Source organism: Alligator mississippiensis, chromosome 4 (assembly GCF_030867095.1).
Source record: "Alligator mississippiensis isolate rAllMis1 chromosome 4, rAllMis1, whole genome shotgun sequence".
Taxonomy (NCBI): Eukaryota; Metazoa; Chordata; order Crocodylia; family Alligatoridae; genus Alligator; species Alligator mississippiensis.
In genome coordinates, this window is record NC_081827.1 from 144,784,031 (window position 1) to 144,855,931 (window position 71,901).

The 71,901-nt window shown below is 46.0% G+C and overlaps 1 protein-coding gene across 4 annotated transcripts; it reads left to right on the top strand.

The window, feature by feature from the left end:
• The first annotated feature begins 20,861 nt into the window (after nucleotides 1–20,861).
• Nucleotides 20,862–39,565, top strand: LOC102571351 (natural killer cells antigen CD94). 4 transcript variants are annotated; one of them, XM_019490036.2, is made up of 8 exons: nucleotides 20,865–21,015; nucleotides 25,758–25,880; nucleotides 26,337–26,459; nucleotides 27,450–27,563; nucleotides 29,826–29,977; nucleotides 32,418–32,524; nucleotides 33,196–33,407; nucleotides 36,412–39,565. In XM_019490036.2, exons 2-7 carry the CDS (start codon nucleotides 25,760–25,762, stop codon nucleotides 33,356–33,358), a joined length of 780 nt encoding a protein of 259 aa, XP_019345581.1. In that variant the 5' UTR covers nucleotides 20,865–21,015; nucleotides 25,758–25,759; the 3' UTR covers nucleotides 33,359–33,407; nucleotides 36,412–39,565. The 4 variants fall into 4 exon arrangements, with proteins under 4 accessions (XP_014460001.2, XP_019345581.1, XP_019345580.1 ...); XM_014604515.3 differs by lacking the exon at nucleotides 36,412–39,565 and having other exon boundaries at nucleotides 20,862–21,015; nucleotides 27,462–27,563; nucleotides 33,196–34,172; XM_019490035.2 differs by lacking the exon at nucleotides 36,412–39,565 and having other exon boundaries at nucleotides 33,196–34,172.
• Nucleotides 39,566–71,901: the final 32,336 nt, after the last annotated feature.

A 71,901-nucleotide genomic window follows, 5' to 3' on the forward strand; every position in this document is an offset into this window, starting at 1 on the left:
GAGGCAATGACATCTTTGCTTGACCCCAGTTTGGATGACAAACAGATCTGTCTCTGATTCACTCATAGAACAGCCACAGTCATCTGGTCATGGAAAAGCCTCAGACCATGATGTACTTTTCTGGACATCCAAATCTGGCCAGTACTTTCTACAAAGCTTTGTAATTAATGGAAGCAAAGACCTTAGTGAGGTCAGTAAAAGGTCATATACAGGTTCTGATGTTACTCACGCTTTTCCTGGAGCTGGTGGACAACAGAGATAGTGCCAATTGTCACATAGGATGATCTGAAATCACACTGAGATTCCAGCAGGGCTTCTTCAGCAAGAGGTAGAAGGTATTACAGGAGGTGTGCGTGAATATTTTTCCTGCTGTGGAAAGAGTAATACCTCAATAGTTCCTACATACAGACTTGCCTCCTTTCTTGAAGACAGTCATGATATTGGCATTCCTCGGGTCCTCAAGGATCTCTTCATTGTTCCAAATGCACAGAATAAATTTGTGGAGTCTCAATGCCTGGTCCTCACCACCAGACTTGTAGTTTTCAGCAGGTATTCCATTTGGTCCAGTAGCCCTGTGGTTCTTGGTTTCCTTGATGGCACACCTGACTTTTTCTAGGATAGAAGTGTTGCTGAGGAATTCCTTTTCAGGGTGTTAGGGATAGATTCAGTGGTGTTATCCCATGGCCACAGTGGACTAATGGTTCAGGAGTGCCTCAGAGTGGTCTTTCCATCTTGCTTGCATAGATTCATTGTCTTAGAGAAGTATCAAGCTATCCTGCGATTGCAAGGAAGTAGAAACATGGGAAATTGGGCCATAGGTTGCCTTTACTGCCTGGAAAAAGTTATGCGTGTCATGTCTGTCAGCATAGAGATGGATCTTGTTGGCTTTATATTACCACTACTGATTTTTGATTTCCTGGATCCTCCTTTGAGCTTAGGCATCTTTGAGATACATCAAAGATACGTCTCCTTTTTCTGCTGAGATGAGGTGTCATTTTGCCAAGCAGTATGAATCCTTCTCTTCTGGTTGTGGAGGGCTTGGATCTCAGCATCACTCACATTAAACAAATTTTGGTGTCAATGGGTGGTATAGCCAATGGATCCAGCACAGGCCATATGGACAGTGAGTTTAAACCCCTTCTACAGTTCCTTAGTGTAGCCTTCATTTAGAATAATATAATCATAGAAAATTAAGGTTGGAAGGGACCTCAGGAGGTCATCTAGGCCAACCCCCTGCTCAAAGCAGGACAACCCTCAACTATATCATTCCAACCAAAGCTTTATCTAACCAGGTTTTAAAAGCATCCAAGGATGGAGATTTCACAGCCTCTCTGGGTAACCTGTCCCAGTGTATTGCTGCCTTCCTGGTGAGAGAGTTCTTCCTAATATCTAACCTAAACTTCCCTTGCTGCAACTGGAGACCACTGCTTCTTGTTCTGTCATCTGCCACCATTTGTGGACGGTATAGAGAGCTTTCCATGGAGGCATTGTTGGAGCTCCTTACAGACCTTTAGATCTTGAAGAAATTTGGTGTTGATAGTCCTTTGCATTGCTTTTTCCTGTTTCAAAGCAATCTGGATGTTCATAATGGATCTGAAAAGATGGTGATCTGTCCAACAGTCATCATCAGCTCCTCGCATGGCTTGCATGATATAGTCATACATTCAATCATGGGCTCTAACAATAACATAGTCACAGAGGTGCCAGTTCTTAGAACAAGTGTTTTTCCAGGTGGTCCCAGAGAGAGTGATCTCACTGGATGCAGTTATCCAGTCAGGAGCAGATAAGAAAACCTAGGTTTAAGGCACCTTTTCTAGTCCTTTCTCATTGTGGGGTGAGCAGAGGAGATCCTGAATAGGACTGCTCAATCACAGTAGAAGCTGCTGAATTTCACCTGTCTCATTCAGTCCACGTACAAGATGATCATCAGACTACTGCTGCCTGCATGCAGATGCAGAGAGATTGCCAGGCTAGTGGTTACCATGTTCACTAGAACTGTGTCTGTCATCACCCATCCATCACCGCAGGACTTTTGGAGGTTGTTATTTCCTGGAGAGCGTATTATTTCCTGCCTGTGACTTTGTTTAATGTGTGGAAGCTGGTGCACAGAAACAGCAATTACACAATCATGACAAGGTGGAGATCCCTAGATGACAAGAGACTTCCATCTTGCTGCAGCCTTCTTCCATTTTTATAGCTGTTGAGATCCTGATATCTTCTTCTGCCTGATCCACCATTGAGGACTTAGGGTCTGGGTTGTGGTTTGTCTGGAACCTCTCCTCAGGCCTGTTCCCCATAGGTGACTCTGCCAGGACTGCAAGACACTGGGTAACATAGCTCTGAGGTTCATTGGGACACACAAGCCTCTCCACTACTACAACGTCTCGGGCCACGGAGAGGAAAATGAACCACCAAATATGCACAAGACATACCATAATAGGTGCCATTTTTGTCCTCAGGGCTCAGAAGTGTAAGATGCTCAAATCTGGACCTGAGAGCTGAATTTTAGACTCCTTTTATTGAAATTTTTGGGAGCATCTCCAAGGAAAAGGCTTGGATGGAATACATCCTTTATCTGCCTTTTTCCTCATTCTGCTCTCAGCCCCACCCACACTATAAATTAGGATGATTCCCTGGCAGTCAGCAGAGAGTTCCTTCAGATAAAGTCAGTTTAAATGAGATCAGAATTTGGTCCCATTTTCCAGGGAATCAGAACCGTCAGAGATGGAAACAGTTCTCGTGTGTTAGAGCTGGGATATGGGAGGCCAGGCCTGAAGGCTGACTAGGGATTGGAGTAAGTGGGTTGGAGAGCTGTAATGTCATAGCTGGGGTTGCAGTACTATGGAATCAAGACCAGTTAGTGGTCTACAGAGGGTATCAAACAGAGTATCAAAGACAAGCAAATTGTAGGAGCACAATCACGGATCAGGAAAAGCCTGTGGATTGCCTGGCAATTTTCTATTCTTTTTGACATAAAAAAGAAGTGCCTGGGCAGATGTAGCTGGCCAGGCAAGTGGGTACAAGGTAGGTAGAGGATGGTTGGTATTGATGTGGCCCCAGCAGCATGTGGCCTCAGCTTATGTAGCCCATGGAGAGTGTGGCCTCTGGCTAAGGAATTTGACAGCCCTTTGTCAGATATGTTTTCCCCAAAATGCAACAGTACTATCTTCTCTTCAGTGTGTAAAACACTTCCTAAATTATTTTCAATTCTCTCTCTGTCATTGCAGTGTTTTTTGTTCCCCATACCTCTCAGTTTTGTATCACATTACTAGTATATTACGTCACTTTAGCATACTGTCATTTTTCTCTTCTGAACTACTAAAGAAAATAAATTATCAAAAAAATGACACCACCAAAATCTGTCTGCTTCCATTGATCAGATGGAAGGGGAACTGGGAGCAATGCATCCTGACATGCTGTAGGACTGAATATTGCTCTTTTTATCCCTGTGGAGCAAATTGAAGTTACCCTAACACAAGCTAGGTAGCAGGACCCAGAGTTAACCCTCTCCTTTTGTGGCATAACTGTGAAACTAAGAGGGCATTTAGCATGAGTTAACAAGTTTAAATGTGTGGACGCTCATGTTTTAAGTGCCCTTAGTATGGTCTAAGTGTAACATGTAAATTACCCAAAGAAACCAATAGATTTCATCAGCCTTTCTTGGTTGTCTGTCTCCAGAAGTGGAGTCCAGGAGAGAAGAATATTCTTTATATGTGAACCATGATTTTAAATGATCTGACAACTAAGACAGTATCTAGTTGTAGTATCTTCTGAAACAGTATCTAGTTCAGTGATTCTCAACCAGAGTGCCACAACACCCTACTTTCAAGGTCACCACTGGGTGCCACATGTTATTACTGTTAGGTTTACAAACATGATTCATGAGATGCATCCAGCTGTGAGCAAATCACAGTATTTGAAATAGGAATATAAGTAGGGGTCAGATACAGAAAAACAGTGACAAGAACCATTTACTGAATGCATGAACTCATTACCTGAAATGTGTTTGTCCCAGTATTCTGACTGGCTACTGAACACCATTGTACCATAGTATATACCTGGGCTCACCAAGTTCAGCACGCCCATGGGCTGTCCATCCTGTGGGTTCCCCCACTGCAAAAGCGAGGGCCCACAGGCTGCATATTAACTGTTCATAGGCCAAATGCAGTTTGGGGGCCACATGTTGGCCCTGTAGGCCACTACTTGGACAGCCCTGGTATATACTGTGATGTGAGATGTTCTGCGATCAGAGTTTTAGTGCTGTATAGTTTCAGCTTAAATGCATATACTATGTCATAGGGTGCACCTACACATGTGTGTGACAAGGGGCTTTCTCGGGGCCTGTCCACCATTGGCCCGCCCATCTCTTCCTGGGCTTATGACCTGCCTCACTTGTCTGCCACACCTTGTTGTTTTATAATTGATTCTAATTAGGCAGGAGGCTGCCCATTCTTGCCCTGATGCCAGAGGGCGCTTTCTGTGGCTCCGATCCTTCCCTACACTTCAGCCAAACCCTCTCAGATGGCATTCAGATGACAATGCTCCCACCTACATCTGGACCAACCTTAGCCCTCATTGTCAAGCCTCATTTATACGTGCACTCATACTGCCCTCCTCTCAGTAGGGCTTCTCATGCTCCATCTCCTCTCACAGGGTCTCTTTCACACATCAAGAACTTATACCACCTTGCCCCCTCTCAGAGCGGCCCCCTTAGGCCATAGGCTTTATCTAAAGCACAGCTTGGGTGGCTGACTTACCGTCTTTTGGGCCTCTCCCGTGACCCTCACCAGGATAGTGGCCAGCCAATTACCCGACCTCAGCCAAGCTTGCCCTGACCCCTCCCAGGGCAACTCTACACAAATCCACACACACACACTGGGCTCCCAGCCCTCTGGTTTCCCCCCTTTACTGGGGCTTCATATCTGCCCCTTTACTGAGGCTCCACATCTCTGCCACCTCAATGGGGCCTATCCTTACTGGGGCTCTACACCTACCCCTTCACTGGGGCTATGGGGCTTCCCTCCCCAGTGGAGGCTCAGGTGGCCATAGCTGTGCCTGGCCCTGACTCCTACCCACAGTGATGTGGGGGCTAGGGGTTATTGAGGTGCCCGGACCCACCTTCCACCAGGGTGGTAACTGGCCTGGTATTTCCTGGGGGCTCCCGCACCACTGGGAGCCCCACCAGACCACCCATTCCCAGCAGAGTGCAGTTTTAGGTCATGCCCAGGACCAAGAGCCTCCTGCTCCTACCTGCAGATGATCTCATATAGCAGCTTAGCCAGGTGATGTTTCTGCCTGGGCTGCTAGCTGTGAACTGCTCTGTTTATATAGGCGGCCATGGTTCTAAAATGGTCACCTCAGTCAAGCACCTGGTGGATGCTTGACTCAGTCCTTAAAGTGGCAGGCACCAACAGTGCCCTGCCACAATGTGCTTTAATATGCAATAGCCTATTCTACTGCACTTTAAAGTGGCACATAAAAAAACCATGCTAATGCTACTGTGCATTAGAGCAGCCTAATGCATCTTTATGTAGTGCCTTATATTAGAGGGCACTCTTACATATGCTTGGGAGGTGCTCAGGTGGTGCTTTAATTAGCAACACCTCCATGTGTTCTGTATCAGTGTCCCCATGCTTAAAAATGGCTGCCAGGATGCTTGAACTAAAGGTCATTTGACACGCTTTAGTTCAAGCACCCCCACCACCATTTGTAAGCATGGGAACGGTGATACATGACATGCAGGAGGCTGCTGGAGCATGATAATTGCCACACTCCAGCAGACTCGATTAATTAAGTTATTTCCAACGTGCTGGAACTTTAGAAAGAAGTGGCTTACTTCATCAGATGCTGTGAATGATAAAGCAAGCTTCTGCTTTTGAAAGCTTATCCCTCTCTGTTTTAATTAGTGTATAAGGTATAACTGTATCCTGCCTTCTGCCTGACTTGATATGGCTAGCTACTGTCCTCTGCTCAGCAGTGATAGGAACCATGAAATGTGTTTTCGTTTTGAGGCCAGAACCCTAGTTTTTGTCCAAGGTTTTTGCCTTGACAGAAATACTACCATTTTTCAAATGAATCTCTGTTTTGGTTGAATCTCTGTTATTTTAATGGCTCTAGACTCCTTCAGTTAGAAAACAAAAAGGAGGCGTGGTGAATATTTTTTCTCTTTTGATAAATTACATATTTAAAGCTTTTGATGGAAGATTTCTCAAAGGTAGGGGTGTGGAATCTGGTTTCACTGGGCACTTTGCTTTATCTTGTTTATTGATTTAGGGTCTATCTTGTGACTCTCCTCTTACGTCTACAGCAATATAACCAGATGTCAAGTTCAATGATCCACCTTGAGCCAAGTAGCCTAGTGAGGTAGTGTTATTAGAACACATCAGTTTATGTATCCAAGAGCACCCAAGGGAGTGATGTGGCTGGTATCACATATGTAAATCTGACTCTTCAGTCTACAAAACAGGTACCCCTTTATAGATGGGGAAATAAGAGGCATCAGTCATTTCATATCCAGGGCAAGGCTCCACTTCAGTTTTACCTGTACTTCTCATTACCAGGGCCCAGCTATTACTGTAGTCCAAAATGAAGCTATGAATTGTGTTAAGAGATTTCTCCGTCTTTGAAGTAAGCCCAGATATGTGTTCGCCAGCACAGGAGATCGTCTAGAATCAACCAATAGAAAATGGTTTGACAATTTCTACGAAATCAATCGCTAACTTCGGAGGAAACGAAGAATGACTGATCTAGCTATTGGAGTTGCTTGAACACAAGTTACATCAGCATAGACAGACTTTTAACTCCATCACCACACAATATCCATATGCCCTTAAAAGCCAGGGAAAGGCTGCAACAGTATGAATTAATTGCTTTGGTTCTTGCACAGAATTTCATAAGCATGATAGCAAGGGGACTGGTTAATGCCTAACCTGCAGTCTAATGTTTAGAGCACTATACTAGGAAGCAGAAGAGATGTAGGTTAAAATCCTCTCTTGAAGAAGGTGTTAAGTACTATGGGTGGTCCTGCCTAGGGGTTACCCTATTTCCTTGAATATAAAACAGATTATAAAATGACTCCCCCAATACTTAAATTCTACATATATATATTCTAGCTGCAGGTAGTGCTTGTCCCAGAAATTTTATTTGCTGATCTCTTGATTGGAACTGAATTGGATCAGGGTTCTGGGCTGGCCTCATTACAGGGAGGACCTGCATCTTAGGTTGCTCACATCCAGGGTGACTCTCTTACCCAGTAGCCCATTGGGCTAAAAAATATATAACTGATGAAAGTTATAACTTTCTACATGGTTTGCTGTCATAGCATTCTGCTTTCAGGCTTTTCCCTTCAAAAGCTGGTGCCATGGGGAGCTGTAACACAGTCATCCAGAGTAAAAAGCAAATACTTTCAAGTGACAGATCTCTCCCTCTCCATTGGAACTTTTCCCCGCCAGAGCACTCTCACAAGCCCCAGAAGCTGTAGTATGTTGCTTGTAATGTGGAAGCCACTCTTTATTATATAGAGAAACTTGCATACTATGATTTAGAGTAACAGTTTTTACTATTGCCTTTACAAGGGTCTTGTGGCTCGTTTGTTCCTGTTCTATCACCCAGAAGTTCCTGCAGACCTCACCCAGACTATCTCTAGGGATTCTGCGCTTCCTGGAAACTCTACATGTCTAAGAAGACTTACTCTGTCACACAGGGTGTCCTTCCTCAGTAAGATGCCTCGATCATAGCCTCAATGAAAGACTATTCTCATATGGAAATTAGTTCACTGTCTGGGTTACTAATGAGAGACTCTGATGTGCTTAATTCAAACAAATTAAAAAAGCATGAGCAAAGTACAAAGTTGAAAGAGAACACATCATAAATGTTTCAGGAAGCAAGAGGGGAAAACTTTAACAGTCAGTTTAAAAGTGCAGTAGAATGGACATCTAGGACAATCAAGCTCCGTCCTGCAGAACTTACCAGAGCAAAGGCATAATTATATGTCCATACACTTTTTCTTTCTCTTTTCTTTATAAAATAGGTGACATTGATGGGTTATCTTAAAAGTTGGTGGCATCTTGAATACATGTTTTTCTGAAAATGAAGCAAAAAGAGGAGGTCTATAAAATAACCTAACATTCAAAGTTTGATAGGGCTAACAAAAAATGACAGACTTCAACATTACAGCTGCCAATGCATTATATATATAAAACCAATAAGAACACCCATGAATGCAGCAAGAAATGGCATCTGAGGCCTTGGAGACACCACTACAAAACCTTGTGGTCATGGACACAGACACCTGTTTCTGTTGCAACAGGGTAAATCATGGCACACTTCTACCTGGAAAATTGTGTATTTAGTGGGAGGAAAATATCAATGTACTGCTGTACCTTATACAAGGATTACCATGCATAGGATAACAAGTGATTCCTTACCTCTGCTCTGACAAGCCTATCATAAGAAGTGGCATGACAGAGGGAGCAAAAGCCTAAGGACAATATAAGCCCAAGAAACAATGCCATGTTTCCAAGGTAAGAGATATAAAGCATGCTGTATCCTGCTCTCTCGGTAGTTTCTCTATGGTTTAAGACTGAACTTGCAAGGTTTACTGTGGGTTCTTTGTCCTCTTTTCTGTAACCCCAACTCTGGGCAGGGGGCCAAGCTGCCCAGGCTCCACAAGATAGTCCTGCTGCTCGCTGGCTAGTTGCTTCACCCATGTCTACAGTAGAGATCTGTGCTACAGTGAGAATCCTGAAAACCCCTGTTATAAATCTGATTCTGTGTTCACTCATAAGAGCTCTCCCACTGCCTGCGAAGGATAGGAACAGGGAAGTGAATTCATTTTAGTTTGAAACTTTTTAGTGCCACTGCAAGCTGAAATGGTTCATCCCATCCTATGGTGACATTTTGAAATCTCCCATAATCCCCTGAAGTCATGTTTAGGAGTAGGATGTCATGACAGGGCTTTGCAGTTGAAGGGGCATCTGAGATTATTCTGTAGCAGAATCATCACAGCAAGAGTAGATGTACTTGTCACTGAATTTCTGTTCTCTGCTGGTGTTCCTCATGGTTTTTGGTGGCACCCTATAGGCAGGGGGGGTCAGGAGGCACAGAGCAGGGTGAGGATAAGAGCAGTAGGGCTGGGAGATAGGCCCGCTGCTAGCCCAAAAAGGCTGCTGACCCTGCTCTGGTGCATTTATGAGCTGTTGAATTTGTGCAACTCTGCTCTTTTACTCTCAGTTATTTATATCTGGCCATAGCAAGTTTCCTGTGAGGTAAAAGAAATAGGTCAGTAGTTCTGTGAAAGTGCTGCACTATAAAAAAAAGGCACATGGTATTCCTTGGCTTGTTAAATTGCTTGTTTGCTGTGTGCTTGTGTGTGAAGACTTCAGATCTGCAGAAAGCAGGAAATGCTACAGAAAGACACTGAAATAGCCTGAGTTCCATCTCTCTGTCTCTCTCTTTCTTACACACACACACACACACACACACACACACACACACACACACACACACACACACACACACACACACACAACAAATGCCAAAGAATTAAATTGATTTTGTATGTTTGCAAAGACAATCTAGAAAAAAATAAACTATTTTCTTTCCAGTTTACATATTTTTAACTTTAGAAGTCCCTGACCTGAGTGCTGTGATTAAGGTGCAAAGTGTCTCATTAGCAAGGTCAGTCTAAGGCTTCATGTGTGGTGTAAGACAAGACCTTCAAAATTTGCATTTCCTTTACTGTGTGTCATTGCCCTGTTAATAAGCAGACAGGCATAAAACCTTTGTCATGAGGTGTTTACTGCAGCTGACTAGTTAGCTCTGCACTAAAATGACACCATCTACATGTGCAGTGCTATTAGGACAGAGTATACTAATTAACTCCACCATAGGATAGTACTGCGAGACACAAATAATATCCTAACGCAAGAGTTATTTAGCCTGCTGCAATGCATGTGTAAACTCTGGCAGACTTGACTGTGGCACAAGGGTGCTTCAGTGCAGGGGCTACCCCACACTGAAGTAACCTTGTGCTCTAGCCGGCCCCTCTGCAGCAAGTTGAACCAGACTGGAGCAGCCCCAGGCTTGCAGGCTGACCTCCGTGGCCCTCTGCCAGCTGGGGCTTCTCTATCCTGGCTCAATGTGCTACGGTCCCAGGCACACGTACAAACTGCTGGAGTTTATTCAGCCGCATTAATTGCACATTTTGATATGCCCAGTGTAGCCTGGTGAAACCTGAATTATTTGCAGCCTAAGAAAGCTTTTGCTACATCAGTGGGGGCTCAACTCATTCTTGGTGAGGAAAGTGAACAAAAGAAAATGTTACAGGGAACAATGTTGCATCTAGGTGGGGTATCATCCAGCAGGTCTTGGCTGATTATAATGCTACTTCTTACATCAAGATCCACAAAGAATTACTTGGTCTGAGACCTGATTGCACTGTCTACAAGGCAGGCTCATATTCCTATTGGAGGGTAAAAGCCAGTTGGAGGTTCCTAGCTGGACTGATGAGGAAGCCGGTACCTCAGTGTGAAAGTGTCTTTTACGTCTAAATGAGTGCAGGTTTGTTTACTCCATGGCATCCAACTAGCCACCAACAGGCCATATGCAGCCCCAAAAGGGCTAGCATGCTACCCTCAGGCTCCTGCTTGGCTGTTGCTGCCCTCCCCAGCAAGCTGTTGCTCCTGCCATGGCAGCTAAGTTGTTCAGGCTCCCCTGCTTTCCCCAGCTCTGGTCAAGGTGTCTATGCTGCATTTGCTATGTGTGCCAAAGGCAGGAGTCAGATGGTCACACTGCAGGTGGACAGCAGGTGTGACTGGAAGGAGGGATGGGTTTGCACATGTGGCAGAGGGGAGCCTTGCTGCCCACACAGCCAGGTGTATGCAGGGGAGGAGGCTGCTTTTGCTGTGCACGGAACAGGTAGGAGCATGCTGGGCTGCCTGCACAGCAGGGGAGATCCAGGGGGAGCTGCGATCAGCCCTCAGAACTGCAACCCAAGCTTTGTGGTGCCCTCGGCTGCCCGGATATAAGCCAGCCATGGTTTATCGCATTAAATAACAGCCACTCAGATGAAGATCTTTATTCTAGCCTGCTGCTTACCTCATTGCGATGAACCACCTTAAATTTTACCTCTTGCTCTTCAGAGTTTAGGTTTTTTTCGAACATTGGTCAACTCTTTACAATATCATATGTAATTGTTGCCCAGCTAATCTCAGTTTCCAGGGAACTGGTGTGATAAATATCAGGAATATTGTAAATATTTAAATCCAAATATTTATTTGAAATGGTCTGATGTTTTTTAATACTTTATTGTTAAGTCAACCTTTCTACTGCAATGAGTACATCTTGCTGATGCACTTTGATCCCCACTCCATTTTGTCTATTTTACCTCTTTCCAGTGAGGTAAATATAACTGAATGCATTGTTCCAAGGTCTCATGAAATGCAGAGTGAGGGAGTAAATGGAACTGGTTCAAGTTTTTTGAACAAAAAAAAAAATCTTTTTTTATAGCAGCTAGCAACTACAAACCCCACTCCAACATCAGAACTTGATAGTCTTCGCACCATTACAAATACAAAGACAGGCAAAAAGCTTGTAGGTTAAAAGCTTAACTTCTTTTTCTTGGCTTTTTAAAAATATATTATTTTAAAAAATAACTGGAACAAAGGAAATCAAATTGACAGTAAAAAAGAAGGGGAAAAGATAGAAAGGAAAAAAATATGTAATTGATAAATGAAAAGATGTATTTTAAGGCTAGCTACTAAAAACCAAAAATGTCTGTTTGAATATCCAGGAAATTAAAATAATTTTACAAATTTTCACAATTTTTGGACTAATCTTGGAAATAAACTGGAACATTTCAAGTAAAGACAGACAGTGCATAGAGATCCCTAGTTATGATATTGACACATCTCTAAGGCTATTTTAAGTTTTAAAGGGTCTAGTCTCACTCTTAAGTTCAAGCTGGATCCCCAAACATCCCTAAAACAACAATAAACTGTTAAGTGCACCTTCTGTCCCCCCACTCCAGGCACTGTGATGGGAAAGTCTCTCAGTGATGAAAAAAGGAAAGACAACCCATTCTGTGTTGTAAACATACCGCCAATATGATCATGAGTTTTATGGAAAAGAATCTGTAACCCGAGCAGTACTGGGATTCAATAAAGGTTAGGCATTCACATTCGTAGACATATTCATCTAGTTAACAAAAGACAGGTTTAACAAAATATAAAATGCAAACAACACAATAAACAATACTGATTGACAAAATATAAAATGCACAAAATACAAAACACCAAATAACAAACAGATATAGGGTATAGGTACCTGAAGGGGGAAAACACAATGACCCCCTCCACTCCAACAAGATTTTCTCTCCTGTCACTTCACTCACTGTTACTTGATCCAGCCAGAACCTGAACTCAGATCTCCTACGTAGTTCTACCACACAGCCACCACTGCTGGTCATAGTTTTGTAGTTTGTAGGGTCAGAAGGGAGCTGAGCAGATCATCAAGTCCAACCCCCTGCCATGGCAGGAAAAAGAGTACTGGGGTCAAACGACCCCAGCAAGGTGTTCATCCAGCCTCCTCTTAAAGACCCCCAGGGTAGGAGCCAGCACCATGTCCCTTGGAAGTTGGTTCCAGATCCTAGCTCCCCTAACTGTGAAGTAGTGCCTCCTGATACCTAGCCTAAATCTACCCTCTGCCAGCTTGTGACCGTTATTTCTTGTCACTCCTGGTAGTGCTCGGGGGAACAGGGACTCCCCCAGTGCCTGCTGCTCCCCCCGACTAGTTTGTAAACGGCCACTAGATCCCCTCTCAGCCTTCTCTTGTGAAGCCTGAACAGGTTCAGGTCCCTTAGCCTCTCTTCGTAGGGCCTGCCCTGCTGCCCCCTGATCATGCGAGTGGCCCTCCTCTGGACCCGCTCCATGTTGTCCACATCCCTCCTGAAGTGCGGTGCCCAGAACTGGATGCAGTACTCCAACTGCAGCCTAACCAATGTCATACAGAGGGGGAGGATCACCTCCTTGGACCTGCTTGAGATGCATTTGTGGATGCATGACAAGGTACGGTTGGCCTTCCTGACCGCACCCCCACACTGTCGGCCCATGTTCATTTTGGCATCCGTAACGACTCCAAGATCCTTTTCTGCCTCTGCACTAACAAGAAGGGAGTTTCCCAGCCTGTAGGTATGCTGCTGGTTCTTCCTCCCCAGGTGCAGTACCTTGCACTTGTCAGTGTTGAAACCCATCCTGTTCTCATCTGCCCACCCCTGTAACCTGTCTAGGTCCAATTGCAGCCTATTCCTCCCTTCTAGCGTGCCCACATCTCCCCATATCTTAGTGTCGTCTGCAAATTTGAACAGGGTGCTTTTTACCCCCCGTCCAAGTCGCTAATGAAGATGTTGAACAATGTGGGCCTGAGGACCGAGCCATGGGGGACCCCACTGCCCATATTTCTCCAGGTCGAAAATGACCTGTCCACCACCACTCTCTGGGTGTGGCCCTTCAGCCAACTAATGACCCATTTGACTGTGTAGGTATCGACACCGCAGTCCCCTAGTTTTATAATGAGAATGGGGTGAGAGACAGTGTCCAAGGCCTTCCTAAAGTCCAGAAAGACTACGTCCACCGCAACACCTGCATCTAAAGATTTTGTGACCTGGTCACAGAAGGCCACCAGGTTGGTCTGACAGGATCTTCCTCGAATGAACCCATGTTGGTTGCCCCTAAGCATAATCTCCCCTGCTGGCCCCTCATGGACCTGCGCTATGATAATTCTCTCAAAAAGCTTTCCCAGGATCGAGGTAAGACTAACTGGCCTATAGTTTCCTGGGTCCTCCTTCCTCCCTTTTTTGAAAAAGGGAACCACATTGGCCCTTTTCCAATCCTCTGGCACCACACCAGAGCACCACGAGTGCTCATAAAGCCGTGCCAGGGGTCCCGCAATGACCTCTGCTAATTCCTTCAGCACTCTGGGGTGGAGATCATCAGGACCAGCTGATTTAAATACATCCAGTCCTTCAAGAAGTTCCCTGACTAGACCCTCACTGACCCTAGGCAGTGAGGATGCACCTCCCCTGGGGTCTACGGGGGTCCTGGTGGGGGGTGACCCGGTCCCTGCTCAGAAAAACGGAGGCAAAGAAATTGTTAAATAAGTTAGCTTTGTCGTCTGGTGTGACGACGAGATTTCCTAGTGTGTTTTGCAGAGGCCCCACGTTACCCGGTACCTTCTTTTTGCCCCCTATGTATTTAAAAAAGGACTTCTTGTTGTCTTTGATCCGGGTAGCTAGTCCCAGTTCCATCTCCGCCTTGGCTTTCCTGACCGCCCCCCTGCAGCCTCGAGCAACCGAGGTATAGTCCTCCCTGGTGATGGCCCCTCCCTTCCATTGGGTGTATGCCTCTCTTTTAGCCAGGAGACGTTCCCGTATGCTTTTGGTGAGCCATGGGGGCTTTTGCGCCCTCTTGCCCACTTTGATCCGCGTTGGGATTACCTCCCTTTGGGCTTGGAGGATTGTCTCCTTAAGGAACAACCACTCGTGTTGGACCCCCGACTCCTCTCCCCTCTGGGATCTCAGTGCCTCCCTGACTATTCTCCTTACCTCATTGAAGTCCGCCCTCCTGAAGTCCAGGGCTGCCGGGGCTTTTGACCTTCTGGAAGCCCCTGCCTCGTGTTGAGCTGCCCTGCCTCTTGCTGGAGAAACTGGAAGCAGAGCTAGGAGCCTCTCAGGTCACTGCACAGCTTTCTGCTGGAGCCAGGGTGGGAACCTCTCCTGCTGTCTGCAGCCTCTTGCTGGGGATCCTGGAGCCAAACAGGGAGCCTCTCCTGCCGGCTAGGATGCACTGCCTGTGGGTCCTGCTCCTTTAGGCTCTTTGGAGCAACTGTTTCCGCCCCTCTGGTCCAGCTCTTGCCAGCTCTTTGAAACTCCTTCCTCATCATCCCTCCCAGGTCTCCCCAAGTCAGCTGTCAGCTTGCCTCCCACCCTTGCCTCCCACAGCAGGGTTAGCCCTGGCTTTGCCTGGCCAGGGAGAGGAGCCACTGGCAGCCTCAGGGCGGGCTACAGCCAACACACACACACTCACTCACCTGCTCCCCTCGCTCTGCTCCGCAGACTTGGCAGGGAGGCTCCACTTCCTGAGCTCCCATCTCCTACAACCCTCGGGCAGGCACCGAGCCCCAGTCCCCTACCCCACTGTCCCGGGCAGCTGAGCAAGGGTCTCAGGACTGGGACCTGCCCCTGTCCTTGCCCCATTACCTCAGGCAGCAGAGCCGGGACCAGGCTGGGGAGGATGGTGCTGGGCAGGGCAGCTATGGCTATGGCTACAGCTATCGCTGCCCTGCCCTGCCCTGCCCAACTCCCTCCCTACACAGACCTCAATTCCCTTCTTGTCCCCAATCCCCACTGACTTGCTGGAACTGCCCTCAAGGCTGCCCAGGGCCACGTGCACGTACTGTCCAAGCATGTGGTGCATTGCCCCTGGCTCACCACTTTCCTCCCACTTCCTCCCAGCAGGTCCAGCACAGGCTGCAGCTCCACCAGCCTGAATATTATGTCAGGAATAAAAACCGCAGCTGGAAAAAAAAAAAACACGGCCACATTTTCAAAGTAGCCCAATTTGGCGGGAAGACCGTGGACCTGGCAACTCTGGTTGTGCCCCTTGTTGCTGCCCCCGCCTGCAGGGGAAGTGTTGCAGGGGAACTGGGAGCAGGCAGTTTTCTGCGCGCCCCGCTGTGCCCTGCCGTGCCAGGTTCCAATGCTGCTCTGCAGAAGCAGTGAGGGCAGCACAGCGAGGAGCATCGCAGGTGTCTGCTACCTCCCCGGAGCCTGGGACGGGGCTGGGGTCAGGGCAGGGAGGCAGCAGCTGTTTGTAGCTTCCCAGCTGCAGTTGGCACCAGCTCTGGGGTAACTGCTGCCAGCCATGGTGCTCAGGCTGCTTGCACCAGGGCTTGCAGCCTCCCAGCCACCTGCTGGAAGCAGCCGGGGCTCCAGGCTGGCAGCAGTTACCTAGACCTGGGGCCGGCTTCAGCTGGGAGGCTGCAAACAGCTGCTACCTCCCCGCCCCGGCCTTGGCCCCAGTGCATGCTGAGAAAAATTGTCTCACGTGCCATTCTTGGCACGTGTGCTGGGGGTTGCTGAACCCTGTTCTAGACTCTGATTAACCATTAACTCTGAAGTCCACTGTTGCATCATCTAAAACATCCAGCATTTTAACTTAGCAGAAATGAGCAGCCAGGAGAAGGACTACACAAATATGAAATCCTACACACCTTCCAAGAAACCAAAAGAACAAAGTCCTAGGAACATCAAGAGCAAAGTTACTGGCTGTTACTGAACAGACAACATTCTCCTTACTGTATTTCTGACCAGTCTAACCCCCTTATCACCTTCATTGTTCAAGAGATTAGATGTTTGGAGCAGGAAAGTAGAAATATCCCTTTTCTACAACACTGCCATGCTGTGAGGACTGACAGCTTTTTGGACCAAACTGAGTGGTGATTGATGAGGGCTCACCAAGCTGGCAGGCCTACAAAGTACCTATTTTTTTTCTGGAATACTCATTGGCTGCCAGATTTGCAGGGTGTTCATCAAATGAGAGCAGTTTCATGAAGAGAGTTTATCAGACCTGGCTACTGGGGTTGTGGCTTTGGGGTGTTGGTGCTGCCTCTACTCACTACACTTCAACTATAGATTCTCAGGAAAGGGCTTGCTTTCCTCATTTTTATGTTCCTTCTCTTTCTGTAAGATGCTTCCTCTTCATCTTCCCACTGGAAGATCATCACAGTGATTCTGGGGGTCCTCTTTTTGGCAGCTTTGGGTGACTGTTGTAGTCAAGGGTAAGTGCTTATGGGAATGCCATCACAGGTCTAATTCTAGAATTAATGTCCTTTAAACATAATACAGAGTGACTTCACTGAAAATAAAGAGTTATTTTCTGTTTAGGGTTTTGACAGAGAGCAGGATGCAGTCTATAAATATGCTCTGAAACACTGAAAATCATTTGAAATAGCCCTTCTTCCTGTAAGGATACTAAATCCTGTTTTTCTAAGATGAATAAATGCAGTTTGGTCACATCACCCCTGACCTGTGTCTGAATATTCAAAGGATGGAAAGGAAACATCTGGTTGAAATAGAGAAGTAGATCTACCCATTGCCTGTGAAAGTTCCTTGTAAGGGTTGCTTTGAGTCTGCAGACTCAAAGCAGTGTTTTCTACAAAGCTGTGTGTTATCTAAGATGAAAAATGATATTGTAGATATTGTATCTGTTAAAGACTTTGGAGTTCTTGGTCATGAAAAAAAGGATAAGGTGTATTCATGATTCCTTTACAGATTGTTCCTGCCTAAGCTGCCCTGACCAGTGGGTAGGTTACAGAGGCAGCTGTTATTTCTTCTCCTGTTCCAGCCAGGAGTCCTGCCGGGAGTCCTGTTCTGCACAGTTCTCATCTTTTGGTGATCAGCAATGCCCAGGAAATGGTAAATACCCATGAACCCTGACCTGAGAAATAACAAGCTTCTTAACAGGACTACTGGGAGATGTGAAGATTTTGAGTCATATATGGTGTTAGGACCCAGAGGCTTCAATAGTACTGGCGCTTGGCAAGAAACCAATGTCTGTGCAACCCAGCAGAAATTTGACAGACATGTCACCCTGACTGTGACCTGTCCCTGGCAAAGCAAAAGAAGAAGTCTGGGAGTACCCTTGTTGGATGACCAAAGTCAAAACAGGAATTTGCATAAGGAACTGGTTGTGGGAAGGTTTAGAGTCATATAAGGTTATGGGGAAGCAGAATCTGTGCTGTAGCCCTGCAAAGTAAAGGAAGAATAGACATCTAGTATAGCACAATTTACCCATTTCACTTGTAAAATTGACAAGTGTATAAAGCACCACTGTGAAGAATTGGGGTCCACCTACCTCCTTTATGGTGGGTTAGGACTTCCCTCCTCACCCCCATAACAGGGGATATCCCCTGCCTGCCAATTCCCAGTTCTTCATGAATACTGACAACTATCCCTTGCACTCCCTGGACTACTGACCCATCTGAAATTGTTCATCTGACTGAGCAGGCCCAGGCTGGAATTGGACCGTGGAGTCTCCATTTAGTGCTTTCAAACACAGTAGTATTTCACTCCATCACATTACATGGCTCTGTTTTCTGACTGGGGTTGAAAATGCAGGTGACTCTTTCCCTTTGTACCTTCTAGGAGCTGTTCCAGGTGATCCACCCAGAGCCCCGCTGGATAGGGCTGAGGAACAGAACTAGCTGTGGCTGGGCCTGGGAAGATGGGTCAACCTTCAATGTTAGGAAGTGAGTTTGGTGTCAGTCAGTGTGTGTGCATGTCAGTGGTCCAAATCTTGTGATCCTTAGTGAATATTCAATCTTTAAAAAGACAAACATTGCTACTGAGGTCAAAGAAAGAATTTCTACAATAACACAGGCTTAAAACTGTTTAAATGTTCCAGGATTTGTTCAGTGGCCTGATAGTAATAATGATATGACCATATGCCAACACCTTCCAGCCAGACATCAATTAATAGCATTTTTAATAGTTGGTATTGTTGCTATTAATATTGCTTATTTTCCATGGCTAGGAAACTGAGGGAAACAGAAAAAACATGACATGCTGGGGGTTACCAGTGAGTGCTAGGCATAGCCAGCATTATAGTCCAGCCTCATGGTTGTGAGTACTTGGCACTGGCTGGTAGATTGTACTAACAGGCCACATCTACATTGCCCTACGGCAAAACTGTTACTGCACCATACACGTGGATTATTTTTAGCAGCTACTTTGCTGTAGTGGTGCGTTGTAACGGGGGAGCGTGCTGCTACAGCAAAGTAGCTGCTTGTCACATGTAGACACCTGTGGATGCTACGTTGCCATAGCACGTCGCTACGGCAGCATAGCGTTACATGTACGCGTGCCCACAACGTACTATTTGTTTTCTCTATTGTGACTATACCTACTTTCTCTTGACTTCCAATGCGATGAATCACCTCCTGTTCTGGGGTTTTTCACCCATCCCATAAGGTTGCCTCCGGTTACATAGATATATGTGTAGCCAAGGTAACATAGCTGTGTCAAGGGCAGCATGTGACACTGCCAACAGAATAACTGGGGCTTTATCTCATTATCATTTGCCTGTACATTTCTACTTCACCCGCTGCTGCCAGGTACTAGGAAACTTCTCTCTCTTACCTGAAAAGTTGTGAGTTTTAATTCTGCCTATTTTAGTGGAGTATCCATCTCTAATTCCCCTCCCTATGTGCATGTGCTTCTTGTAGAGTCACCATTAATAGACCTGTCCAGCTCTGTGGAGTCCTAATAATTGGTGCCTTCCAGGCTTCTAGCTGTGAAGTTCCTGCCCCGTGGGTCTATGAGAAAGATATGAAGTAATCTCCTCCTGATTTCTTCCAGAGCACATTCATTGCTTGTACTTGTTGCATCCTGACTTCATACCAAGAACACCCCTAAACATTTTTCCACACAGAGCCATGCCTGATGATACTCCAAGGTTAGCAGTCTGCACTGCCCTGCTTTCTGTAATACTAAAGGTGATTAAAGGTAATTGCAGCTCAGGCTTTAAGACATACAACGTTGATTCAATGTGCAGGGTGCTAAGCTTGTAAATTATACTGTAAATATCACATTCACCCACAACCCTATCTTCTTTTCAAAGATCTGTGACAAGAGGCAGAGACGATCTGAGCAGGGCCCAGGGCAGATCGGCCTGTGCAGGGCCCCACCCCTGGATGCAAGAAAGCCGACAGCAGATTCAGCAGTGGGGGGGAGGGTGCCGAGCGGCCAGACATGAAGCCGGTGGCAGCATGGAGTTACTGCAGCCACTCTGCTCGGCTCTGTGGGGGCCCCCAAAGCGCAGGGCCCGGGGCAGTCGCCCCAATTTGCGCCCTCCTAGGGAGGGCCCTGGCAAGACATGAGGTTCCTCTCTAACTTCCATAGCAGTTGTAGGCACCATGCCACTGAAACTGTCTCAGGGATTGACCCTTCAATGTTTTCGTTATTTTAAATTGGCTTCACACTCTGTGACCAAATAGAAGAAAAGACTGTGGGGACTCAATTTGGACAAAATCTGCAAAAATATGGTAAGACTGGAGCTGGCACCTTGCTTCAGGTGTGTAATTCAAGAAAGGAGGGTGAGGCACACAGGCACTCTCTATGTGAATCAAGAAAAGCTTGGTATCTCCAGTGAGCTTAGATGCAGTGTTATGAGGAAAGGCAGAGGTGGGGGAATTGGAGGGGAGTACTTAACGGAAACACTAACCACATCAGTGGGCGTGCCTACACAGGCATTAATGCGCCTTTTCTAATGTGCATTAAATTGAGTACCTCCAATGTGAGGTACTAAATTAATGTGCATTGGGCTGCACTAATGTTCAGTAGTGCATATGCATGCTTCTTAAAGTGACACTTAATGTGCAGTAGACTATTTTACTGAGCATAAGCGTAATGTCACAGTTTTTTACATGATGCTTAACGTACAGTAAAATAGTCTATTGCACATTAAAGTGTACACATAGACATGTCCAATGTCTCTGAACTCCTGTTTCTTCTTGGAATAAGGGCATCTGAGTTAGAGATGCATGTTAGATGCCTCTATGTGCTCATAATTCAAACTGCCTAGTCCTCCTCAGAGGGTTACAATTTTTGGACTCCTGCTCTGTCAGAGAGACTGTCTTTTACTGGAGTCAGTATTTAATTAGCTGTTACTAAACACAGACATTAACACCATAGACCAAGCTTGCATAATTTTAGTTTAAAGATGAAAGTGCCTGCCTTTGCTTTGAGTGATCTGGATCTGGGTAGGTCTTCTCAAATTAGCAAACTATGAATTTCCTGTGCAGTTGCAGCCGGAGCATAAAAAAGCTCTGTCTTGTTTAGCACTTCCCATCTTCTACCAGGACAGTCAGAGGCAGACATCAGGTTCTTCCCTGAAGATTTAAGGGATCCAATCAGACATCATACAGATTCCAGCACTCCAGCCTCTTCGTAAATAACTGCAGGTAAAGTCAAATCTTCCATGGCCAGGTGCTTCTGGGATTATTATGATTAGGGTAAAATATTAATGTTAGAAGAACGCTATCTGAGCTTCCTGATTCAGGAAATAAGCAATAGAGTATTTTCTAGCTATGTAGCTTTGAATTATTGTTCTATTTGTTTCCATTCAGAACAATCAGTAACCTAGAACATTGGGATCATTGTCTTTCTCTTCCATTTCAAATCAAACTCTTATCACTTCAGCATCAGCCAAGGAAGATGGAAGATGTAATATATATGTACACAGTAGCAAAGCACTTGATACTGATTCTCAAGAAAATATGTTTAAGAAAGCAGTTCACATTGGCTTTGCTGTATGTGAAGTTGTGTCTACCGAAACCAGTTCAAAGATGTAAACAGAGGGAAAAGGGAACAGAGAGCATATATACCATTGTGAGGAAGGTCCCTGGTGTAGCACCAAGGAGCACCGTGTTTCCTTAACATAGGTATTAACAGTCTTTAAAATGGGTAAATCATATGGTAATGAAATATTGAATGAGAAAAGTGTTTGAAAATTAAAAAGATCTAGTAATATATTGGAAAGGTCAGAGAAAAGGTAAACCAGAAGCAAAAGATCTAGATAAATAAAATGATGTGTATCAAGAAGCTGAAAATATTGGACTAGGCACAAACTATGGTTGTTAACTAGTGAGGAAAGAGTGCAGTTAGGAGACTGAACCAGCCTACAATAGAAAAATGTAAAGCCTATGTAAAGCTCATGGGCTATATGCATCCTATAATAAAGTCCTCTGTGGTTCATGCTAAAATAGTTTTTTGTATTCTCTGCAACCTGATGGCACACAGAAAGAACAGAAGGAGAGGAGTAGGCAGACTGATTCCTAGAAGGGGATTAGTCAAGGAAGCAAAAATTAACCCTCCCTCCCCTCATTAATTGAATCCCCTCTCATTTACACCACATCAGTGGAGTTGCAGCTGACTCACCAGAGGAAGGGAAGAATTGGATTTTCACAATAGATGAGCTTCATCTTCAGTCAAGGAGCTACAGTTAAAACTTACAGGATTGGCTGTCATAATTATTTAGGGCATAAGATTATTATCAGAGGGATTGGTTTAGGGCCCTCTATGGGCAGTAGTAAATAAGAAGGTACAGGGCACGCCTACACAAGAAACGTACTTCGCAGCTGCCAAATTAACTGCATAGTAAACATCTTAGAATCTAAACACGTGCCCCTATTAAGACATGGGAAACTAATACACTCTGCAGTAGGTTAGAACTTGTAAATACAAGTCCTTACCTGCTGCAGAACTTTTTCCTGTGCAGCAGAGCACGTGTAAATGCTTCCACAGCTGGCTGGGGCACAGAAGAGGTGTGGGGCTAGCCAGAAGAGGTAAAAAAAAACACAGAAAAAACCCCCAGTGCATCCCACGCTGGGGCAGCACACCCTTGCAGTGCAGAGAACACCAGACTGTGCAGTATCTAGCTGCAAGGCCATGATCATCTGGATGTGCTCCTGAAGTCAGGTATCTGAACTTCTGAGACGTGTAAGAGGTCAAATACACCCCTGGGTTTAATTTTGCCTATTAGCCTTTGAGCCTTTGGGCCTTTGAAAGCAGCTATTGCTCTCTGTATACAGTACCTAAGCACTTAAACATGATTCGCTCTTATGATCCTCTGAATTCTCTTTGTTAACTGTATATAGATGCTGTGTGCCTAACCTGGTCACAGTGAATCATGTTCCAGAGCCAAAAGTTTAAGAGGAGAATCTTAAGAACATTAGCCTGAAGAATCAAAGAATCTTAACCTGTTTTTTATCTCCTCCTAGTTCCCTTCCTCCTAGTTGGGAGCCATTTCAAAAGGTAATGTTTGAAAAGGGCAGCAGCTGATATGTTTTAATTGCTATGAGTAAACAGGCTAAGCACAATTCAAGTATAGCAAATCCCCTCCAAATTTAACTCTGTATGAAAGCATGTTAAAGCTGCTGCTCTTTTGAAAGGGTTCCAAATGTTCCTGTGTCCACACCTTGGTGCACTGTCTGATCAGACAGGAATGAATGATTTGGTGAAGCTGGTATCTTCAGGACTGGAGATACATAATGGTATGGACCTTCCTCTTGTTGCTAACATACTTGTAGAAACCCTTCTTGATACCCTTCACATCTCTTGCTAGCTGCAACTCCAATTGCACTTTGGCCTTCCTGACTTCATCCCTGCATGCCCGAACAATATTCTTGTACTTTTCCCTAGTTGTTTGTCCAAGCTACCACTTGTTGTAACCTTCCTTTTTCTGTTAAGCTCGCCAAAGAGTTCTCTGCTAAGCCATACTGGTTGTTTGCAACATTTGCTATTCTTTCTGCACATCAGGATCATTTATTCCTATGCCTTCAATAAGGTTTTTTAATATACAACCAACTCTCCTGAACTCCTTTCCCCCTCAGACTGGGAGCCTGCTCATCAGTTCCCTGAGGGAGTCAAAGTCTGTTTTTCTGAAGTCCAGGGTCCTTACTCTGCTGCTCTCCTTCCTTCTTTTTGTCAGGATCCTGAGCTCAATCATCTTGTGGTCACTGCTGCCCAAGTTGCCATCCACTATACTACATACCCCACCAAGTCTTCCCTGTTTGCGAGCAGCAGATCAAGAAGAGCACGGCCCCTAGTTGGCCACTCCAGCACTTGCTTCAGGAAGTTGTCTCCAGCACTCTCCAAAAACTTCCTGGATTGCCTGTGCACTGCTGTATTGCCCTCACAGCAGACATCATGGTGATTGAAGTGCCCCTGGAGAACCAGGGCCTGTGATCTGGAAATTTCTGCTAGCTGCTTGAAGACAGCCTCATCCACCATTTCCTCCTGATCTGGTGGTCTATAGCAGCCCCCCACCACAACATCCCCCTTGTTGCTGTCCCCTCTAACCTTAACCCAGAGACTTTCTACAGGCCCATCTCCAGCTTCATATTGGAGCTCTAAGCTATAGTATGGTTCTTTTCCTCCCCTTCTCTCCTGTCTGTCCTTCCTGAACAGTTTGTACCCATCCATGACAGCGCTGCAGTTATACGAGCTATCCCACCAGGTCTCTGTTAATCCAATTACATAATCTACATAACGTCATCCAATATTTGGAATAACAATGTGAAATCAAAAAAAGTAAAATTGAAGACATGATAGAAACATTGTAATGGGTGAGGGGTTGTGCAGTAGCATCCTGAACATATTGGTAAGAACAATATCTCTGGAGGTATTTAGAAATGAAAAGGAAGACTGGATGGAAGGCCTGATGTTGTAAGTGCCATCAGATCCTGTTACTTTTAATGGGGGTCAAAGGTACTGAGAAACATAAAGAGACTATTCAGCAATTTGCAAGAGTGATCTGACCATGTTCACAACAATCTTGCACTGACAGTGGATGCAGGTACATTTTAGCTTGGCTTGCATTAGTGAAGGTGAATAAATTACACAGGATTAAAAGAATTCAGAACTAAAAATAGTAGTGCTTTAAGAACCCTAAACCCCTAAAGTGCAGTAGCTATTTGGAGTACTGCCGTTTGAAGACAGTGAAAGTAGATGATCTTTTTTGTTGTTTTTTTAGTCAATTGGATTTAATGAAACATACAATTCAAAGACAGAAGAGGCTTCTTGGACACTTATATTTTGTCCTTTACCCCTTGTACACAGAAACATATCCCTCAGATCACTAAATTCTTCCCAAAAGTAAATTGTTTTCTGGTTAAATTTTAGAAAGAATAATGAAATACACTTCCTGGCACCGTTGTTTATTTAAATATAAATATTGTGTCCTTTTTATTATGTCTTACAAGCCTGTTACTGCCTGAACATAACTGGTCAAAATATCCAGTAACTTCCTGGAAAATTAAGGGAACTTCAGAGAACATCATATTTGATTTTGACTTATATGGCCAGATTCTGTTCTGTTAGGTGCCTACAAGTGTTGCATGCTATTCAGATCCTGGAAGAAAAAGTTAAAGTAAAAGACGAGATGCATCCTCCTCTGGCTCACTGCTTTGTGTTACTAACACACTGTAAAATGAAAGTGTTTACACATTTTTTCAGCAATGGAATAAAATTGCATGTAGGTGCCTAAATCCACTTTGGTGCTAATGGATGGAATAAAATATGTCCTTCTGTGACTATTAATTTTCTTACTTCAGTGCTTCTCAGCTCCAGCCAATATTAGGGTGCTGTTGTGCTAGACACTATGTGAACCAGAGACACCGAATACATGGGGGCCCAAGGGCCCTGGCTCCCCTCGGGAAGAGGGCTGTCACCTGAAATGTGTGAAACTTTCCACGTGTCCATCATCTTAGGCCTCCCTCTGGCAAAAATAAAAGTCGACACCTATAGTATGAACACACTGCATGGTACTACCCTACCCTTGAGAAGTTTGCAATCTAAACCATTTAAACTAATATAAAAAATGGTTAGGCTGTTCCATTTTCGTATCTGTTTTTTTGTAAGGCTCAGAGGTACCAAAATACAATGTCATTGTTTATATTTTAAATAGATGGAAGGTTACAGAAGGGGAGAAATAAGGAGACTCCCATAGTGATCTTAACATGAGCTTTCTTTCTATGTTTCTGTTCCTCCTGTTGAAGGCTGTTGTAATATGGAATCAATCATGGGAGTATCCTTTCATTTCTCCCCTGCAGTGAAGACTGTCTTATTGATCCACTGATTTTTCATTAAATAGCATTGTCCATCGGTGTCCACTAAAACAGTTTCCACATTTGCTATTCTCCAGAAATGAGCCACGAGGAGGTGACTTACACAGCTGTGAGATTTCACTCTTCTTCACAGGAGAGGAGGAGCCAAAGATCTCAGAAGTCTGAAAAGAACCAAAGGCCTCAGAACAATGAGAGCAAAGGTACTGTAATGAGTATTACCAAGAGGCTACCCTGAATTCTCTTCTACTGTTCATAGCCAAGTTTCTTTCCCTTCTCTATGAACCAAACACTGTATTTTTGGCATGCAAAGGCGAAAATATATCTCTGCAATGTTACCATGCTACTGAGAAACCTGCAGTATCTAAGATGTTGGTCAAAGAAGTTTGGAAATAGAACTCATTGCTTTAGAAGTTAGGAACAGTACATCTTTGCACATAACCATACTCAAGCAATAAAGCTGGTGTCGGCTTTCACACCTGGTCAAGTGGGTGATATCCATATGTAAGTGGAACTCCCCCTTAAGTTGTAGTCTAACCCAGCCACCCAGAACAGAGGCTCACTTTGCTTATCTTTACTTATTGACCCACTGATTTTTCATTTAATACAGTTTTCCATTGCTGTCCACTAAGACCATTTCCACATTTGCTATTCTTCAGAAATGAGAGAAACAGAGGTGACTTACATGGACATGAGATTTCGCTCTTCTTCGCAGGAGAGGAGGAGCCAAAGATCTCAGAACTCTGAGAAAGACCAAAGGCCTCAGAACAATGAGAGCAAAGGTAGTGTAATGTGTGTTACCAAGAGGCTACCCTGAATTCTCTTCTACTGTTCATAAACAAGCTTCTTCCCGTACCCTAAGAGCCTAACATTGTATTTTTGGAATGCAAAGGGAAACAAAAATCTCTGCAATGTTGCCTAGTACCATGTTACTGAGCATGAGTGACAAGTGCCTCCTGAGACTGGGAGGGCACCATGGCAGTGAGCAGCAAGTGGGAACCACCCACAGATGCCGGCAGCAGTGAGGAGGGGGCGGGTGGCAAGCAGCGACCACCCACAGAACCCAGCAGCGGCTTCAGCGGTGGCCAGTCCCCACCTCCCCTCCCCCCTGTGATCCCCCTACGCATTGCCTATGTTACTAAGAAACCTGCAGTGTCTAGGATGTTGGTCACAGAAGTTTGGAAATAGAACTCACTGCTCTAGCAGTTAGGAAAAGTACCTCTTTGAGCATCCAGCATAATAAAGCAGTAAATCTGGTGTGGGTTTTCACACCTGGTCAAGTGGGTGATTTTCATATGTAAGTGCAATTCTACCTTAAGCCACAGTCTGACCCAGACACCAAGGTTCCCCTAAGGTGCACGCATGCACAGCCATGCACAACTAAAAGTGCGGCCGTGCACAGCCTTTTCAAGGCTACACACCAGGAGAGGCTGGAGCCGGAGCCTGGTGCGGGCTCCGCCGGCTCTGGGGAAGTGCTCCACTCCCCAACCCTAGTGTGAGGGAGTGGAGCACTTCCCCGAAGCCGGCAGAGCCCACGCCAGGCTCCAGTCCCAGCTCCTGGCCCCAACTCCAGCCCTTGGCCCCTGGCTCCAGCCTCTAGCCACCGACTCCCAGCCTCCGGCCCCTGGCCCCAGGTTTTTGCCTCCAGCCCCCGGCCCCCTTCCGTAAGTGTCCCACACCGGACCAAGGCAGCATGCTCATGGACCGCTGCTCCTTAGAGGGAACATTGCCAGACACCCAGAATGGACTCACTTCACTTATCTTTATGCCAGTTTTGTCCTTAGATTCTCCTGCTCTACCCACTCCCCGGAAGAGACTCATTACAGGAATTCTGGGAATCCTCTGCCTAATACTACTGGTAACAGTAGTAGTCTTAGTCGCCATACGTGAGTATTCTATAGGAATAAAAATAGAGGCCTTGTGTACTCTTCTATGGATCCATTTTTGTTTCAATGTCTGTTCACTGCCATTGTTCTAATGTAAGGAAGTTGTATATCAGGCCCTAACGGTTTTATAACTTTTATAGACATTTCAGGAAGGTTTTTCTATTCATATTTAGGGATAAGGGTTAAAACTTCTGAATTTTTTTAAAGGCATACTGGAAAATATAACAAAAGTAATCACTGTTAAAAAGTCCATTTCACAAGGACATAGAGCCATATCATGATTCCAACTCAATTTCCTTCATACGCAAAAAAAATATTTCAACTTGTTCTGGTTTAATTGGCACAATCCATTGTGCTGTTATGGTGAATACCACTTTTACAGGATTCCAACATACATAAAATCCAGGGAAACTGTACCTATCAGGAAAACATGACCCTGCACCAGAGAATAACTCACTATCAAAAAGCTTATACCACCACCAGAGGTAAATATTTTGGTGGAATTTTATGTCTTCTTTAGCTCCCACTTGGTTGATTTAAAAAATGATATACAAAATGTCTAATAGCATCACTGTATCACATAATATTGCAAACTGTAGGTCTCAATAACAGCCCAATTTTAAAATGCTGAGTGAAGACAATAGGGAAAGTTAGAAAATAATAGTTCTACTGACTGTACTCTTGAAATGAAGAGAAACCAAGCTCATCTGATTCTCATGCACTTACTCAGTGGCCCAAGCAAGAAAATACACAATCTTTATTCATTTTACTCACCTACTCTGTGCCAGGTAGGAAGGGATGTGTGAGAGCTCCCCACACCGGCACTCTGCTGCTGCTTGTATTGTGGGGACCAAGATGGGAAACAAATAAAAAAATAGCACATGACGACCTTTATTTACCTGCAGCCACAAAGCCTGCCAGCTGTCACGGAGATAGGTGCAGGGGAAATCTGGGTTCTGGGGCACTGCACCTCTGGCTGCAGGCAGGCAAAACTCTTAACGTGGGTGCTTGTGGATCTGTATGTGTGTTCAGGTGTGCCCTTCCTGATGCTGGGGCCTCTGCACAACATAGCAGTGTGCCCCCATGAGGTCTTCTCCTCCCCTACAGCCTCGGGTCAGTCCACCTCTGTAAACGACGGCAGGTCTAACTTAGCTGGCTCAACACCAATAGCACCAGTAGCATCAAAGGTACCCAAACGGAACTGTCACAGAGCCTTTCTTTTTATAAAGGAATTGACAGCAACAAGTAAAGATGTTGTGTTGGATATATGTTACTAGTGGTGCGTGTGATGGCTTATCTTGTGTTTTCATGTTTATATGTTTTTTTATGAAAAAAATGAAATAGTTAGAAAAGTATATCTTAGGAAGTTTGGGGGTTGAAAAACCCTTTGTCAGGCTGCGGAAGTACCTGCAGTTGGTGTGTCTCCTGGTCCTGGATGGAAGCAATAGTAAAGAAGCCAGAGGCTGGCCTGGCATGCAATGCAGGCAAGAAAGCCAGTCAGTGAAAATGGAAATGAAGGCGTCAGAGGGTGAGGGACAGCCTGGGGTTGGTGGGGGGAGGGGGACGTAGCAGCGCAGGTAAAAGTGCAGAAGTATCTGGGGAGTTAGATGTCCGAGTTTTGCCTGCCTGCAGCCAGAAGTGAAAAGCCCCAGAACCCAGACTCCCCCTGCAGTTTTCACCCCCTGTGCCTTAACACATACACAGTGTCACCTGTGTCATGAGTTTTGCTTGTTGGCAGTTTGAGGTGCAGGTTCCCAAAAACCCCTGCACTTATCTCCTTGAAACTTGGCAGGCTTTGTGACCTCTGCAAGAGCTACCATCCCTGCAGTTTTCACCCCACTGTGGCTTAACACACACACGTGACATGAGTTTTGCTTTCAGGACTTTCAGGTGCAGTTTCCCAGAAACCCCTGCACCTATCTCCTTGAAACTTGGCCAGCTTTGTGGCCTCAGCAGAGGCTACCAACCCTGCATGTTTCATCCAAATCAGACAAAAAACAACAGAGTTATATTTAACTCTTGGAACCCGCACACGCTCCCTGGGTCTCGCTCGTGGAACCATGCACCCCGACAGGGTTTGCCCTAGGTGTGGACCCTGCTTGTTGTGCACTGCAGGCAGGTGAAATTTTCTTCAATTCAACACAAGGGGTGCATGCACAAGTCATGAAATGACACCTGTCCTAGCCATCTGGGATCATGTTGCACACATCAGCACACAGAAATGAAGTTCTCAAAACAGTTTAACTGTGTTTTCTTTTCAAGGGGATAAAACCAGTTCATGTCCAGACAAATGGGAACCACATGGACACTTCTGTTACCTCTTCACTAATGACTGGAAATCCTGGCAAGAGAGTAAAGATTATTGTACTTCTTTGGACTCCAAACTCCTTGACATCAAAAATAAGGAAGAACTGGTGAGTACTTTGCCTTTGCTCCCCAGAACTGGCCTCAGAGTTTGTGGCTGAGGCTGCAGTTAAAACTTTTGGCAATGCCCTCTTTCAGGGTGTAGCCAGTAGGGCTGTGCAAAATGGCAGCATTCCATTTCAACCATTGCAGTGTTTTGACATTTCAATGGAACAGCATTTCATTTCGAATTGTGTTTCGATTCAAAACAGCTGTTCCATTTTGCTCCGTCAAAGCAGGGTCAAAATGGCAAAATGGTTAAGATGTTTCACTCATAGGATATAATGGGGAAGGACAAAACAGCCTATAACTTTGTCATTTGTGGCTTGATTTGGATGAAACATGCAGGAATGATAGCCCCTTCTGAGGGCATGATGCCTGCCAAGTTTCAAGGAGATAGGCAGGAGGGTCAGGGAAACTGCACCCCAAAGTTTTGAAAGCAAAACCTGTGTCATGTGTATGTGTGAAGCCATAGTGGGGTCAAAACTGCACTCATGCTAGCCCCTGCTGAGGCTACAAAACCTGCCAAGTTTCAAGGAGATAGGTGCAGGGGGTTCAGGGAAATTGCACCCCAAAATCCTGAAAGCAAAACTCATGTCACATGTATGTGTTAAGCCACAGTGGGGTCAAAACTGCAGGCATGCTAGCCCTTGCTCAGGCCACAAAGCCTGCCAAGTTTCAAGGAGATAGGTGCAGGGGTTTGGGGGAAACTGCATCTCAAGCTGCGGACAAGCAGATCTTGTGACATGGGTGACACTGTGTGTTGCGTTTAGGTGCAGCAGGGTGAAAACTGCAGACATGATAGCCCCTGCTGCAGCCACAAAGCCTGCCAGCTGTCAAGGAGATAGGTGCAGTGGGGTTCTGGGGACCTGCACCTCTGGCTGCTGACATGCAAAACTCATGACATGGGTGCTTGTGCAACTGTGTATGTCTTGGGGCATGAGGGGAGGGTGGAAACTACTGCAGGCCTGGCTGCTAGGCCCTGCTCCAGCCACAAAGCCTTCCAGCTGTTGAGGAGATCAGTGCTGGGGGGTTCTGGGGCCCTGCACTCCTAGCTGCTGACAGGCAAGACTTGTGACATGGGTGCTTGTGCTAGCTACCTACTGGGTTATGCAATCAATCATGATTCACTCAGAGACCAGCTCAACACACGGTAGCTAGCGAGGATAACAAGTTAATGAGAAAGAATTAACACCTACAAAACCACAGTCTAAGGAGAGGAAAGAATTAATACAGAGCCAGGAACTGCTTCTGCCCCAAGACAGAGACAGTCAATTGCACAAGCACCCATGCCACGAGTTTTGCCTGTCAGCAGCTAGGGTTGCAGGGCCCCAGAACCCCCCTGCACCCATCTCCTTAACAGCTGGCAGGTTTTGTGGCTGCAGCAAGTGCTAGCAGGCCTGCATCTTTCACCCTGCTGCACATTAACACACACACTGTCACTCATATCACGAGTGTTGCTTGTCCACAGCTTGAGGTACAGTTTCCTCCAAATCCCTGAACCTATCTCCTTGAAACTTGGCAGGATTTGTGGCCTGAGCAGGGGCTAGCATGTCTGCAGTTTTGACCTCTCTGTGGCTTAACACATACACGTGACACAAGTTTTGCTTTGAAAACTTTGGGGTGCAGTTTCCCTGACCTCTTGCACCTATATCCTTGAAACATGGCAGGCTTCATGCCCTCAGAAGAGGCTACCAATCCTGCAAGATTCATCCAAATAAGGCAACAAATGACAAAGTGATAGGCTGTTTTGTCCTTCCCCATTATAGCCTATGGGCGAAACAGTGAAACGTTTTGACTTGCCTCCTTTTGTTTTGAGGCTGTTTAAACTATATCTGTTCCCTTTCGATTTTGCTGTTTTGACCTCGAAATGGGTCAAAACAGCGTCAAAACAAAACTGGCAGTGAAATTTCACACAGCCCTAGTAGCCAAGTTCTGCCCGCCAGGTGGCAGATCAGGAATAACTCACCCAAGGATTAGGGGTGGGTTAGCAGGATGATTCTTTAGGTGCATCCCAACATCATACATTTCTTTTCCATGACCGGTATGTGAACCTGGGGGGAAATCTTTCTATTTTTCCTTTCCAAGGTCTGGACCCCAGTTACTGGTTCCCTCCATACATGCTGGGGGTGGGTCAATGGTGTGGTTCTTTGTGTGAATCCCAACATCATACATTCCTTTTCCATAGTGAACATGGGGAGAAATCTTTATGTTTTTCCTTCCTAATGTCTGGAGCCCAGTTACTAATTCCCCCTGTAGGATCTGAAGGTAACCCCAGGCAGCACCCTCATTTGGAAAGATGAGCTGAAGTTGACCTAAGGGAAGATAAAAGAACTAAGTTGCAACAAAAACACTCTTCAGCAACAGCAGACTTTGAAATACTCACACAAGTGGAAGAAAAGGTACAATGGGTGGACTGAGGTGAACTGAATTGGCTTTGTTCCCATTCAGGAGTTCTTCAGATCAGTATTACATGTTCCTCACTGGATTGGACTATCTCGTCAGAAAGGCAGTGAGTCCTGGCTGTGGGAGGATGGTACTGCTCTCTCCAAAGACCTGTAAGTCCCTTGTCTCATGAGGAAAGATTTGCTTTTATTTGAGCTAATAGTGCACTTTCCACCAACAGTGGGTTGAATAATGGTGCTTCATGTCATACCCCTCCCATGAGAAATGTGCAGCTACATGGCCTTAAAGAGCAATAGAGAGAGAGTCTGCCATAGGGAAGAGATGGGCCAGGGAAGAGAAAGGATCCTCTCTATACACCCCAGTGGGGAAAGGCACATGAGATTTCCTCCAGCCAGGAGGGCCACTTTGCTGTATCTGGTGTCTCTTTTCCATAGTGGTTTTTAGTATTTTCCCTCCTATTATTCCTCAGTGATGGTCAAGGGAAGGAAAGTGAAATACCTAGTCTGTGAGAGGCGGAGCAAAGTACATTGAAAGTGTTGCTGGGAGGGGGCCATGGGCAGGTAGAGCCAGGGCTTCTGCAAGTCATGAATGGCATGTCTTGAAAGGATGCTGGCAGAGCTGTGACAGAAAGCTAACCCACTCTGTCCAGGTGTTGCCAGTGATTTTTGAACTTGAGTTTCATTGAGGACAGACTCATTCACAAATTGCTTTAGACATGACATATACTTTAAATGCCAGCCCAGTAGCTAATTACACAAGGAGTAGCTCTGATGAGGCCTGGAGGTGAGACTGGCAGGCAGTAATATATATCTCTCCATCCTAGGTTTGCAGTAGCCCAAGAGAATATCCCACAGTGCTGTGTGCTTCTCTCGAAAGTAGAAGCCAAATGCGTTTCTTGTGAGGAACCGTTCTCCTGGATTTGCAAGAAGGAGGCTGTGCATCCAGAACCTGCTGCTCTGGCAGAAGGAAGGAAGAAAAGCCACTAGAATATATTCCTGCTCCATTCCAAGTCCTGGCCAGATACACAGCTCCAAGGTTCTCATTGTCACCAATTTAACATTCACTGCTGCCGCCAGTGCCAGTTGTTCCAAATGCTTAGCTGTGGCGTGGGAAATGCTGATGAGTGGTGGGAAGAAGTTGGGACTTGATTATTGTCCTTCATTTGATAAACCACTTTACTCAAGGAGGGAGCAGTCAGTCTGAACAGCCAGGCCCAAACTGCAATCTGGTTAGCTGTATGAAGCTGGAAGGCCTTTTTTGTTGTTGCAGTATACCTTAATAGCTCTAGGGCCACTTGCCTTAAGACAGTGGTTTTCAACCTGTGGTCTGTGGACTCCTGGGGTCCACAAACTGTATAACAGGTCCACATGTGATACCTGTGATCAATCAAAAGTATGTGAATACTCACACTTACATTTCAAAGGGGTCCACACCTCCATTCAAAATTTCCAAAGGGAGGTAGCAGCCTTTTTGTTTCCAGAAATCATACATACATACACACCCTCCTTCATCCATGAGAAGCAGGGGCCCAAGCAGCCCTCCACAAAGTGCAGTGGTCTCAGCACATATGCCCAGTCTCCAGTGCTGGCCCTTTGCAACCCACTGAGACAGTAGATTAGAGGGCTGTGGCAAACCACTGGTCTGTGTCAATCCCCTGATTATCATGGCTGATATGGGTGGGCCTTTTTTCTTCCCACTGCTGCTGTCATGGGGACTCCACACTGTGCCCTCCCAGGGAGGTTTCATCATGCTCTTACTTGCATATTATTTTTCTCAAATAAAAGAACCCTGACAGTGAAAGCTTCTGACTGCTCTTTGTGTCAGAAAAACTGTAAAATAAGTAACTGCCTCTCCCTTTCTCGTTTAACGAGACTGCAGACTAATGGCAAGTTACCTCAGGATAATTAGTATTTACTCAGACTTTCTGGCTTAGACATGAGATCTAAAGCTCATCCAGTCCTATGGACCATATGAGTGTTTTTGGGTCAGTCTGCAGGTCAAACCAGGATTGATCAACTATGCAGTGCCCACAATACCAGGTCCAGCCTATGTGCCACACATAGCATATCATGGCCCCAGGATTTGCTAATATGATTCAACATATGAGCTGGATTCAATGCTGCCTGCATCCTGAGGGGTCTGGGGCTGCATGCAGCATCCTGGACTAACTCCCTGTGCTGCCTGCAGTGTGCAGGGCCAGAGCTGGCATGTGGGATCAGTCCAGTGACCCACAGGCTGGATCATATGGCTTCACAGGCTATGTCCAGCCTGGAAGACAAATATGACACCCTTGGTTTAGACTAATAAAATTATATCCTATTTTCTTTAATAACACTTCACTCAGAAAGATCAGTAACATTAGCAAACAGCCTTACTAATTAGGCTGCTCCTTTTCTCAATATAACATCAGTTTAAAGCGGCCAGGACGTTTTATATTCAGTGCATGAACCAGAGCTGAATTATGGGCTGACAGGACCCTGGCAATTAAGGTACCCTTTGGGAAGCCAGGGACAGCACGGGCCAGGTGGACACTCTGGGCAGGGTCATGCTAGGTGGGCAGGGGCGTCCGTGAAGGTGACAGCCGCTTCTTGGGGCTGCCTGCTGCCTGCAGCGCTGGGACAGGGCAGCCACAATTTGCTTTTTAGCAGGGAAATGAGGCCCTGGGTGCCTCAGGTGTCTGGGCAGTTTTATATTCCTTGCATTAAGCAGGGGCAGATTATGGGCCAATGGCATCACTGGCAATCAGGGCCCCCCTCCAGGAAGCCAGGGACAGCACAGCCCAGTCAGGCAGCCTGGCCACAGCCATGCAGGGTGGGCACAGGTCCATGCAGGTGGCAGCCATTTCCCAGGACACCAGCATAGCCCTGGAGTGAGGGGCACAAGCAGGACCCCTGGGGCAGCAATTTGGCAGAAGCGGTGAGGGGTCCGATCCTGCTTTCAGTGGAGCCTGACCACCACCACTCACATCTGGAGGGTGAGTTTGTGGCAGGCCAGGCAGCCCATGAATGTGGGGGGCCATGTCCTTCCGTCATGAGGCAGCAGTTTAAAAATATGTGTTAAAATAGTAATGAAATTAGGAAAAAGACACTTAATTAAATTTATATTAAATTAATGAAATCACAACAGTTTTGGTGAACTGTACATATCAGCAACCTGCGACCTACACATCAATGGGTCTGTAGCAGGGATTAGTGGTTTGACAGTACCCCCTGCTGTAATTCAGTACCAGAGAAATCAGCAGGGTGGATTGTTATATGTGTTTTGGGAAGTAGCCCTGATCTTACTATAAAGACCACCTGATTTGTGGTCATGGCCTTATGGGCCAATCACATAGATCCATATCTCCCCTACATCATAGAATCATAGAAAATTAGAGTTGGAAAGGACCTCAGGAGGTCATCTAGTCCAATCCCCTGCTCAAAGCAGGACCATCCATCCCCAACTAGATCATCCCAGAAACAGTTTTGTCTAGCCAGGTCTTAAACACTTAAAAGCCATGCCCCATGCTTCACAGATGGCATCCTTACAGGTGTTCTATCTATTGCTAATACAGCCCCTCACCTGGCCTTCCGACCCCTCGGCCTCCCTTAGCCACCCCTCTGGGCCTTCAAATGCCTCAGTCTCTCTGCCAACTCCACTCAGGTTGCCAGATGCCTCAGTCTTTCCTCTGGCCCTTCTCTGGGCCCTCAGACCCCTCGGTCTCATGCAACCACTTCCTGAGCTACCAGGCCCCTTGGTCTCTCTTTTGGCCACTCTTCAGCTGCCAGCCCTGCTCAGGGCTGGCCCACAATTTTTGAAGCCCCTTGCAAGATGTAGGTTTGGGGCCCCCTGATCCATCAAAAAATCAAAATTGTGGTTACACTCTCCTCTTCCCCCTCCTGCTTCCTCACTAAATTAATGAATTAGACATAACTGTTTAAGAAAATTACACACAAAACTGACATTTAATTTTAGCTAGATAATTAAATATGAATATCTGAATAGCTAAATTAGGCAATGTATAGTTGTTCCAAAAACTGAAACATGTTTCATTAACTAGAAATGGAGACTTCAACCTTCATTGGAAGCTTCATTGGAGACTTCAATCTTCATAGCACAACTCAGGACCCCAACACTTTGGAGAGAAATTCATGTACCACTGTCTTGAAATCAACCTCCCTATTAATTTCATTCTCAATGGATAGCATTGCCAGTCCTGATAACTGTTCTTGTGACACTGTTGAGCACAGATATAACTTTATGAGCTTCAGCTTATAAAAGCTTCTTAGCTGAAGCAACAGTCACTGGAGCTGTCAAAAATATTATCAGCTCAATGCATACATTAGCATAAACAACTGATAATTTCTTCTCGTAAATGAACTGAAGAGTTTGGAGAGCATGCATTGTCTGTAGTAGAAGATGTGAGAGGCTTTGAAGTTCACCAACAAGATCAGTTCCGTCAATGTCTGTAGAACTACTTTCATTATTCTTTAACGTCAGCTCTAGCTCTGCGCAAAACGTGATTAAATCACTGGTAGATACAGTTCTCATTTTCTTCACATCACACAAAAATCCAAAGATGTTCATGAAGCTACTTAATAACTGAAAATGACTTTCAAGGCTCGTAATCACATAGCCCATTGCAACATTGAAAAACTCAGTTCTGAATCTTTGTTCTGCATCAGTGTTAACTTCATCTTCTGCTTCATAGCTGAAAAGTTTTATTTTCTTTATAACACGTGATTGTGGAAGTTCAGCTGGCACAGACATTTCTTCTGAAAGTTATTTTTCTTTACAGAGTGCATCTCCAAATCCATTTTCTCAGTAACAGAGAAGTGCTTTTTGTGTACTTTCAACTAACTTGCTGGCAGAATCAATATACATTGTTTTACTCTGCATCATTCTGCTTACCAAATTGACTTGAAACAATATGTCATACCATACAATTAATGAAGCAAGGGATTGATAAGAAGAAATCTCGCCCATAAGTGCTCCAGCCTCTGAGTATGTCAAATTGTCTTTTGTAATTTCTCTCAGTTTCAGCACTGATGAGCTGCCATTTTCAGTCTGGAATCTCACAGCCTTGACACTTCCTATGGTGGTGAGAAGCCCCTACAGGCACTACAGGTGCCAGGGGCAGCCCTGGGCACCCCTGGGGTGAATGGGCAGACCCCCTGTGCCCCAGTAGACTTACCTGCAGAGCCGCACCCATGGCCGCAGCCATGGCCACGCAAGCCAGCATTATGCCGGCTCTTCAAACATCTGATCCCTGGGTGGGGTGGTGTCTGGCTAATTGTGGCAGCTGATGCCACCACCATGGAAGTTCAAAAACCCCGGCAGAAACTGGCAGGGAAGGGAGTAGAGGAAAGAGGGAGAGAGCCAGCTGGGAGCATGCCAGACAGGCAGTAAAGGCAGCTCCAGAGGCTGGTTATAGCAGCCTGACAGACACTGCCCTGCTCCAAAGGCAGGAAGGCAATGTCAGGAATTAGGCTGAGGATGGACAGTCCCCAGCCCTCACAATATCAAAGCTTATAAGAAGCATTCCTCTCCCTCGGAGGGGAGGAAGGATGCCAAAACACCAAGAAGTGCAATCCTTTGGGATCAGGGACTGAAGCTCCAGATGCACTGACACCTAGGTGACTGTCAGGTTGTCCAAAGCTGATGCCAGACCCCATAACAAGGGGGCTTACAGAGATCGGCGGAACAGCAAGTGGAACACCCAAGCGGTTGGCGAGTAGACAGGGTGTAGGGGAGGCAGAGCCCCAAAGAACACCGTGGCATGGCTGTGAATACCCCCATCGTTGTGCCACTTGGGAAGAAGAACACCACTGAACCCCTCCTTTCATCAGGTAACAACAAGTTGTGGCAGGCGAGTTGGGGACACCCTGACCAAGGGGACAGTAAGGTACTCACAGCGCCCACTAGAGACATCACACTTTCTATTTTGCATTCCCATCTGGTGTCTGAGAGGGATTTCAGAGTAACATTCACAAAGGACTGCAAAATAGCCCATCTCCTAATTGATGAGTGTAACACTCCCGATTATCCAAGAGTGGGATTTTCTTGAGTCCCCGCCAAGTTAGGCCTCACCTCAACTCACCTTCCATGACTTTGATGCTAACAAATTGAATAGGAGGGGTTCAGTGTGGTTAATACAGGGGTCCCACTTGGGGTACTCATGGATCCGAGAGCACTTCACGAAGGGGGCTTCACCTCCCCTACATCCCCAGCCACATAGTTTCATAGTTTCATAGCTGGTAGGGTTGGAAGGGACCTGAACAGATCATCAAGTCCAACCCCCTGCCATGGCAGGGAAAAGTACGGGGGTCAAACGACCCCAGCAAGGTGTTTGTCCAACCTCCTCTTAAAGTCCCCCAAGGTAGGAGCCAGCACCACTTTGCTTGGAAGTTGGTTCCAGATCCGAACCCTCCTGACTGTGAAGTAGCACCTCCTGATGTCTAGTCTGAATCTACCCTCTGCCAGCTTGTGACCGTTATTTCTAGTTACTCCTGGTAGTGTTCAGGGGAACAGGGACTCCCCCAATGCCTGCTGGTCCCCTGTGACAGATGAAATTATGCCTGTGTGATTAAGGCGCTTGCTGAAGGCTCTATGAAAATTAGACCAAGTGTTTTTCTGCATTTGTTTAGATATTAAGCTATATGTTGTTGCTAAAAGCCTAATTAAAGTTTAAGATGTAGTGAGGCCTTGTATAAAGTAAAGCCTAGTAAATTTAGCAAAGCCTTGAAGTAGTAAGGCCCTGTGGCATAGTTAAAATTACCTTATCAAAGGAATGTAAGGCTTGTACTGCTATTGGTCAGTCTAAGGACAGTTGAAGTAAAAGGAATCTGAGGGGTTGTTCGTTATCAGAACCATTCCGAAGCTATAAATTAGCTGAAATATCTAGAAACCATTCAGAAGGAAGATACAGCTCTGTGAAAAGGATTAGTTAGCTGTTGCCTGGATCAGTGGGCCCGTGGATCACGACGAGCCCAAGGACTGCATTCCAGAGTCCTTCCTGGTACCCTTCGGACAGCGCTATTCGGGGACGCCTGACTTCTCTGAACTTTGTGGAAAGAGAAGCTTGCTGTGTATCAGGCATCACAGGGGACTGCCGATAAGTTGCCGATGTGAATTGCTTTTGTCTGTCATTGTTTGTTTTGTTACTACGTGTAGTTATGTTTTTGTTAAGTCAATAAAACTTTCTTACCTTTCTACCCCCGACCACACTCTCAATCCCAAACCCTCCACAGGCGGCTGGGACAGTGCCCTCTGACTAGTTTGTAACAGGCCACTATATCCCCCCTCAACCTTCTCTTGTGGAGGCTGAACAGGTTCAGGTCCCTTAGCCTCTCCTCGTAGGGCCTGCCCTGCTGCCCCCTGATCATGCGGGTGGCCCTCTCAATGCTGTCCACATCCCTCCTGAAGTGCAGCACCTAGAACTGGACGCAGTACTCCAACTGCGGCCTGACCAGTGCCGCAAAAGGTGGAGGATCACCTCCTTGGACCTGCTTGAGATGCATTTGTGGATGCATGACAAGGTACTGTTGGCCTTCCTGACCGCGTCCCCACACTGTCGGCCCATGTTCATTTTGGCATCAATAACAACTCCAAGATCCTTTTCTGCCTCTGCACTGACAAGAAGGGAGTTCCCCAGCCTGTAGGTATGCTGCTGGTTCTTCCTCCCCAGGTGCAGCACCTTGCACTTGTCAGTGTTGAAACCCATCCTGTTCTCATCTGCCCACCCCTGTAACCTGTCTAGGTCCAATTGCAGCCTATTCCTCCCTTCTAGCATGCCCCCATCCCCCCACATCTTAGTGTCATCAGCAAATTTGAACAGGGTGCTTTTTACCCCCTCGTCCAAGTCACTGATGAAGATGTTGAACATGCCAGCCATTGGGCACTGATGCGGGATTTTGATATAATCCAGCTTTTCACCTGAATCAGTCCTGACAGTGCTTCCTAGCCTTATCTGGAGTGCTAGCTTGTCCCTTGAAAACAAGGGGCTAACCTTTGGGTTAAGCCCTGACCGTAGGACTCTGGTATGTCCTGGTCCTAACTGTCCTTTTAATGAAATTTTTTTAAAAAATCAACAAGAAAGAAAGAAACGAAGAGGGGCCTATTTTCTGGAGGGTTGCCTCTATTCTGGCTAATGCCCTTATTAGCCTGCAGGCAACTTTTTCAGCTCCCTAAAGCCGCTGGATTTTCTCATTAATTGAGGCTTCACTCCCTAGGCTTGGGACCACAAAGACTGTTCTTCTCTGTATAGATTGAGCCCTGGGGTTCTGACAACTCACTATCTTGGTGTCCCGTGCATGCTGCTACCTCTGCTGTATCTAATGTAGAGGCAGCCTCTCTCCTCCTCTCCCTGGCACGCCAGGTGTCTTTTAAATCTCCTGCAGCAGCGCCAGGGGCTGACATCATCAACCCGGTGCCACCCAGTTTGATTGATAGCTGGCTCTTAAACTGTGACGGTGGTGCTGCGCATCATCACAGCTCTGCTACTTCCTGCCCTGGAGGTAAGTTTCTTGTTTTGTTGTGGGCTTGCTCAGCCCATTTGGGGTTCTTGAGGTTGCTCACGGGGTCTCTTGGGCTCATTTCATTGTCACTAATGCCAAACACATATTGCTTTCATTTCTAAAATAGATACATTTCAGATGAGTTCTTTATCTGTCTTGGATATAAGTCCTAAGTAAGAAGGAAAAGCTTTTTTTAGAGAGTAATGGTGAACAAACCAGGGATAGAAAGAGGTTACTATGAGCCTTTGATGCTGTGCAACAAACATAAAACTAATTTGATTTAAAAGGCATGTGTAACTCAATAGAAAGGAGTGAACAGGATGTGGCTATCTCTAACTTGGTCCTTTTGAGCAGCAGCATGGTCATGAAATAATGGTGACACAAATGCAAATTGCTCTCTTACCAGTTACCAGAAATCTGTATATAACAGGTGCTGTAAAAGGAAAGCAAGCTGTGTGGCTAACTCAGGAAGCATCTCTAATGCTTACTGATTGTTCCTAATGCTTATTGATTGTGCCTTTTTCCCTTGAATGCCTCCTGCAAGGCCTGTTTAAACTAAGCCTTGCTATAGAATGTAACGTTGGCTTAGAACAAACATTTTTCAATGTTCATCTAAAAGCAGAGGTCATGTATCTGAAGGCAGCATTCAGAGGCACATGCAGAATGCAATGAGTCAGAACCAAACTTCCATTCTTCTTACTACAGAACATTTTTGTAAATTACCACCTAGCACTGTTGGCTCCTTGTGATCTCTCAAAAGTCCATTCTTTTTTTCTCCAAATGGCAGTGCCCATCTTGGTCCACCAAAAGAAAGGCTAAAATTTCCGCTGTTGGAAACCCACAAGAAAAGAAGAGACGGAATAGACGAAGACCAAGGACATTTGACACAACAGTTTAAAAGACTAACAAGCTCCTGATTTAAGATGTTTACTTTGTTCTTCTTTATTGCCTTGAAAGAACATTGTGAAATAAAGGACTTAAAATATACCTGTATTGTGTCACCCACTACCATGTCACCTGCAATCTCTGTAAAGGTCATGAAGGTAGGAAATTCTCTGAGCCAGGCTGATTTAAGCTCTTTCAAACTGCCACAGTTCTTGAGCATGTAATCAGTGACAGCTATACTGGGCCTGGGGCTGGCTGGCTGGGTTCAGACCATAGTGCTGCTGTTCATATGAACTAACCCCATATTCTAAAGACAGAGGTTCAGGTGCGTGTCCCAATGTTCATCTTCTTGTTAGTGTGTCCTGCTCCTTCTCCCTGGAGAATCACTGATGTGATTCTGAAGATCGTCTGCTTGCCATGTCTAAGAACAGTGGTGGCTTCTGTTGTCAAGTGTAAATATTTGTCAGAGAATGATATTGCATGTTACAATTATCTCTTGTTAATGGCACTTAAAACTTGAATGATTGTGTATTCAAACTTGCTAACTAGTGCTAAGTGCCCCCCAAGATCCCTCCAGGATCTTAAAGTTGCGCCAAGGCTGTGTCCTTTTTAGATATGTGGGGAGCTGGAGGAAAAGCAAGGGCAACATTGGGCCCCTGCTAAACCAGATGGGACAACTGACAACTGAAGCCTGGGAAAAAGCCAACTTGCTAAATGGGTACTTTGTGTCGGTCTTTCACTAGTCCCATGGGACGCCCCTGCCCATTACAGGACAGGGACACCTGAGCGAGGGAGATTCCTTACCCTCCATCAATGTTGACCTCATGAAGGAACACCTAGAGAGGCTGGACACCTTCAAGTCAGCCGGCCCTGACAGTTTACACCCCAGGGTCCTCAAGAAGCTGGCTAGCATCATAGCTCAGCCCCTGGTACGGATCTTTGAGAGCTCCTGGAGCTCTGGTGAAGTGCTCAATGATTGGAAGAAGGCCAATGTGGTGCCTATCTTCAAGAAAGGGAGGAAAGTGGATCCCGCAAACTACAGGCCCATCAACCTGACCTCTATCCCAGAGAAGGTCTTAGAAAAGATTATCAAAGAGGCCATTCTTAACAGACTGACCAATGGCAACATCTTGAGGGATAGCCAGCACAGGAAGAAATAATTTTGCTGCAAAATCCAGTCGAATATATTTTATTAGGAAGTGAACATATGTGTTCTATTTTGCTTGATTACCAATAGTATAAAGCAGCAGTATTTTATTCATTAGTTTTTTAGTTTTTTCCAAAGTTCTTTAAGCAGAGGTGGTAGGTGGTGTCAGGGATAGGAGGCAGAAGGGGAGGCCTACAGGGCTTAGCCCACCCCCACACAGGGCAGCGATAGGGCTGCAAGGCAGCCCAGCCCTGGTCTTCCAGCGGCTACAGCGGGGCAGGGGGGGCTCACGTGCAACAGTGATGGGGGGAGTAGAGCAGAGGCCGGCGCTGCACAGCCGGTGTGCAACCCTCCCCATAGCCGAGGTCCCAGCACTAGTCCTGCCACCCAGCCTGAGAGCTGCATGGCTGGAGAGCTGAACTGGGAAGAGCCTGACGTTGCCCCGGCCCCAGCCCGCCTCACCCTGTGTGCACATCCAGGGCCACGAGTGCCCCATGCCCTCCTGGGCTGTGTGCTCCCCCTCCCCGTGCCCCCAGACGAGCCACTTGTGGCTCCGTTCTGTGACCACTCTGGCTGTTCAGGGCCTGCCCGTGCTCCACTCCCTCACTCACCATCATGGGTGGGGTGCAGATCAAGGCCCCACCAGTGAGGAAGGAAGCAGGGCACAGGCAAGTGCAGGGGCTGGGGGGAGTGGGGGACAAGCAGAGGCCTGGGAGGTACATGTCTCTCAGGCCTCCACTTGGGCCACCGCCCAACCTGCTCCCCCCAGCCCCTCCTCCTGCCTGTGCCCCGCTGCCTCCCACACCGCTGGGGCCTTGATCTGATCCGCCTCCCCTCCCCCCATGGCCCTTCCCCCACAGACTTATCTGCTGGGGAGACATGCCCCCAAATAATGTTTTCTCCCTCTGCCTTGATCTGCCCCCCACCCCTTTCCTCCCCACAGAATGACTGGGGGGGCAGGGAAGGAATCTAGATCTTGGGTTGCTTTTTAATTAAAAAAGTGATTTCCTACCCAAAAAGGTTGGAGACCACTGCTTTAGAGCAATTTCCCCTATAACCCAATTAATTTCCTCCTGGTCACAAGCAATTTCCAATGACACTAAATAGCACCACAGCTATATGATCCACCACTACATGGTGGAGGTGAGGCTTCTGCTGCTCCCTGAAGGGTGGCTCTTTTAAGCAGTCCAGGTAGCACAGTGAAACAGCCACTAAAAAAAATCAAAGTGCTGCGGACAAAGTGCTCCCTTTGTTTCCTTTGCTGGCAGTGTTCTCTTAGGCAAGTTCCTTCTGAAAAATACCCTTACTGGCAAGCACAAGTGATTAGATATCCCCATATACCCCTATTCTTTTTTTTCCCTCTTAGCTCACTCCCTCTCAGGCCTGCCTACCCCTCCTGGTACACCCACCTGCAGACAGAGGTTTTCCTTTGCAGGTATCTGACTCTTGCTGTAGCCCTCCCAGCTCGGGTTTCATGCTGTGTCAGCCTAGTGTCCTAGCCAGATACATGACACAGCCAAGTTATTAAACACTCTAAGGCCTCTGCTGCTTCTTCCACCCCCAGCAAGGCTACCAGCCTTGCTTACCAAACCCTCCCTGAGCCATTCCTGGGGTTCCTTCCCACTCTTTCCTTGGCACCTGCATCCCTGGCTGCACAGCTCCAAACCCAGAGGGGGATCAGCTTCTTATGGGGCTTTACCCACTCTCCCCCACCCTGATGTTCTCTGGGCAAGTTTCAACATGATCTCCTCTGGCTTGGGCTGAGTCTCCCTCCCCTCTCCAGGCTGGGGACTGCTCCTCCCCCCTCACACCTAGCTTTTCGTCCCACAAATTTTATGACTTAATAGCAGCCATTCAGAGCCCCTGGTTTGCAATGCAGGCTCTAGTCACAATTTAAACATGCCAGTAAGAAGCATGCATCATGCACTGCACACCCTTGTGTCTGGTAGGGCTTATGCACTCTCTGCAAAGTTTTGCTGCCCCTTTCTTGCAGAGGTCTTAAGCATAGATACCCCACTCAACTTCCAGCCAAGTGAATTTTGCAGCTGTTACATATGACTAACCAGGACATGAGCCCCGGGTGCTGATTTAGAAGGGGTGCCAGAATGCAGCAGCAGCATCGCCGGCAGAATAGAGCCCTGCACTCCATGATTTTAGAGTCTCTGAGGGAGCCTGAACCCCTAGTCACCAGCAGGGAGTGGGGAGTCCCCCTTAGGCAACTTGAACTGGGAAAACTGTCTGGTTTTATCTCAGGATGGGGAAGGGGGATCCTGGCAGCAAAGCCCTTATCTTCCCCCACTACACACACACCAGGATGGATGCACAAGGCTTTGGCAAGAATCTGTGTTCCTGTCTAGCCACCTTGCAGGGGTCCAGCAGGCTTTGGATGGAGGAAATGTGGACCCAGCAGCTTGGTACCTTTTCAGTGAGTCCTGAGAAACCCCCCCTTCCCAGTTCTAGCTAGGAGTCACCTACCCCAGCCTACTGTGCCCCATGGCCATGGAATCCAGGCATCTGGGCTCCCTGTGCCCACCCACTTGCTGCCCTTCTCAGAAAGCCAGGTGTCCGGGATCCCAATACATCCACCCTCCCATACCAAAATACACACACACACTCCCATCCCTGGATACTAGACTCAGGGGTTAGAGCAGAGGCGGCTGGGATCCCAGATCCCTGGGTTCTTGGCATCTCTTGGAGGGGAGTGTGGACTGGGAGATTAGAGCACAAAGTGTGCTGGGAGCCTAGAAGCCTGGGTTCTTTCCAGCTCTGGGAGGGAAGTGGGAACTGGGGAGTTAGAGTGGGGGAGAAGGTGAAGGAGGGGACTGGGAGCCCCAACTCCTGGGTTATCTCCAGGAGAAAGCCTGGGCTCCAGGTGACAGCTGCTGGGATTGGTTGGCAGGAGGCAGTCAGGCTATCTGGAGTGTGGCCAGCCAGCTGGTTTGGATTGGGGGATACCTGCAACACAGCCCTCTTTCCCTTACCCCAGGATGGAAATGTGAGGGCTGTAGATAGCTGGCTGGGCTCTGGGGCAGCAAAGTCCTTAATCAACTCTATACCCCAGGGCAGGGAATGTAAGGGACCAGGGAGGGACACTACTTTATTAATATTTACAGAAAAAAGGTGACCGTGTTTGATCTGCTCCTGTTTTGCATCTGGAAGTGATTGCTGGCCTCACCAGTCTGTCTCTTGGGAAGTCACACTTTGTTTAGAAGGACGTTGCAGCTTGCGGGTGAAATAACAGAGGAGATGGACCAGGGCAAGTGAGCTGCTGCATACAGTCAGGTATCTGGATGAGGCTTGTGGTGTAGAAGCAACACTTTATTATTTATGGGAACTTATAGAAAGAACCTTTTGCAGTAAAGAAGTAGGAGTCTGGCTGCTGCCTTTCCACAGTTCTGCTGTCCTGTCATACCCTGAACTTCCAGCTGGTTCACTCAGGCTGTCTCCTGGGATGCTGCCCTTCCTGGATATGCTCTATGTTCCCAAGAGGAATTACTGTATGTCTCATAGTTAGCTGTGACTTTTCAAAAGAAAAATGGCAGTTTGCATTGCTTGTCTTTTAATAACATCAATTTTGATTAGTAGCTCACATAGTTCTAATGCACACCTTTTATCTACTTATCCAATATTACTGGATACGCTTAATGAACACAATTGATGGGTTATATCATGAAACTTTCTCAGAGCCTGCATCTTGACACTTATTCACATTGAGCAGATCTTAGGAGCTCTGTTAAAAGCTTCTGATTTAGGAACCTACTTGCCATTTGTAAAAGTGACTTAGAAACCTAAGGTTCAAGGAGAGAGATTCAGGCCCAAAAACAAACAAGTTTCAATGGGAAGTAGGTGAGCACCTCTCTGAATCCGAGCACTTGAGCACCTCTCTGAATCTTTAGACACCCTTGGAAATCTGGACCAAAATCACTTTTGAAAATGGCAGCCAATGTGCTTTGGAAAAGTTGGCCCACCTAGTTTTCTACTGGGTTTTCTTTCTTCACTTTCACAGGTAATACCCATGTTGTGTCCAAGGGGAAAGCATAATCCACCCAAATGCAAGCCTGTGACACAGAAAACATCATAACAAATGTTTTTCATTCCTTCAAGGAATGACATTGTTGGCAATGTCATTGTAGCAATGGACTGCTAGAAGCTTAAGCTTTCATTAATAAAACCAAACCAGCATAATGCACTACTTTGCAAGACAAGGCCATAAAGTATTACCCTGTCACTAGAGACACCTCTCAATGGGCTCGGTAGATGACTTAGTAGAGGACTATAAGGTTTGGTACAGGACTGGGATACTGAATGCCCTACAGTTCCCAGGGGCACAGAGGGATCTAACACAACCCATAGTGTTATACTTCATTCATGATTGGAATATGGATAAATTTAACATGCTCCTAGAAAGCATTCCACCTGAAGAGCTCCTGGTACATTAACTGAAAGAGGAGTTACAGTTGGCAAATCTCCATCCATAGAAGCTTTTCCTCCCATTCTACAAGTTGAGGACAGGCTGTACAGGAGGTTGATGAAAGATTTAGGACCCAAACTAAAGAGTCCTATTGGCAATGTTTCTTCCTGAAATCACTAAGGCACTGAGGCAGTAGGGTGTCTGGGTTTCCAACACGTATGCAGTGTGTTCCAAAGGGCTCATCAACCCATTTTTATATTTAAGATTCTGTGCAGTGAAATGCATGAGATGGGACTCTGTGGGACTTTATCAGACAGGGAGAGGGTCCTGAGCATAGGAAAACAGCCCTTACAGGTTCTGAGGATCTTTGGGTGCATATCCTCCAACAATTGGACATGCTTCTTTCTCTGTTCCCTTAATGAGTAGGAAACTGAGTGAAAAGGGGGGTTTCTGTCCTTTGCCGCTGTTTCCTCCACAGCTCCATCCTTTATAGTGTGCTTTCCACAGCTTTCCTGGTTTCGTATCTTCAATGCACAAAACCCTGACAAAAAAAATGCAGAGCAGCAGCTGCCAACCTCTGTAGATGGGCAGTGAAGGAGGAGCAGGAAAGTGCAGGGACAGAAAGGGTCGAGTAATATGCAGGATACCATTGGTGCTAAAGAATACATCATAAACGGGTTCTGACCTCTAACAAGTAGATGGTAAACCATCTGTGTCCATATGGGTGTATATATCATGCTCCTACCTACCATTTTTGTCTTTATTATTGTGATAATCTTTCCCCATTTCAGTTTGGTGTTTTTCTATGTTTGCCAGTTCATTCTCTTTCCTAATGGTATCTGGGCCTGCTTTATTATTGGTTTCCTTCTGCATAGTTCTGGAAGCAAGCAAAAGACTGAGTTGATTTTGTAAAGCCAGCAAATGTAAAGAGCACCATGTTGGTATTGCACACCAACACTGTACAGCTACTTCAAAGATTGTGCAGGGTGACATCTTTTATACTAATTGGTTCAGAGAGGCATGAGCTTCCATGGACAACAACCAACATCATCAGATACTGTGCTTTAGATTGTTGCCCAAAAAAGCTTATGCCTCCCTGAACCAGTTAGTCTCTAAGATGCCATCCTGCCATATCTTCTGCCTGACTTGAGACGGACATGCTAATCACCTTCTGTAAGGACTGTGGCTTTCAAAAGTTGATCATGAAATATCCTGCAGGAAAATGCAAGTAAAATATTGATAGAAGTGAAGGTATTTTTCATGTTGTGGAATTAAAAAATGACCAAAATGGACTAATTGGGTGCACGTGAATGCAAAAAAAATGTTTTTTAAATAGCAGGAGACCCCACCAGGTTCATGCAAGCTTTCAATAAATAAATTGAGATGGTCTGTCCAACAAGCAAGTGAAAGATACATCATATTCTTGATGAAAAACAGGGACAAATAAGTGCACCACAGTTTCACAATTAGTAGGCAACTAAGAAATAAAAGAAGACAATAGAAAAGGAGAGATATATAATTTCAGAGTCCTTTTAGGTAAATGCAAGGTTTTCATGTAAATAACACCTGCAATTGCTGGACGTCTGGGAGCCAAGGCACTCACACACCCATTTTCATATTTAACACACTGTTGTGAAATGCCTGAGGTCAGACTGTGCAAACTTTAACAGCCAGGGAGACACCCCTAAGCACAGGGAAAAAGAGCTTGCAATTTTCCAGAACCTCTCAGTGCACACTCTTCTTGACTTGCTGCTCACAAACAGGAAACAATTGGTGGGAAATGTAGAAGAAGTTGGCAGTTTGGGCAGAAGCAACCATGAGATGATTGAATTCAGGAACCTGAGGAAAGGAAGGAAGGAGAGCATCAGAGTAAGGACCCTTGACTTCAGAAAAACAAACTTTGACTCCCTCAGGGAACTCAGGCAGGATCCCCTGGGAAGTCAGTCTGACAGGGAGAGGAGTCCAAGAAAGCTGGCTGTACTTTTAGGAAACCTTATCGAGAGTGCAGGAATAAACCATCTCAATGTGCAGGAAGACTAGCAAGTATGGCACAAGACCAGCTTGGCTTCACAGGGAACTTTTCAGTAAGTTAAATCACAAAAAGAAAGTTTATAAGAAGTAGCTGCTCAGACAAACAACTAGGAAGGAGTATAAGACTATTGCTCGGGTATGCAGGGATGAAGTCAGGAACGCCAAAGTGCAATTGGAGTTGCAGCTAGCAAGGGATGGCTCTCTGGATGTAGAGAGACCACTAGATGTGGTATACCTTGACTTTAGCAAAGCTTTTGATAGTCTCCTACAACATTTTTGCAAGCAAGCTGAGGAAGAATGGGCTGGATGAATGGACTACAGATAGACCACCAGATAGAAAACTGGTGGGATCATTGGGCTCAGAGAGTAGCAGTCAACGGCTCAATATCTAGCTGGCACGTGGTATCAAGTGGAGTGTCCCAGGGGTCAGTCCTGGGGTCAGTTTTGTTCAATACTTTGTTAAGGATCTGGAAAATTGGATGGATTTCACTCTCAGGAAATTTGTGGATGACACCAAGCTGGGGATGTAATAGGTACACTGGAGGATAGGGCTAGGATTCAGAGTAACCTATTCAAATTGGAGGACTGGGCCAAAAGACATCTCATGAGGTTTGAACAAGGACAAATTCAAAATCCTGCACTTAGGACAGAAAAATCCCATGCACTGCTACAGGCTTGGAACCAACTGTCTGAGCAGCAGCTCCACAGAAAAGGACCTGAGGATTACAGTGGACAGTAAGATAGATATGAGTCAGCAGTGTGCCCTTGTTGCCAGGAAGGCTAACAGCATGCTAGGCTGCATTAGTAGGAGTGTTGCCAACAGATCAAGGGAAGTAATTATTCCCCTCTCCTCTGCACTGGCGAGACCACATCTGGAGTACTGTGTCCAGTTTTGGGTCTCCCACTACAGAACGGATGTGGACAAGTTGAAGAGAGCTCAGCAGAACAAGACAAATGGTTAGGGGTCTGGGGCACATGACTTCTAAGGAGAGGCTGAAGGAACTGGGCTTATTTAGTCTGGAGAAGAGAAGACTGAAGGGAATTCAATAGCCTTCAGCTACCTCAAGGGTGGTTAAAAGAGGATGGAGCTAGACTGTTTTCAGCAGTGAAAGATGACAGAACATGGAGCAATGGTCTCAAGTTGCAGCAAGGGAGGTTCAAGTTAGATATTGGGAAAGCTTTCTTATTAGGAAGGCAGTAAACCTCTGGAACAGGTTACCCAGCGTTGTATACATGCCATTGAAATCAAATTAGCTCTATTTTTGTTGCACAGCATCACAGGCTTATAGCTCACCTCTGTCCATCCCTGCTTTTGTTCACCATTACTCTGTAGCAAAGCTTTTTCTTCTTACTTAGGACCTATAACCAAGACAGGTAAAGTGCCCATCTGGAATGCATCTATTTTCGAAATGAAAGCAATAGGAGTGTTTGGCATTGGTGACAACTGTATATGTGGTGGTCCAGGGGCTGGAAATTGCGGTAGCCCTTTGACGTGTTGTATCACTTTGCCATACTGTGTCATAATCCTCGAGGAAGGGGGAAAATTTGACTGATGATGTGTCTGCATGAGATCCTAACAGCATGGTGGCTTAATAATACTGTGCAGTAGCACGTCAAAGCACAAACAATACTAATATGCTACAGTGCAGTACTATTAGGCTACTGTGCAGTAATGTCATTTAAAAGGCATTCACCAGCACTACCGTGCAGTAACACTGGTTACTGCACATTTATTTAGTACTTGATTATACAAGTACTAAATTAAATTCTCAGTAACCACTGTGCATTAATGAATGTGTAGATGTGCCCAGTGAGAGGTAAATGTGCCCTTTCCTAAATAAAATAGGACAGAGAAATCCCACCAGTAGGAAGCATCTCCTTTACCAATGAAAGTACCAGGAGCAGAAAGTACGAGCTTTTGTTTGCACATTGAAGCTTAAAGGCAATATGCATTGTTTTGCCAAATACTAAAAGTATCTCATTGTCCTCCTCCTCCATCTAAATTCTGCACCTGAATGCTATAGGAAGATACATGCTAGGTGTTCTAAGACAGACACCAAGAGGCTACACAAGAAATATTAAGTTTGTTTTAACTTTCTGTTTAAAATCATGCAGGAAATGTGAGACTGGTGTACTGCCCCTGTCCTAAGTGTGCAAAACAGAGGGGCTTTCATTTTCAAGAGTTCAAGTTGCAGACAAAAAATATAAAACTCTCTTAGTTTGCTTTAGCAGGTTAAACATGCAAGGTGGACAGTGAAATATCACAGGCCTCCTAAGTGGAGCATAGAATCATTGTTTTTCAAGACTTTGCTGTATCTACCCCTGAACTGCACAGATTCTAATTTGCCATTTACAATGATCCATCTACTGTAGCAATTTAGCTTTGTGCCAAGCCATCACCATTCACAGGAGTCTGTTGAAAAGCTCTCCCTATTCAGTCAAAGGATTAGTGTGTAGGAGCATTCCACATATACCATATTCTGTATTACCATTAAGCTACTCTGAGATCACATATTTATGAATTTGATTTATATGCCTCCCTTCCAAAAAAAATGGCTCAGCGCAGCTTAGAAGAAATGACAAAATTATCTATAAAAACAAAATAAATTCTTAAAATAAGAAACTATAACTACCTCCCATGCCCCGCAAAAAAAAAAAAAAAAGAGAACGGAAAAAAAAGAAAAACTTGCTAAATTCAAAAGCAATCCATCTCTGTCTACCTATTCAGCTCTGACCTAGGAGTGTTCCCCTCTGCTCCACTCAGCATCTATTCCCAACCCATATTCCCTTCCTCCATAACAGAAAAAAAGTATTTCCTTATTTCTTCCCTACCCATTCCCATTCCTTTCCTAATGCAAGGTATCTTTTCCTCACAGCCTTAATGTCCCTCCCATGATTTTATCTCCATGTCTTGCAGGGAGTCTGTGGCTGTCCCCCAAACACACTCATCCTCTCTTTCCCCCCAAAGAGCACATAATTAAATTAAAACAATTATAACAAGAACTACAATAACCTCCTCCTGTTCCTGCCTCTGTTCATTGAGTGTTGCCCTTCAGTAATGTCCAGACTGGGTGCCCACCCTGTGGCAGCCTGCAGTCCCTATAAACCCACTAACTGGCTGGGCCTTTCATTTTTCCAGATTGGCATTTTAATTGGACATTTAACAGACATTTTAAATCCCCAAGTCTTTATGATTTAATTGGAAACCAATAATGAGAGGATTAAACCCTGTGATGTCAGGACTGCCAAATGGGATTCTTTTTTAAAGGCAGACTGTCAACCATAGATTCTATAGGCATTATGGCCTTTACGGGATGATGTCTTCGTCTTCTGTTTTATAGGGGGAAAGGGGTCATATGTTACCCTTTTTTACTCCAACCAGTTGAAAAGATCTCACCTGCCATGACTTTGATGTTCAATAATTATTTTTATTATTATTATTTGCTCTTGTTATATTGGGAGGAAGTCACACACACACACACAAACTGAAACAGAAGAAAAATAGGCTCTGCAAGGCAATGCACCATGACATGTGGTTATTGAGAAATATGGTGCTCCACCATCCCCTACACCCTTTCCTCACATCACCTTGACCCTGAGAATCCCCGCAGGGTAAAAGAGTTCAAGAAATAAATACAAATAAAAAGGTCCTTGCTGTTTCTATGGTTTCAACAAACTTCTCGTTCCCTTGTCAACTATTTTAAACTGTTTTCACCCAGTTGCAATTCCTTTATCCCTTTCACTAAGGCTGCTAGATTCCCAGCCTTCAGTTCCCCAGCATGTTCCTCACAGGGTTTAAGCCATTCCCATGTTCCTCCACGTATGACTCTCCCCTTTCCTTTCACTGAAGGGGTTCCCCGGTGGAACATGGCACTCCTCTGCTGTCCCTCCCTCTCTTCTCCCGGCTTGGGGATCTCTGGATGTATTCCACCCCTCTGCCACTGACTCTCCCTTGCCAGCTCCCAGCTCCCTCTTTTCAGGGAGTCTCACCCCTCTGAGCTGAGCTCCCTCTCACCCACCACAAGTTGCAGTTCTCCGTCTGTGTCCAGCCCCTCCAAGTTGGATTCCTTCCCCCTGGCTCCCTGCCAGGATTGTCCAGTCATGTCCTGCCCCTCTGTGCTCCACTCCTTCTCCCCAGCTCACAGCAGGGACTTTTGGGGTGTGTCCCACCCTTCCAGATCCAACTTTGTCTTCCCAGCATCAAACAGAGACTCCCCAGGCATGACCCGCACCTCCGTGCTTGGCTCTCTCTCCCCAGCTCAGAACGGAAAGCCTCTCTCTCCTCTCCCAAAAGTCTCTCCTCCCTGGCTGTGTTTCCCATTTGGGGTTAGGTGTTCCTCTGGATGAGTGGCTGTTGGCTGTTCTTTCTCTCTTCTGAGGTAAGTATGGAGGGAGAGGACAGGAGTTGGTTCCCTGGAAATTCCCTTCACTCAGTCCTTCTTCTCATGCGGGCCAAAAATCTTGCTTCTGGGAAAAAAAAAAGCTGTGCTTTCAGGGCTGTTTCTGCATAGAACAGCTAATGAAAATTATATCCTTCTGCAAGTGGCCTTTTCTTTGTTTATTTCTAGCATTACTGACAAATATATATTGGGAAAACCTTCAACCTAAATGCTCCATTGCAGTCAGTAGAAATTTATAGTTCTTATACCAACAGGACATGTCTACACAAGATGCGTTAATGTGCATTAGCCTAAGTTAATGCCCATTACGGGTATGCACCTACACATGTGCACCCATAATGCACATTAAAAATGGTGAAATGAGACTAGTCATGTGTCACAGGGCAGTAGGGTGCCCTGCTTCTTTAAAGAGGTGAAACTGCTAGGGGAAGAGCCCTAGCAGTGAGTTGAAAGCCCCAGCTGCTGGTTACTAGGGCAGCCAGAATAAGCTAGTGGCCCACACCTGCCAGCAGTCAGCTGACCGGAAGGGGCAGGGCTTGGCTCATATATAAACCCCAGGGCTGAGGCCAGGAAGGCAGTTCCCTGCCAGCAGCCAAGGGGGAAGGAGCTCTCCTGGAGCAAGCAAAGGGGAGAGGCCTGACTGCAGGTACAGCTTCTGATACTGTTGAGAGACGGAATACCCCCACTGTGGCTTGAATGATGTTATAGCCCAGGAGCTTGCATTTTGTTTGCTGTTGTATAAGACCAGTGGTTTGGGTGAGGCTATTAGGGGAAGAAGGAGGCCTCATTGGAGTGCACAGACTCCGGTGCCAGAGAGGGCACAGCATTTGGGGTGCACAGAGCCCCAGCGCCAGTGAGGCGCAGAGCGAGGCAGGGCTGCGGAGAGCCCAGAGAGGACAAGGGGGCCAAATTACAACAAGGCCCAGACCGGACAATGTCGGTACCATCTGTGAGGCTTGGGGCATGGTAAAGGGATGGTTGGAGCCATGCATAGCCCATAAGGCTAGGGTGCCCCGAAACACACATCATGACATCTATTTTGAAGCGGGATGCCCCCAGGGGTCTGGGAACCCATGGGGTCCAGAGAATCAATAAAAACCGTGTCCGAGAGGACTTAAAGGCAGCCTCCCTATTAATCATTCCATCAAAGACATGGCGGGCGAGAACAGAGGGTGCCCATTGGGCCAACTTGGCATGGTAAAAGGTCCTTGGATAGATTACCGCCATCCTTAAGGACCCCAGTCTGTGATACCATGATTAGTTAAAGTGTATTAACGCACATTTAGATGTGACCCAGCACTAACTTTAGTGCCGGTTCTGCCCAGCCACTAGGGGCATGTGGCAGGAATGCAGGGGTTTGACATAAACTTTACTGCCAAGTCCCTGCACATGTAGACACCTGCCAAAAATTGCTTAATGTGCATTAACTTAATGCACATTACATTTAGTCTCACTTAAATGTATGTGTAGATGTGCCCACAGTATTTTAGCTTTGTATTTCTTAGTCCTGTTGATTATGTAAGTATTTACTCTAATACAGCCCAAGCCCATATCCACCAATCCACTCAGTACAAGTCCTCTGTACACTGGTATCTTGCTTCTGCAATTTAGCTCTTTCTGGACATGTCTACATGTCGTCATACAGTGATGTTAGCACTGGGCCATGTTTTAGTGCTTGCTTGGGGGAAGTATTAAAAAATGGTACAGTAGCAGCCCATACTGTAGCATATAGGCAGCACATGATTAAATTCACTAGCTATGTCACTGTAGCAGTGCACTATATCCAGGCAGTGTGCCACTATGGCGATGTACCTGATGATCACATGTAGACCCACGTGAATTTTAAGTTGCTGTAGCACAAGTCCTGGGGCTGACGCATGTTGTGTGTGGTGCATAGGCTTGACTTGGTGCTGTGAGCACTGCATGGTTGATCAGTCCTTGTTTGGTCTGCAGATTGACCCAACAACCCTTATCTAGGCCACAAGGCTCGATGAGTTTTAGACCCCTTGTCTAAGTCACACAGTTTGAGTAAATACTAATTAACTTGAGGTAATTTGCCAATATTCTGCAGTCTCATTAAACAGAAATGGGAGAGGCAGTTGCTTATTCTACAGTTTTTCTGACACAAAGAGCAGCCAGAAACTTTAAATGTCAGCGGTCTTTTATTTGAGAAGAATAATAAGCAAGGAAGAGCACGATGAAATCTCCCTGAGAGGGCACAGTGTGGAGTCCCCATGACAGCAGCAGTGTGAAGAAATGAGGCCCACCTTTATGAGCTATGATAATCAGGAGATTGGCACAGACTAGTGGTTTGCCACAGCCTCCTAATCTGCTGTGTTCTAGGTGGTTGCAAAGGAGCAGCACTGGAGAGAGGGCATATATGCTGAGACGACTGCACATTGTGGAGGGCTGGTGATGCCACTGCTTCTTGTGGATGAAGGAGGACGGTGTGTGTGTGTGCGTGTGATTTCTGGAAACAAAATGGCTGCTCTCTTTAGGCAATGGTTTCAACCTTTTTTCATTTGAGGATGCCTTTGGAAATTTTGAACGGAGGTGTGGACCCCTTTGAATTGTAAGCGTAGGTATTCACATACTTTTGATTGATCATAGTCATCTTTCATGGACCCCTTAGAGTCTGTGGAACCCAGGAGTCCACAGACCAGAGGTTGAAAATCACTCCCTTAAGGCAAGTGGTCCTAGAAATGTTGAGGTGGATTGCAACAAGAAACAAGGCCTTCCAGCCTCATAGCTAACCAGACTCCAGCTTAGGGCTGCTAGAGACAAGTGAGAAAGTTCAGACTACTGTTCCCTCCTCCAGTCAAGTGGTTTATCACATGAAGGACAATAATCAAGCCCCATCTTCATCCTACCACTCATCAGCATTTCCCATGCCACAGCTAAGCATTTGGAACAACTGACACTGGCAGCAGCAGTGAATGTTAGATAGATGGCGGGGACAACCTTGGGGCTCTGTATGTGGCCAGGACTTGGAATGGAGCAGAAATATATTCTAGCAACTTTTCTTCCTTCCTTCTATCAGAGCAGCAGGTTCTGGATGCACAGCCTCCTTCTTGCAAATCCAGGAGTACGGCTCCTCACAAGAAACGCATTTGGCTTCTACTTTAGAGAGAAGCACACAGCACCCTGGGGTTGTCCCTTGGGCTACTGCAAACCTAGGATGGAGAGAGACATATTACTGCCTGCTAATCCCACCTCCAGTTCTCAGCAGTGGTGCTTCTTGTGGGATTGGCTGCTGGGCTGGCATTTAAAGTATGTCATGTCTAAAGCAATTTGCGAATGAGTCTGTCTTTCATGAAACTCAGGTTCAAAAATCACTGGCAACACCTGGACAGAGCAGGTCAGCTTCCTGTCACAGCTCTGCCAGCATCCATTCAGGACATGCTATTCATGACTTGCAGAAGCCCTGGCTCTACCTGCCTATGGCCCTTTCCCACCAAACCTCTCAGTGTGCCTCACTCCCCCTCTCACAGACCAGAGATTGCACTTTCCTTCCCTTGGCCAACACTGAGGAATAATAGAAGGAAAAATACTAAAAACCTCTATGGGAAAGAGAGACACCAGATATAGCAAAGTACCCCTCCTTGCTGGAGGAAATTTTATTTGCCTTCCCACTTTGGGGTGTACAAAGAGGATCCTCTTCCTCCACCAGCCCACCTCTTCCCTATAGCAGAATCTGTATTGCTGTTTAGGGCCATGCACCTGCACATTTCTCCTGGGAGGGCTGTGACATAAAGCACCATTATTCAAACCACTGACTGTGAAAAGTGCACAATTAGTTCAAATAAAAGCAAATCCTTCCTCATGACACAAGGCACTTACAGGTCTTTGGAGAAAGCTGTGCCATCCTCCCACAGCCAGGGCTCACTGCCTTCCTGTTGAGAGAGTCCAATCCAGTGAGGAACGTGTAATTGTGATTTGGAAAACTCCTGAATGGGAACAAAGCCAAATCAGTTCACCTCACCCCACCCTTCAAACCTTTTCTTCCACTCGTGTGCGTATTTGGAAGGCCCCTGCGGCTGAGGGGTGTTTTTTGTGGCAACTTAGTTCTTTTATCTCCTCTTAGGTCAACTCCAGCTTTTCTTTCTAAATGAGGGTGCTGCCTTGGGGTTACCTTCAGATCCTGTCACTGCTTCTTCTTAGTGAGGGGCAGGATTTGTTGTCCAGAGATATGAATGATTCTCTCTGGGGTATCTCATGGCCACTCCCTATGGGAAGGCTTTGCTGGCTTGGGGTATAATCCAAAGCCCAGTGAGATTAGTGCAAGTCTTGTTATTGTTTTTGAGTAGCTTTGGATCAAGCTCCTGGGCCCAAGGAGCAGGAGAGGGGAATGATCGAGCCCAGAGATCTTGCACAATGCTGAGCAGTGCTGACCCTTTCATATGTCATTTAGTTAGATGAGTCAGGGTTAGCACTTCTGCTCACACCTTTTTCTAGAATGCAAAATCTGTCCAAAGATTATTGACTGGCTGGAATGCTGCATATAATATACCGTTATAAACCAATAAAATTCAGGAGGCACTACTTCAGTGTCAGGGCAGCTAGGACCTTGAACCAACTTCCAAGAGAAGTGGTGCTGGCTCCTACCCTGGGGGTCTTTAACAGGAGGCTGGATGAACACCTTGCTGGGGTCGTTTGACCCCAGTACTCTTTTCTGCCCATGGCAGGGGGTTGGACTTGATGATCTGCTCAGGTCCCTTCCGACCCTACCAACTATGAAAATCCTATTTTTCATTTGCCAAACTTTTACTGTGTGGGCTGAAATTTTACAAGGCAGTTTATGTAGGGGTAATTTTTTCTCTCTTTCTAAACTGTGGCGAAAACAGTTCAGCTCATTTCTAGAACAAAACTGAGCCAAATACATAATTTTGCCCATTTTTAACAGAATGCTGAAAAGAAACTCTGGGAAACTTGACTTTGCCATTTATTAGACAACAGGGACTTGAAATTTGCCAGAGGGCTGGTTTGTGTTTCAGATATATTTGGCCATGCTATATTTTTTTAATTGACGTTCAGGGAAGGGTTTGAATAGTGCCCAGTAAAGAAGACGTGATGCCACCTATTGGTAACTCAGGATAAAAGAGATACTGTATAGCTGCTCATCAGATGAGTGCCACTCACTGTGCACAGTGAAGGAGGGCAGTTGGCAAAAAATGGAATGTGATCATAAAGTTTGTACCATAATGTGGTACTGAGCAACAGAGAATAAAGGTTGTTGAGGCCATCATTCTAGTATTTCTTGACTTTTGAATGCTTGACTTGGAAGTCTTAATAATACAGTTTTAATATAGCTTTTATGGGTAATTTGTTAAAATTCAGCACATGACATATTTTTTTGCTATGTTGAGAGGAACCCTCTTAGTGTAGTGACAGATAATTAAACAGAAAAATGTAACGAGGAGGAGTTTAAGGATTGAACTGATGAAACAATAATCTGACACCAGATCTATCTCTACTGCTGAACATAAGAACTACATTTGTGAATTGGTTGCAAAGTGTTCACTACCTTTTAGAGCCTGGCAAATTTATTCCAATGTGCAGGAACATCCTTTTTTGGGCCGTTCCTAGATGAAGAATTCTTTGCCAAGTTTGCTGTGGTATGTAAAGCCATAAAAGAAGGGACAATATTTGGCCCTTTTTATTAGTAGTAGTTTTCTACCCAGAGAACCTTGAAACCACCAAGAGAGTACGAAACCCCATAAAAGTGAACGTAGTTTTGGAGGGAATCAGTAACTGGGCTCCAGACCTTAGGAAGGAAAAACATAAAGATTTTTCCCCATGTTCACATGCAGGCTATGGAAAAGGAACCTATGCTATTGGGATTCACCCAAAGAACCACGCTGCTAACCCACTCCCAGTCCTTGGGTGAGCTATTCCTGATCTGCTGCCATCACGGTGGGAAGAACCTGGCTACATCCTGAAAGAGGGCATTGCTAAACCTTTGCACTGCAGCCCCAGCCACAAACTCTGAGGCCAGTTCTGGGGAGCAAAGACAAAGTACTCACCAGTTCTTCCTTATTTTTGATGTCAAGGAGTTTGGAGTCCAAATAAGTACAATAATCTTTACTCTCTTGCCAGGATTTCCAGTCATTAGTGAAGAGGTAACAGAAGTGTCCATGTGGATGCCATTTCTCTGGACATGAACTGGTTTTATCCCCTTCAAAAAAAACCCACAGTTATACTCTTTTGAGAACTTCATTTTTGTGTGCTGATGCGTGCAACATAATTCCAGATGGCCAAGGCAGGTGTCATTTCATGACTTGTGCATGTGCCCCTTGTGTTGAATTGAAGAAGATTCAACCTGCCTGCAGTGCATAACAAGCAAAGTTTACACCTGGGACAAATACTGTAGGGGTTCATGGTTCATGAATGAGACCCAGGGAGCATGTGCAGGTTCCAAGAGTGTGAGGGGTGAGGGGAACACATGCGATTCCAAGAGTTGCAGGGTGCATGGGCATAGGGAGAAGCAGTCTTACCCATGCTGGCAACTCCTAAACAGTCCCTGGCTGAGCTGCTGCTGATGCCACAGCCATGCACTCTGCCAGGCCCAGCTGTTGCTCTTAGAGCAGCAACAGCAGCATCTGGGAACTGAACTGGAATTCCTGGCATGGGTAAGCTCCTGGGGCACAGATGCTGCAGGGTTAAGAGGCAATTCCAGTTCCCCTTCTATCTTGATGCCTGGGGTGGGTGTCCCTCTCACCCACCCGTAGCTGTGCTACAGCTTGGTTATGACTAATTCCTGTCCTCCCTGACAGAGACCTGCAGCAAAGAGAGATCCCTGTACCTCCCCTGCCTGATACAGACCTGTACTTTGGTTGTTGAACACTACAATCTCCATCCTGAAGAGTGTATGTGTGTGGTTTAGCTGTTGACAGACATCCAGTCCATAGGCAAGCTTAGATTTCTCATAGTCTGGTCCTCACAGAAACCACGTCAACATCCCCATTAACTATTACTAATTCTATACCCCTCCAGAACAGACAGAAGTACTTCTGTGTGTTGTTGGAAAAGTGTTGCTGTCTTCCATAGCTAAAGAGTTGGAGAAATCCACCTGACTGATGTTGGTCCAACTCACTTTTGTTCCCACATCCCATGTAAGTGGAGCATTAAAGGCCAAATCCTATTTTACCTACACGCTGTATGCATGGATGTAGCTGCATAAGCATGATTCTATTCCACACTGCCTGAGTTCCTGCAAAAGTTAATGAAAATATGGATGGGTCGCACGCCTTCTTGCTGTCTTTTTGTGATGCAGTCTTAGGAGTAAGATGACAGTGTGTTACATAAGCAAATGCTAGAAAGAACTTATATGGAAAAGGGTAGTGTGAAACAGAATTGCACTTAGGTGCCTAAGTCCACTTAGATACCCAATGCAGAGAATAGAATCTGGCTTTATACTAATTAATTGCTTATATTCTTGCTCTCTATGGTATTTTTTATTATTTGAATTTAATTTACTGCAACTTCTGTTATCCAGCTGTCCTGCTGTGGTGGGCAACATGACTACCCACTGACATTCAGGTAAATCTCTGTGTTTCAAGCTAATAGTGTGATGTGATCATGCTAACTACAGGCAGTCCTCGACTTACAACATTTTGAGTTACAACGTTTTGCACTTACAACGTTTATAAATTGACACCCTGTTTCAACTTTATGATGTCAGTTTTGACTTTACAACACTTGATCCAATGTGACACCATGCCAGCAAACAAGTTTGCTGCATCACTCATCTCCCTGGAGAACATCTGTCCAAACTTCCTTGGCCACCTTCTTTAAAAAAGCAGAAAAGACTCCAGAAAAACCTGCAGCCAAGACTCCTGAGAAGACTCTAGCCAAGAACCTTTCAAAAAGTCCAACCAAGAGCTTTTCAAAAAGTCCAGTAAAGTCACCTCAAAGAAGTCCTTCCAAATCAATATGATTGCTATTTACAATATAAATATATTAATGTAGCTATATTACTCATCTATAATTGATCGAGTACAAAATTTTGGGGTATTTTTGGAGAAAATAGGGTATCAGGCCTTGGTTCATTATTGGGCCACTTATAACATTGTTTCTTATGAGAAAATTGGTTCCGAGTTACAATGTTTTGACTTATTACGGTTTTCAGGAACCAATTGTATTTAAGTCCAAGAACTGCCTGTAAAGGTTTCCATGTGCTATTCTATAAGTTGTTTCCCATCTTGGTCTGCACAATACAAGCTGCAGCGGAGTACAGGTGTGGGGAGCTCTTACACATCCCTTCCTACCTGGCACTGAGTAGCTGAGTAAAATGAACAAAGGTTGTATTTTTTTTTTCTTAAGCCATTGAGGAAGCAGTAAGTGCATGAGAATCAGATGAGCTCTGGTTCTCTTTGTTTCAATGTCAGTATAGTCAGTAAAGCTATTTTTTCTAACATTCCCTATAATGCTCACTCAAAATTTTAAGATTGGTGTGTTATTGAGACTTCCATTTTGCAATAATATGAGATATACAAAATGTCTCATACCATCAGTGTATCTTTTTTTAATCAACCAGGAGGGGAGCTAAATAAGGAAGACATCAAATTCCACCAAAATGTTTACCTCTGGGGGTGGGAGTGGTGTACACTTTTTGATATTGAGTTATTCCCTGGTGAAGGGTAGATCTTTCCTGATGGATACAGTTTCTCTGGCTTTCACATGGTTTGCATTCCTGGAAAACTTGCATTGACAATAACAGAACAACATATAATGCCAGTTAAAACAAAACAAATTGAAATAACTTTTGAACATGACAGAAATAGAGCTGGAATCATGATATTGCTTTCTGTCCCTGTGAAATGGATTTTTTAAGTGATAGCTTTTGCTATATTTTCCAATATTCCTTTAATAAATCAGAAGTTGTAAATCGTATTCCTAAACATGAATGGAAAAACCTTCCTAAAATACGTATAAAAGTTATAAAATTGTTAGCACCTGATTTACCATTCTTTACATTAGTATCAGTGAATGGAGATTGACACAAAAATGGATTCATACAAGAGTAAATAAGGCCCCTACTTTCATTCCTGCAGAATACTCACATAAGAAGACAAAGACTACTGCTGTTCCCAGTAGCATTAGGCAGAGGATCCCCAGAATTCCTCCAATGAACTTCCAGGCAGAGGATGGAGCAGGAGAATCTAAAGAGGACAAAATTAATGAAATGATAAGCAAAGTGAGCCCCCTTTTGGGTACCTGGGTCAAACACAGCTTAAGGTACAGTTGCCCTTACATATTACATGAAAATCACCTAGTTGACCAGGTGTGAAAACTCATACTAACTTTACTGCTTTAGTATGGTAGATGCACAGCAGAGGTACTTTTCCTAACTGCTGGAGCAATGAGTTCTGTTACTGAACCTCTGCATGAGTCTACATGACATGCTTTACTGCGCAGTTGACTAATTGCATGGTAAAGCATTACTATCTACATGTGCAGACATTGCACAGTAAATTAGTCAACTCTGTAGTTAACTAGCAACCTGCAAAATTAACCGCACTGTAGTTACTGCACAGTAGCTCATGTGTAGACCCTGACCAGAAATAAATATGCTTCCAGGCTGCCTGGGCAGCAGGGGGCAGGAGAACAATTCTCTCTCTTGGAGAGGATGTCCACTTGCCTCTGCAGCAGGCAGTTGCCCCACAGTGTCCACTTGCCATACAGTGTCCACTTTCCCCAGCAGCAGGCAGTTCCTGGAGCTTCCCCTGGCTGCTACAGTGAGGTAGAGCAGGGTGGAGGAAAATCTGCTTCCAAAAGGGAACTTGTGTAGATGTGCTCCTGGGTAGGCTTACTGTGTAGGCTGGGTAGGCTTAGATATGCTCCTGAGTAGGCTTACTGTGGCAGTATCGTAATCGGTGAGGTTGAACAGAGGTGTGATCATTTTTACTGTGCAGTAAGCCTACTTTGAATTAATAGCATGCGTAGATGCACCCTCTGTGACCAACATCCTAGATGCTTCAGGCTTCTCAGTAACATGGTACTAGGTAACATGGCAGAGGTATGTTTTTCCCCCTTTGCATTCCAAAAATAGTATTAGGTTTTAGAGTAGGGGAAGAAGCTTGGCTATGAGCAGTAGAAGAGAATTCAGGGTAGCCTCTTGGTAATATTCATTACAGTACCTTTGCTCTCATTGTTCTGAGGCCTTTGGCTCTTTTCAGACTTCTGAGATCTTTGGCTCCTCCTCTCCTGTGAAGAAGAGTGAAATCTCACAGCTGTGTAAGTCACCTCCTCGTTGCTCATTTCTGGAGAATAGCAAATGTGGATACTTTCTTAGTGGACAGAGATGGACAGTCCTATTTAATGAAAAATCAGTGGATGAATAAGGCATTCTACCCAGAGTTGAGAAATGAAAGGATGCTGCCATGATTGATTTTAGCATTCCATATTACAGCAGCAGTCAACAGGAGGAACAGAAACATAGAAAGAAAGGGCATGTTGAATTCACTATGTGAACCTTACCATCTCTCTCTTTCTGTAACCTTCCCTCTATTTAGATATATAAACGATGACATGGTATTTTGGTACCTCTGAGTCTCACAAAAAGATATATAAATGGAACTGCCTAAGCATTTTTATATTAGTTACCATGCTTTAGATTGCAAACTCGTCAGGCTTGGGTAGTATCATGCAATATGTTGATACAGTGTCTAGCATAACAGCACCCTCGTTTGCTGGAGCTGCAAGCAATGCAGTAAGAAAAATTATAGTCACAGTGGGCCAGGTTCTATTCCATCTATTAGCACCAAGGTGGATTTAGGCACCTACGTGCAACCTTATTCTATCCCTGAAAAAAATTGTGGGACACTGTCATCTTACAGTGTATGAGTTACACAGAGCAGTGAGCCAGAGGAAGATGCATCTGCCTTTTGCATTAACATTTTTCCAGGATTTGAGCAGAGTGGAACAGGAGCACGTGTAGACATCTCACAAAACAGAGTCTGACCTGCTGGGTGTGATTACACATGCAATAACTCCAGACTAAGCTTACACTGGTGTAAACTAACTTGGTGTAAGCCCTTTCAGGCAGGCGTCTATACATGCGGGCATTAGGGAGCAGATTTGCACCCAGTTTCCTGCAGCTCGGCAATGGGCCCCTGCTGTCATCGGGGGGAGCTTTAGGCTCTGGCTGTAGCTGCCAGCACCTGGCAGCCGTCTTGAAAAGCCAGCCCTGCTCTCTGCTCCCTAACCAGCCCCTTCCTTGCCCAGAAGCAGTGTGCCAAGTGCAAGTACAGGATATGGAAGCTCTCTTTTTGGCTACTCTGGCTTCCCATGCTATGGCTGCTCCAGCCCCTGCCCCTGGCAGCAATGACCAGCACCCCGTGCTCCTGCTGGCCAGTGCACTGGCCCTACTGGCCCACTGCACTGACTGCTGCCTGGCCAATGGCTGTCTTGCCCCACCCAGCTTCCCCATGTGCCCACCAGCTTGGGCACTGACTGCTGTCCCAGGGCCACCACCACCACTGTGCCACTGCCGCCACCAGGGACACCAGGGAGGGGTTCCATTGTGGACCACCATGGCACATTCACCCACATGAGCACCAGCTGTGCGGGCAGCTCCCACAATACCCATGTTTCACAACTCCAGCCTCCATTCCCACTTGTGGAGAGTGGGCACTTTGCGCCGGGCATGCTGGACTTGCAGCTCGGCAATATCATGATCCTGCCCCTGCTCATCAGGGAAACTGCCTACCCACTCCTGCCCTGGCTCATGTGGCCCTGCACTGGCCATCTAGACCCTTGCAGGCCCACTTTAACAAGTGTCTGGGCCGGACTAGTGCCCTGGTGGAGTGCGCGTTCGGCCGCCACAAGGGCCACTTGTGCTGCCTCACTGCCTGCCTCAAGGTCACGGAGGGCAACCTCTCCTGGGTTGTCATCACAGCTTGTGTGTTGCATAATATCTGCAAGACCCAGGGGGAGCTGTTTTGTGAGGCCTGGGTGGATGAGGCACAGTGCACAGAGGATGCCTGGTAGTAGGAGCACCACCTATGGCAGCGGCAGTGACAGTGGCGGACCCTGCCCCTCCACCAAGGTCCCAGGAAAGCCATTCCTGCCCTGCTGGGTCTGGACTCTGCTAGCCAGAGGGGGAGCCAGCTGCAACAAAGGAGCACTGGCTGCCATCACCCCTGGGCAAGTCCCCTGCCTGCTGCACTTGCTGCAGCTTTCAGATCCCTGGGGGAACAGTCAGAGGAGAGCCATGCACCCACCAGTGGGGGCCAGGGCACCAGGCATGAGGGCTCTACCTGACCATCTCCTCCTGCACTCCCTACTATAGCCTTCCTCCCTTGCTGCCCATGGACCCCACCCTGCTGCCCACCCCCAGCACTATGCTCGCTGTGCACACGACAGAAGAACCAGTCTTTATTCCCTTCACATTACACAGAGCCCCCTCCCCCACCCTCCTCAACAAGCAGAGCCCCTCCACTGCCCACTCCACTCACCAACCATAAAGAATCCTCTTTTCTGTGCAAACTACAGTAAAAGCTCTTTTAACTGGCACCTTACAAGCCAGCATGCTCTACTAACCGGCATGCTGGCTTGTAAGGTAAAGTGAAACCGGAAGTGTCCACCATGGCACTTCAGGTTTCTCCAAGCCCCCACGGCCTGGGGCAAAGCAGCCTGCGCTGCTGAGCCCCCATGCCCCAGGGGCATAACTTGCTGCACAGGGCCCACCTCCCTGTCTCATGAGGCCCACAGAGCCCACGGGAGGGGTGGCAACACCCCGGATGTGGCAGGAGAAGCAGCGGCCTGAACAGACAAGGATGCCTGTTTGGGCTGCTCAATTAACCGGCATATTTTGTTATCCAGCATCCCCCATCCCCATTCCATGCAGGATGGGCATGAGGACCTGGTGCCACTTCAGACAGCTCCAGCTCTGCACCTGTGTGGAGCCGGGGTGAGCTGTGGGGCTGGGCCCAGGATGGGGAGTTGGATGGAGAGGCATTGGCAGTGTGGAATCAAAAAAAATATATGCCTTAAACTTTGATTATTTTAGTTATAAGATGACATAACCGCTTTGTGTAGAATTGCTGGCTCTGTACAGTAGAACAGATAAGGGCAAGTGTTTGTTCTTTGTAACTCTTCTGCAAATGCTTCGCTCACCGCGGCCTAAAAGGTAAAAAAAAAAAAGTATGTACAAAGTAGATTTCCAGGTGCAAGAAGGAGGTTTGTGAACTAACCTCACCTCCCTCATAATTCCCATCCTGATTACAGCAAAGAAATAATGAAGTAATATTATAGCCGCTTTTCATGCTAATTTCACTATATGATCACGTGAGTTGTAAGCGACTGTTAAAAAGTATACAAGCCTCCTGATTTTGCTCTTGGGGGGGGACCCCTTCCAAGTGCTTGGGAAATCCATGTTACTTTGGAACTCCCCCTACAGCTGTAGTTTCTTTTGAATAAAAGCTTCTGCTGACCTGACCCAAAAGTACTCTATGTGTGTTTCCACGACAATTCCTGGTGCCGTGACTCGGATCCAGAACACAGGCTGAGGAAGGAAGACCGCAGGCTACCCGCCCCCCCCCCCGAACCCTGAGGCGCCAAACTTGAGAGGTAAGAGACCTAATTCAAAATCTCTATTGGGGTTTCGGAGGAGGACTGCCTGTAGGCTCCCAACTTGGCCGTGGTAACTGGATCTGAACCTTGTTAAAACAGGTCAGTCTAAACCTTACTGCCGGCTAAAATTTTCTGTCTGGTAAAGGATCCCATTTTGTGTCTGGTAACGTACGTTTTAGGGAGAAACTGTTTGAGGCACCTTCATCCAACAGCACATTGGGCTTATAGTTAATTAACTAAGGCGGTGTGGGGTAGGAGGTCTGGCTGACTGAATAAATGTGCATGTGTGTGTGTATTTAGAAATATGAGCCACTGACCAGGACTGAGACTACGGTTGGGCTCAGCCGCCCCAATTCTGCCTGACAGGGCAGTTTTGAAAGCAAGGGGGCCCAACTGGAACCTCGTGACCCAGTGGACAGGGCGTCTGAGTGATTTTGTCTTTTCCAAACCCCTTGTCCCAGCAGCTTCTGCCGAAAGCAGGAGTGAAAGGATCCCTCTAGTGTTTCCCTCCCCATTTCCATTTTATGAGCCGGTGTCGGGTCAGAAGCCTTTTGTCTGGGCAGTGAAAAACTGCGAGGCAAGGCACTGAGCGGCCCGGACATCCTAAATAAGCCTCTCCTACGTCTCCCTGTGTGACTGAAAATGGGAACAAGTCAGTCTAAACAGGTTCCTGTCCCCCCTAAGGGGACTCCGGCATACTTTATGTACACACACTATTCTCCCGAGACTTGCAAGTACCTGGATAAGTGGAACTGGTATACTAGGGATGATCCTGTGAAACATTTTCCACAGGAAGGAACATTTGATCAGGATAAAATAGTGCACTTGAGAGGGGCGTTAGAGTCCCGTGGATCCAAAACACCACAAAACCAGTGGGACGCGTTCTTTTATTGGTATGATGAAATGTCCAAAAGGCGGATAGAATCTCAAACTAGGAGCCTAAAAAACTCTCAAGAAAAATTAAAACAGCAGTTAAAAGCTGTTCGGGAGAAACTGGCTGCTCCCCCAAATTACACGCTGGCCACCACTCCGATGTATCCAGCATTGCCCGGGACGCCCCCACCACCGGAGCCAGCAGAGGATATCCTTGACCTTTGTTCGAACCCTGCTCTCCTGGGACTCCCACATCAACAACAACCGGTTCAACATGAGGCTGCAGCCCAGGCTAGTGACCCATTAGCTGAAGCTCCTTCAGTAAATCCATCCACAGAGCTTAATAGTCCGGACTCATCCACCATATCTGCCACTCAATCATCACCAGTGTGGCAATTTACTCCTGGGTCACAACCCACCACAGGTGTATTTAGAAGAATGGAAATAGGCATGGAAAGATCTCCCATCAATCTGAGATCCCGAACTGCACAAGTTTACCCCCTAAGACAAATGCCAGGCATTGGCACCGATGGACAAAATATAGTAACTGTGCATGCAGCCTGGACTCCAGGTGATCTCTACAATTTAACTCAAAAGTTCCCAAAAATCAGGGAAGACCCAGAAAAATTTCAGGAAGAATTGCAGACTGTTATAAATTGTTATAATCCAACATGGGCTGACATTAATCAGCTCATGCGATCCATTTTGCCCAAGGAAACTATGCTACGTCTGTACGCTGCCTGTACTTGGCCAGATCAAAACCCAGGGATTGGCCAAGACTTTATTAACAAGAGAAATGCTTTGGTTCAGGCAGTTCTCACAATTTGCCCAAAAAAGGCAGACTGGACCAAAATAAATACCTGTAAACAAAACAAAAATGAACACCCCAGTAACTATTTAGAACGCCTCAAACAGGCATTTAAACGATACTCAGAAATGGATAACCCAGTCGGAAATGCTAAACAAGCAATAGTGGCAGCATTCATCCAGGGACTTAACCCTAAAATTGCTGAGAAAATTCAAACAGTAATTATTGGCTGGGAAACTAAAGATTTAACTGAAGTCCTTGCTGCGGCTAACCATTTCCATAACAAATTGGAACGGTCTAAAGACAGTGCCAAGTTTATGTTAATGGCCTTACAGATTTCTCAGTTGCAGGGTCCAGGTAGAGGAAGGGGACGAGGACGGGGAAGGGGAGGCCCGGGTAGATTCAGGGGAAAAGATAGATCCTTGAGCCCACAAAACCCAGGCTATGGGAACCAATGTCATTATTGCAAGCAAGAAGGACATTGGAAATCAGAATGCCCCAACCGCCCCAGCCAAGGACCCAAACCCCAGCCCCCACCTCCACTTCCTGTCAATTTTCCCAGTGTTGAATAGGACAGCCTGAGGGACAGTGACATCATTGCTCCTTTGCTTGCTACTGACCAATCTGGTCCGTTTGTTGAATGCCTTATTTCTGGTAAACCTGTCTCCTGTCTTGTCGACACCGGAGCGTCCCGCTCCACGCTAAAGGCTGCTGAGTTTCCTTTTCTACCTTATTCTCCTAAAACTGTAAATGCTGTCGGTATAGGTGGATAACCTATCCCACATCCCGTCTCTGAACCTGTCTCCATCTCTATTGGCCCTTTGTCTGAAAATCATGCCTTTCTTCTTAGCCCCTGTGCACCTGTCAACCTTCTTGGTAAGGATTTGCTGTGTAAACTGGGATGCGTAATTTATTGTAGCCCAGATGGTGTTTACCTTGTGGTACCGGAACATAGGGAAACCGAGCTTGTGGCTTTGCTAACCCAGGAGTACTCTGATCCTAACACTTCCTTCTTGCAAGAGGAACTGTTGGCACGAGTACCTCCACAGCTGTGGTCCACCCATGCGAATGAAGTGGGGCACATGCTGAGTGCTGAACCAGTGCGTATCATCCTGAACCCTGCCAAGCCACTTCCTCGTGTCCCACAGTACCCCATCTCAAAGGAAGCTGAGGAAGGGATCAAGCCTGTCGTTTCCTCACTCCTTGAGCAAGGGATTATTGTCCCAATACGCTCCCCTTGCAACACACCTATCCTACCTGTCAAAAAACCTGGTAAAGATACATATCGCTTTGTGCAAGATCTTCAAGCTGTAAATGCCGCTGTGTTACCCGCTTTCCCCGTGGTCCCTAACCCTGCCACTATTCTTTCCTGTATCCCTTCAGATGCTACATATTTCACAGTAGTGGATCTTTGTTCTGCTTTTTTCTCTATCCCCGTTCATAAGGATAGCCAGTATCTGTTTGCATTTACTTATCAGGGATTTCAATATACCTGGACAAGACTCCCTCAGGGATATACAGAGTCCCCAACCCTGTTTTCCCAGATCCTAAAAAAAGATTTGGATCCTATCATGTTCAAAGGGGGGGTCCACCCTTGTTCAGTACGTTGATGATCTATTGTTAGCCTCACCAACTTTAGAGGCCTGTGAGCAAGATACTTTAACACTCCTCACAGCTTTAGCTCAAAAAGGCCACAAGGCCTCAAAATCTAAATTGCAGCTCTGCAACTCTAAGGTACATTATTTAGGGCATGATATCTCAACAGGAGAACGACACCTTTCCCCTAGTAGAGTTGAAGCTATCCTCAACATTCCCAAACCTATGACTAGAAAACAAATGAGGGGATTCTTAGGTGCAACGGGTTATTGTAGACAGTGGATCCTGGGTTATGCTGCTTTCGCAAAACCCTTGCAAGCATTCACTCATGATACCACCCCGGAACCCCTCCCTTAGACTCCTGAAGCCGAACAAGCATTTGTGGCCCTTAAACAAGCCCTCACTCTTGCTCCTGCTCTTGAACTTCCTAATTATAAAAAACCCTTTACCTTGTTTTGTCATGAACGGGAAGGAATCGCTTTAGGAGTACTCACTCAGCTGCATGGTGAAAAGCATCGCCCAATTGCATATTACAGCTCTGCCCTTGATCCCGTAGCTGTGGGACTTCCTCCTTGCCTCCGTTCAGTTGCAGCTGCTGCCTTGTTGGTTGAAAAGGCAGATTCTCTAGTTTTGAGACACTCTTTAACCGTTGCAGTTCCACATGCTGTGATGGCCCTTCTGCTGAAGGGCAAAACTCAGCACATTTCCAATTCCCGTCTTACTAAATATGAAAAACTTCTACTGTCAGCTGCAAATGTAACCTTAAATCGCTGTTCAATTCTGAATCCTGCGTCACTTCTGCCTATTGCCTCTGATGGTGAGCCTCATGATTGCCTGTCTATCACAACTCAGTTGTTAACCCCTCGAACTGACCTCAAGAACATTCCTATCCCGAACTCTGACCTTGTTTTGTTTGTTGATGGTTCCTGTCTTAGAAATGATGCAGGCAAATTAGTTGCGGGATATGCAGTATGCACTCAGTATGCTGTTTTGGAAGCCTATTCTTTACCCCAAGCTCGTTCTGCTCAAGTTGCTAAACTCATTGCTTTAACACGTGCTTGCATTCTTGCAAAAAATCAAACCACAACCATTTATACTGACTCTAAGTATGCTTTTGGTGTTGTTCATGATTTTGGACAAATCTGGAAATAAAGAGGGTTCCTCACTTTATCAGGGACCCAAATCAGTCATGGTTGTTATATAAAAGCGCTCTTAAAAGCTGTTCAATTGCCTCTTGCTATTGCTATTGTTAAATGTAAAGCTCATAAGAAACCCTTTGATGATGTCACACGAGGAAATGATCTGGCA

Bases quoted from the DNA above. Each gene is read 5' to 3' on its own strand.
- LOC102571351 (XM_019490036.2), top strand. From the start codon at position 25,760: ATGAGCCACGAGGAGGTGACTTACACAGCTGTGAGATTTCACTCTTCT. The intron at 25,881-26,336 runs GTACTGTAATGA...GCTATTCTTCAG, and splicing joins TCAGAACAATGAGAGCAAAG to AAATGAGAGAAACAGAGGTG. The intron at 29,978-32,417 runs GTGAGTACTTTG...GTTCCCATTCAG, and splicing joins TCAAAAATAAGGAAGAACTG to GAGTTCTTCAGATCAGTATT.